At 50.8% G+C, this 72,089-nt stretch overlaps 2 protein-coding genes across 8 annotated transcripts; both read right to left on the bottom strand.

Annotated features, from left to right (window-relative positions):
* Nucleotides 1-3,232: 3,232 nt before the first annotated feature.
* On the bottom strand, nt 3,233-15,899 carry LOC119093352 (solute carrier family 22 member 15). Of its 7 annotated transcripts, none has more exons than XM_037216303.1 (11): nt 15,800-15,899; nt 14,820-14,989; nt 14,382-14,515; nt 13,940-14,145; nt 8,975-9,196; nt 8,547-8,568; nt 8,045-8,241; nt 7,696-7,830; nt 7,092-7,216; nt 5,925-6,070; nt 3,233-5,538 (listed from the first exon to the last, which is right to left on the bottom strand). In XM_037216303.1, exons 2-11 carry the CDS (start codon nt 14,941-14,943, stop codon nt 5,302-5,304), a joined length of 1,548 nt encoding a protein of 515 aa, XP_037072198.1. In that variant the 5' UTR covers nt 14,944-14,989; nt 15,800-15,899; the 3' UTR covers nt 3,233-5,301. The 7 variants fall into 7 exon arrangements, with proteins under 7 accessions (XP_037072198.1, XP_037072199.1, XP_037072202.1 ...); XM_037216304.1 differs by having other exon boundaries at nt 15,862-15,899; XM_037216307.1 differs by having other exon boundaries at nt 15,883-15,899.
* An 11,467-nt stretch (nt 15,900-27,366) lies between these two features.
* LOC119093399 (nephrin) lies at nt 27,367-57,336 on the bottom strand. Its single transcript, XM_037216354.1, has 12 exons — nt 57,171-57,336; nt 55,864-55,971; nt 49,579-49,782; nt 38,181-38,335; nt 35,629-35,766; nt 35,475-35,568; nt 33,772-33,902; nt 32,338-32,509; nt 29,629-29,786; nt 28,389-28,524; nt 27,857-28,198; nt 27,367-27,506 (listed from the first exon to the last, which is right to left on the bottom strand). Exons 1-12 carry the CDS (start codon nt 57,334-57,336, stop codon nt 27,367-27,369), a joined length of 1,944 nt encoding a protein of 647 aa, XP_037072249.1.
* Between the last annotated feature and the right edge of the window lie 14,753 nt (nt 57,337-72,089).

Here is a 72,089-nt window from a genome sequence, read left to right as displayed (position 1 = left end):
ATAAAGCAATTAATTATGCCTTTTCAGTCCGAATTTCGTTGGTTCTTTGGTCGATTCGGACTCGGTGCAGAGTCAGCTAAAGGTCTGAATATAGCCCGACGTCTATGGAGAGATGTGCTCGTTAAGTTAGTTTTGGTAAATACACATTTCGACATGTCACATACCACAGGAACAGAACAAAACATCAAATACAGTGCATTCACCTCTGCCCTACGAATAAACTAAGCCGTGTTGCCTTCGACGCACGAATAACAATATCAGTGAAATGGTATAAACCTTCAACGTGGCGCACATCCCAATGAACGAGTCAGGTACGCACATGCACATGCGCACAAGGCCATGCGTACGACTCTGTCCCCAGACCGCGCCAGCCACCGACCAGCGACATCCCGCCAGCGATCAAAACGTTGGCGGCTGTCATCTCTGAAGCTGCAACGGAACTAGTTGCCTCGGGAGTTGGAACTTGCGACACATGTTAGATTGAGAGGTAGACGCCGCAGCCCACTGTTAAGACATGTACGTGACAGTGTCATTATTGGCGAAACGGAGCCAGCAGCATTCCAGAGAACTGAAAGCTGCAAAGTGACATATCACTTTGTTCATGGCGGCGTTCTGACTCTTCATGTCAAGCACAGTGAACGCTGTCCACGCTTTCCTGAGGGCCACTGTTTACTGTGGAGGTTAACAGATACCGCGACCCTCACAGCTCCATCCCTAGCCTCGCCGCTTGTCTCCACAGAAACTTCTCATTCCCTCCGTGCCAGCTCTGCCCTGCGCTTCGCCAGCGTAGCCTGTCGCCGAGCCAGCCCGTCTCGCGCAGCACTCCGGACTCGCCCCTACAGCCTTCTCCTCCGCCGCGCTCAGTCCGGCCTCCGCTCCCGCAGCCCCCTCCTCCGCCGCGCCCAGTCCGACCTCCGCTCCTGCAGCCCTCTCCGCCGCGCTCGGTCCGGCCTCCGCTCCTGCAGCTCTCCTCTCCGCCGCGCCCAGTCCGACCTCCGCTCCTGCAGCCCTCTCCTCCGCCGCGCCCAGTCCGACCTCCACTCCTGCAGCCCTCTCCTCCGCCGCGCCAGGCCCGGCCTCCGCTCCTGCAGCCCTCTCCGCCGCGCCCAGTCCGACCTCCACTCCTGCAGCCCTCTCCTCCGCCGCGCCAGGCCCGGCCTCCGCTCCTGCAGCCCTCTCCGCCGTGCTCGGTCCGGCCTCCGCTCCTGCAGCCCTCTCCTCCGCCGTGCCCAGTCCGGCCTCCGCTCCTGCAGCCCTCTCCTCCGCCGCGCCCGGCCCGGCCTCGCTCGCCGCGACCGCCTCAGGCGCCGAACGCCGGGTCCGCCTGGCACACGAAGCGTCGGCTGGCGTCGCACCGGCTCAGCGCCCAGCCGTTCTCGCTAGGCTGCAGGCTCACCGGCCGCTGCGTGGCGCAGCTCAGCCACTCGTCGTTCCGCGCCAGCTCGGTCGCCGCGAAGGCGCTGAAGCCGTCGTCGATGCGCGAGCCGTCCGCGTCCAAGCGGAACACGCCCTCGGTCTGCGTGTCCGAGACGCCGATGTACGGCTGTTCGGCGGCGGCGCGGCGCAGCACCAAGAACGTCTGCAGGTTCTGCTGCTCGGCGCGCGACTGCGGCGAGACGAGCGCGGCGCCGGCGCCGAACAGCGCCGGGCACGCGGCGAGCGCGTCCGACCAGGAGGCGGCGCGGAACGGCGAGAGGCCGAGGCAGGTGCCGCCCGCGTTCAGCATGTCCTCCGGGCAGGCGCCCTCGCGCGCCTCGCACGTAGAGCTGGTCGGGTGGCAGAAGTTCGAGCTGCACTGGGAGCCACGCTGGCAGGCGGCATGCTCGGCGAAGTTGGCGACGCACCTTGGACGGCGGAAGACACTGTCAGCGCGGGCACACAGACTCACAGTCGGGAGGGGTTTCCTGACCCTTAGAATGAGGGGTGGGGGATGGGTGATGAGGTGAGGCAGACTGAGCGCTGGGCCAAGAATGCGCCTGTTCTCTGTAGTGTCGTACACAGGCCAAAAACGTCTTTAGCATCGGGGAAACTCTCGACACCTCTCATCTGTCCATTCAAATCCATTAACCTCGCCCGGCCAACAAAACATAACAACGACCCAGCCGCTGAAGTACTCAAAAGGCCTTCCACTTTCTTGCCGCATTGCACGGGCCTTGCGTGGCCCGTGGACGCGTTTTCGCGTCCACATACCGTGCGCATTTCACGATCGTGTCCACGCACTAACGTGCTGTGCACGGCAGCGGCGAGCGGCGGGGAGCCGGCTCACCTGTGCACAAACAGTCCGTGGCAGGTGAACGGCTCGCAGTGCTGGTTCAGCGGACAACCGAGCTCCTCGGAGCAGTCACTGAGCGCGTTCACTTCGAACAGCGAGTGGCGCAGATCCTCGCACGTGTGCCGGAAGAACAGCGACAGGATGCGCTCTGACAGCGTCTGGCCGCGTGCCGGCCCCGCCTGCGGCATTGGAGCGCGCCGTCACGTGACGGGAACACCGCTGCTGAAGAGCGCGCAGTCATATCAAGGGAACGGCAGCAAACGGCGCAGCCCAGTCGCAGCGACGGCATGCAGCGCGGTCAGGTCACGGGGGCAGCGGCGAAGAGCGCAACAACTCCGGGCGATGGAAAGAGCGCAGGGAGTTACCTGTGCTCAGTCCAGGTCGTGCTTTCAAATAAAGCCAATTCGGAAATGTGAAACCCATTTCAACAGGAGTTGGAGTGTGTTCCAAATGGCTGACAGGACGCAATCTCGTTACGCGGAGACACAAACGATTCATAAGCCAACTGAACCCAGTTGCGTCAGCATGCTATACCACGAGCACTTTAACACATCACGAGGTAAAGGCAGCTCCCGGGCCGTGCGCTCGCAGGATGGGGTCCCACTCTGCTCCCTGCTACTCCCTGGCAGCGTCAGCCTACCCTCCTCCCCTCCCAACAGGCGCGTGGAGGGAGAGAAGGGGCACTCACCAGCAGCGTCATGATTACCAGCGCGTAGTACATGCCGAACCGGGAGCCACACCAGCACTGCCAGTCGGGCCCCACTGCGCCGGTCCGGCCGACCCGAGCTAACAGCACCGGTCCGGCCGACCCGAGCCAACAGCACCGGTCCGGCCGACCCGACCCAACAGCACCGGCCTGGCCGACCCGACCCGCCAGCACCGGTCCGGCCGACCCGACCCGCCAGCCGGTCAGACCGGGCCCGTCGTCCGCCGCCGGCCCGACGCTCGCCAAACACGCCGTGCTGCGCGGCCGGACGGCCCGTTTATTGCAGGATCGGAGGGGCGCCTCCACCGCACGCGATCGGAGCCCCTGGAGAGCCAGCACGGCACAGCGCGCGGTCCGGCGGAACACGTGGCGTCCGCGTCAGCCACCCTCGGAAGGCAGCGCTGCACACAATCAGCCCAGTCCACGGACGGAAGAAGACCTCACGGCGCAACACAGACGTAATGTCCAGTGATCCCGCCCCTCGATTTATGCGTGGTAACAGCCATATGCCAATTGCTCGTTGTTACTGCAGGGCAAAGCAGTTTCACAAAATGTTGCAGCGCAGCCTGGAACCAGCAAGGCACTTGCTACAAGATTACAACGATACGGCATCGCACGGGTGACGGTGTCGATACATTAGCAGCCGTCCGGGTAGTCAGGGGATGGAGATGCAGCAAGAGCAGGCCTATAAGGACACCCCGACGTCCGCAATACCTCCACCACGCAAACAATATGTAAAACGGCTGCTCGGCTGTCCACAAGCCCGCATACACTCCATGGCTAACTCAGCACACGAGAACGAACACAATGGAAAGCAATGCACCCAAAAATAGTTAGCTCGTGAACACGACCACAGTGGGAGGGAAACCATGCACCCAAACATAGCTTAAATTACCGCAAGCACTATGAAGCAGCGTTGGAAGAGCGGTGCCCAGCCACTGGAATATAAGCTTTTCCAATTACGAAAGCTGCTGACATCCAATCACACCACCATCGGTGTCCAGTCCAGCTCAGATATTCGTGCACCCAGCGGATAAACGCTGTCGCACTGACGTATTTTGATTTCACACATCACGTCACGAACATACGTGTGATGTTCACACACTTTCGCTGCGGGAGTTCTCGTGTCGGCAATTCAGAGGTTCAAACAGCAGCAGAGAAGTCAGCACATGATCGATACTCCGCACCGCTGACCGGTAAGCAGACGCCAAGTGGAACAGATCGACCAACCAGGCTGACCTCCCCGCCACGGCTCAGGGAAGGAACATAAGTTGCCGACGTCAGGTCAAGAAATGAACGGAAAGTTACTCTGCATCTAATCCGACGCGCATGAGGAATCTGAGGAGCCTCACGTGGACGCTAGCAGTTTATCCCCTTGTTTCAAGCCAGAGCGAGCCACTCACACGATATAATACGGCAATGAACTATCATCAAATAGCTGTAAAGCACTGCAAGGATAAGTTCTTGCGGTAATTTATACTAATAACTACGCTCACAGCCAAAGGCAAGAACTCACAATAAGGACAACGTTTCATCTAGCATATCTAAAAATACTCGCATGCCTCAGGCACCTAGATTCTACATTGGTCCTTTCGTGGAAATACTTTGCTATCATTACCCGTCACGCTCGTTACGATTATTGTCCACCCTAGCTCATCACGGCGATCCCTTTATTTCCAGTATCCAGCAGCTCCAGACCCAGTCCGTTATTGATGTGTCATGGATGCAATGATCATTATTCTATCCTGTCCATGCAACCTACAGCATGCTCGTCGATCAACGCCAAGAGTTAGGATTGGACGCCACTACACACGGAAGGAGCCAGTTTTGGGATTCCACCGCACATATGATCACTGATTCGGTTTCACGTCTTCCCCGACTTGTCTGGCTGATCAATCCCCGCCAGACGGCAAACGAAGCTCAGCAAATGGTTGGTCCCCTTGGAGAACGGCCTTGACCTATAAACACCGCACATCTAGCATCCGTCACGCAGCAAAACTTCCCAAAGAAACACGCTCATATATGAGCCACGAACCATCATCAAGTAATGGCCCCGAAAGTGGGCCCATTTCGATGTCAGTTGGATAGGAGACTCTTCGCCAAACGTGCTTACTTCTCGATCGGGGAGAACATCGACCTCCAACACAGACCCCCAATGCTTAGCTATCAGGCTGATCGCTGGACCCTCGTCAAAGATCCTTCGCGCTCCGTCGGGGAGGGGATCTTTGGTTCCTCAGCCGCCACTCCGACCGGCCGACTCTTCGGTCGGCGGGGCGAGCCTCGTCGTCACCCGGGGGCCGGCCTCACAGGCCTCCCTAGCCCGTCACACGGCCTTGACGACGCGCCGCCGGCCGCCGTGCGCCGCCGGTTCGTGGCCGTCCTCGTCGTCGGCGAGCTGGCGTAGCGGCGAGTACATCTCGGAGCCGGTCTGGCCGGCCAGCTCCTCCACCGTCTCCGGCAGCGGGCGGCCCAGCGTCTCCGGCAGCATCAGGTTCAGCAGGCCTGAGCCGACCGCCAGCGCACCGAACACCGCGAAGTGCAGGTCGGCCATCACGTCGTTCTGCGGGCGGCGGACGGCGTGGGAGTCACCAGACCGACCACCGGCACAGGGTCAGGTCTGAGCGCCGCACCCGGTGCCGCCTGGGGGTCACGCATCGGCACGACCAGAGGCAGCCGTGCCGCCCATTTGGATCTTGTCCACGACGCATGACCGGAGGCGGCTCGACCAAGTCATTCTTACGCGCGGGCAAACACCAACACAAGAGTTTCTAGTTAACAGCTGACTAATCACAAACGCCCTCCACTAGTCACCATCCTGCAACTGTGCCTATACCATTCGCCCGACGAGTACTGAAAACCCGACTGAGTTCCGGCAAAGCCATCAGCTGTCGGACGGCGTAAGGCCTCGTCACAGCTCAGAAAACGCCAACGACGGGGTATACCCACCAGAAGGGCCATGAACGGGTAGACGATGCCGCCAATGCGGGCAAACACGTTGACCAAACCGAAGCCGGTGTTTCGGATAGACGTGGGGAAGATTTCGCCCGAGTGGATGAAGATCACGGAGAAGCTTGCCGCCGCACACAGCTTGCCTGCAGGCAGAGACCGAAGAACCCATCAGTCGGTGCTCACACTGCTCTGATCTAGACGGCGGACAGTGCAACTGTACGGGCTGCTCAGTGATGACTCGTCTGCCTGGTTAGTCATCACCAAAAATACCAATATTGGTGTGGTATTACGCAACGCAAGCGTGCGACACAAAACATACACGTAAACACGTGAAACGTTCCTTCTACTTTTAACCAAAAGAGCATTTTTTTCAACAGGATGGATCGCAAAACAGCTGATTCATGATGGTTGGTATCTTTGTGACTGAGTGGGTCCGGCAGCTGAGTTGGTTACAGCGCCTGTACGTTGTATTCACCCATCCGTGGTGTGATGGGCTCCAGTCCCTTTAAGAGCTCAGTATTTTCCCCAGAATAAGATGGCCCGCGGCCCGTGGCAGCAGCGACCGCGCTGAGGTCCGGTGACGTCCGAGGGTTGGGCGTGGCTGAGCAGACCGCTCCCAGCATTACGACTTGTTAAACTTTTGCCCCCAAAATTCTGTCGTTGATCGAGAACTTCGCAGTCAGATGAAAGGGTAAGGGCTCACTTCATAATCAGATGGAGGGACCAGGGCCCACTTCATGGTCGATTGGTGGGACCAGTGCTCGGGCAACAAGTACTGCCTAACACAAGCTCATTTCAGAAATTCACCAAACGAAAAGGAGGGGGAGGGGGAGGGGACAGCTGATGCAGATGATGCAAGATAGTATAGTAAGCTGGTCCTGTCAACATTTAAGACAGCTGGGTAGACCAAGACAGATGGCCAACCTCCCCATCAAAGACCTGATATAGACCCGCTTACCTCTCCAGATTTGATAATGTGATAATGTGGCATGATGTACATGCCACTCATCTGGCATGTACATCTTATGCCAACGCAATATTCACGGCGATGCCATGCTCTGCTTTCATAACCAAAAGATACAACATGTGAGAACTGCACGTGGTCTGTGCCCCTGGCGCGTGTGGCCCTTCCGGTTGGTGGTGACCGCTCTGCTGGCCCCTCACCGATCAGGCCGAGCAGCATGCGCAGCTGGGCGAGCCTGGCGTCGCCGTGCGGCAGGCCCATGATGCCCAGACAGCAGCCGCCGCCTAGCAGCATGAAGCCACAGAGGGGCGTGCGGCGACCGACCCTGCGCACACCGGCCGGCGCTCAGCACAGCGTACACCGCCGCTCAACATGTTGCCGTTATTCGGCCAGCACGGATCAGCCAACCGCTACTCCGGGCGAGGCAGGGGAATGACCGGGCAACGAAGGTCAGCACAGACGGCTGTGTCCCTCGGCGGCGCGCTACGGGTCAGTTCAGATCTACACGGGTCAACACCAACAAGTTCAGCTTGCGGAGGGAGGACGAGGAGGCACATCAGGCCGGGCCCACAAGAGCCCCTGGCACGCGTCCCGCAGCAGGACAAGTCACGATACCGGGAGGTCAGGTGCCACACATCGCACGGCCGACCCCCCCCCCCCCCCCTCCGGCCGCACGCGGACGCGCACACACCGACAGGCTGCGGACGGTCCTGTCCGTCTGCTGACAGACTCCCGCCTGCCGCCCGACCACAGAAGCGGGCTGTCGACGTGCCTCGGCTGCCCGGAGCGGGCTGGCGCGCCCACCTGTTCAGCACCAGCATCACGATGGCGTAGGCCGGCAGCTCGATGAGGCCGCTCAGCGCCACTGACGTGAAGCGGTCGCTGCCCATGGTGGCCGAAGCCGACGTCAGGCCGTAGTAACACAGGTTGTTGGTGAACCTGAAGCCCGCACGGAAGGCGGTTAGTGAGTATCGCACGCTACAAGATCATACATCCTAGTGGTTCTCTAAAGCTTTTGCCACTACAGACTGCTCGATGAGCTCCTGCGAATCCTGCTCTCATCTAGAGGCGGAGAATATCCACCAAAACCAAAACAACACGAACAAAACCGCCACGACCAAGCTCGCCAGAGCATCAACGGTAGGGCACTCACCACGAGAACATCATGACCAGCGTCCAGACAGCCACTTTGCGGTACTTGAAAAGGGAGCAAACGCCTTCGGCGACAGGTGCAGCGCGTGGCGCGGCCGAGCGCAGCTTAAGCCCGGCCGGCAGCGTGGTGCCGTTACACCGGGCGATGCGCTGCAGCACGCGCAGCGCCGCCTCCTCCCGACCCTTCAGCAGCAGCCAGCGCGGACTCTCCGGCAGGTAGCTGGGTCAGGGAGGGTCAGTGTCAGCCAGCAGGACTCTGCGGCAGGTAGCTGGGTCAAGGGAGTGTCAGTGTCAGCCCGTGGGGCTCTCCAGCAGGTACCTGGGTCAGGGAGGATCAGTGTCAGCCAGTGGGACCCTCCAGCAGGCAGCTGGGTTAAGAGAGGGCCAGCGTCAGCAAGCGGGACTCTACGGCAGGTAGCTGGGTCAGGGAGTCAGGGAGGATCAGTGCCAGCCAGTGGGACTCTCAAGCAGGTAGCTGGGTCAGGGAGGATCAGTGTCAGCCAGCGCGGACTCTCCGGCAGGTAGCTGGGTCAGGGAGGATCAGTGTCAGCCAGTGGGACTCTCCAGCAGGTAGCTGGGTCGGGCAAGGATCCATCAAAAGACCACCGGTAATCGCCATGATCACTGGACGCAACGTACATAAAAACCTTTGTGAACTGCACCGAATCCCATCCACAATGTGTGTGTGCATTACAGTCATACAAAACACAACGATCATTACGACATTCCATAAATCATGACATCTGTTATCATGCCATGGCGCAAGATAGCTGGTACAAACACACCAGTGCACGGCGACTAACACAGATCAGGTTGAAAAATTCACGCCCTGCGCCTACACGCCCAGCATCCAAGCGGGCTGCCGCAACATCGACATCTGCGGCATCTGAGCATTCCTTCCGGGCAGGCCTACCGCTGGACAGACACTCACAAGTAAGCGCTGAAGTACGCGCAGCCGAACAGCGTGAAGAGCAAGTAGAGGTGGCGCCAGCTGTGGATGAGGCTAGCCGCCGCCGACAGGACGGGGATGCCCAGCGCGAACATGACGCTCATCAGATTGCCGCAGAAGGCGCGCTGGGAGGCGCCCACCACCTCCGAGGCCAGCACGAACGTGGACAAGATCATGCCGATGGTGACAGAGCCGGAGACGAACCTGTCGCGGGGCGGCCGCCGGCGGTCAGCGAGCAGTCGGGTCGAGTCGGACGGGGCAGGGTGGCAGGGGGCGGGCGCGGCCCGGAGCGACCAGCTCATGGAGGGCGTGACAGGAACCTGGCAGTGAAGCGCGGGCCAGCGGATGGTTTGAATTTGAAGGGGTTCATTTGAAGGCAGACGAAGAGACGCAGGCAGTCTGCAGCAAACCCGCAGGGTGAGGAAAGAAAGGTCTGGCGCGGGGTGATGGGCAGGTTAGAATACAGGAACAAACCGTTGGGGAGCACGCGACTGCATCAGGAACGAGTGAAATCAGTGGGTAATCCGCGGGTCAACCGGCGAGACTGAAAACGCGCGGGAACTATTCGAAAGGGTTATACAAACATGGGAAACCCGACGGCGAGATACGGGATAATGCTAGATTAAGATGTCGATAAAATAAATGTATAGAAAGCGAGAACACTGAACTCAAGTAACAAAACAAGGACTATGATAGAGATAATACGTATTGGCGGGCAACCTGCAATTTAAGCAATGGCTTTATTATTCAAATAGACAAAATCAAAATAACTTAAGAGGAAAGTGTTCCCCGACCCTATATATATATATATATATATATATATATATATATATATATATATATATATATATATACAGATACAGATATATACAGAGACAGATCATCTGGCTTCAACGGGATACTGGGAATGAGTGCGAACGGTCACAGACCGCGCATTCCATGCTCTCGAACTAACGTTGGTAGTTTTTCCGATACATAACATAAAAATACGCCTACTTCATGCAAAACATCAGTAAACACACATATTTACAAAACACCATGTAAGTAAATACGCATGCTTTCGGTGCACAACGTAAGTAAAAATGCGTTCTTTTGATGCATAACGCAAGAACGTGCGGGCCTTTCAAAGCATGTCGACACCGGATTCGTTCAATGGAATATTCACCGGCAGACACTTTCGACTGCACAGACAAACATGCGACAAGACAAGGGTCTTATCTCCAAACCTGGAGCAGTGCAGTCAGGCTTTGGTGACGCAATGGCTATAAGTAATACAAGCATACAGAACAAACACTATACTACCTACAGCACCCAGAATGCATATCACACCGTGTGCAAGGGCAGAAAACAATACGGACAAGAACAAGCACCTTACGGGGAACCATCACAACGTCTAAGATAGCAGCGTCCAGTGCTTCTATTATCATCCAAAATCGCAACATCCAGCGTTCATAACATACAAAATGCGTCCAATGCCGGCCTATGGGAGGGGCTCATAGCATACGAGCTCGCAGCGTCCAAAGTCACATCATCCAATGCTGAAAACATCTAGCGATTACGATGTCCAGTTGATACGCTTTAATCGACACTGTAGTTCTTCAACCTTTGGACGTCATGAACACTGGACGTTATGAACTTTGGATGTTGCATTTTTGGATGCTGCAAGCTTGAATGTTATGATTTTGTCCAGTCCACGGACATGGGACGTTTTGATGTTATAAGCACGTGCTGCAGTTTTGGACGTTTTGACCATTGGACGCTACCACCTCTGGATGTTTCAATACAAATCCCATCTCACACTTCTCATGGCTGCGATCCAGACTTAGCAGGAAGCTGTGCACAAACAAAAATATGTTAGGCCAGCGCACGCGCATTTCTCGATTTGTTGACCATGTCAGGCCCAAATGATGGCTGGAATTCAGGACACGTTAATTTCACCAGAGCAACAAGGGCCTCGGATGACATGTCAACTGGGAAAGGGCGGAGGGTGGGGGGGGGGGGGGGGGAGGGGGAGGGGGGAAGTAATGTCCCCGATGTGACAGACATTACCCCTGCCCCCAAGAACACATTCTGATCAAAATGAAAATAAATACCATGAACCGAATATTTCGCCTGGGTGGATGAAAACAGCCATGTTCGAGTGTACTTTCAGGTCAATAAAACATACTCCGATAGAACAGCATTTACTGCTCTGCCTTGCGATGTTCTGTGTTAAAAGTGTGGCGGTAATTTCATAGAATTTTTTTAAGGAAGCAATTTAATGGCGTGGCGCATGCAACCACAGATTTTCCGTCCAAATCACAATGGCAATCCAATAGCGGCAGGTGATTGCTTGCTAGGTCAAAGGATTTGGTAATGTATCGTCGAACCAGCCCTCCTAGTGGTTTCTTCAGCTAATGTCCAGCTGTACACGCGCAACGGTTCTTTGCAGAACAGGAAAATATTCAATGCCTCCTCATCCTTTCTTATCGTTCTATTTTCTGCAGTGGGGAGAGGGGGGGGGCTGCTAAGAGCTCACTGTTGGCGAACAAAATAATACGTTGCCAGCATGATATTAAAACAATTCAGAGCTGCAAGGCGTGCAAACATCTAAAATCAAAATGAAAATGAAGGAAGAGAAGACCAGACAAACCTTTTCACGGAACTAAACAAAACTAATTAACCCCATTCCTTAAAAACATATTCATCCTTATGATGAACATTTGTAGAAAGGTGACTGTGGCGGGAGGGGGGCAAGCTTGCTACCATTTTCGTCTGACCATGTTAAAATCTGTTAAAATTTATGGCCTGAGTTGTATTACTAGCCTCGGCATTACCGTCAAATAGCCTGAAGTGAAGGCGTTACTTTGGCTTTCAGCCTGAACAAGCGTTTTACGCTGTTTTCTTCCGAATGTTTCTCCTCTGAAATTTCGTTGCAAAACGTAAAGTAACTGAGGAAATGGCAAGAAAAATCGAACCTGTTCGCACCTGCTGGATAACGTTTCCATGCATGATAATAGCGTTTAAGCGCCAGCGCGGCAGTATTGGGCGTCTCGTGTCATACAAAGTCTGCAGCTACCCATTAGCATTCGTTTATCCCCGAGACCTGAAGCCAATTATGCCGCACCCAAATAAAATCGTGAGCATCACGCGAACCTTATGAACTTAAAATCGATCGTGGTGCACTAAATACAGTTTTGCGATCACTCGAGAAATTGCGGACGAAGTAGATCAGTCAAAGGAAACCACGGCTGGACTGTGTAGATGCCGGGAACATGACAAACATATCTCTTTTACGCGTGGCTCAATTCACCTGTAATTTTGCAGACAATACATGGAGTTGGTTTTCCGATCAGCGTTATGGTACAAGACTGGAGCGAATCTGAGCTCAGAAGTTCATTTACGGTTTATTCTTATGGTCTTTCTTCCATATTTCCCTCCCCCCATCACACACACACATACATACATTGCCAACCTATTATTCAAGGCCTCGATTCCAGCTGGCTCCAAAAATAATTTCCCATCAGCAGAAACAAGATGGCCGTTGGCGTTTACAGGTGACCTCGATAAGTGATAACTCGCTGCATGGATATCTGTGTTTGACGATGATAACGACGATTGGGGATTTAGGGTGCGTCGGCCTCAAAGGTCATATTGCGCCATCTGTGTTTGACTGTGCGGGGAGTTGGTGCCGACCCTGCCACCATGCAGTTCGAATTTTCATTGAGCCGTCAGCCAAGGCGGGCTCGTTTCCCCGTCAATGTCCAGGTGAGTCGGAGTGAGGGGCGGCGCCAAGGATTTTGAGATAGGAGGCAGAACTTTTCAGGGGGCCTCCCGGACAACAGGGAGCCCCTTCACAAGGGGGACCTTCTGGGAAGTATCGTACTCAAGGGGGAAAGGGGATACATATCTCCTTAATACATTGTTACATGTATCATATCCATGCAAAGAAGCATCGACAATTTGACAATTCAGAATTGGGGCCTTCTGACCAACACAGGGATATTTTCGATCCCGCAAAGGCCCCCCAATCTCAAAAACCTTCTGTTGCAGAAGAGTCTACTGATGCATAGATAGACCTCCTTTTCCAGATCAGGATCATTCCGATTCACAGAAGGTCTTCAAACTCAGCAAAGTGCCTCGTTATTCCAAACCAGGCCATCCCGATCCCGCAACGCGACCATCCAGTGCATGACAGAGGCCTCCACGAAGGGATAGCATATCCAGCTACCGCCAAAACAGAACGAATCGACACGATCGTAACGCGCGTCATCACAGTTGCACAAAATGAACAGTTGGAGTCCCATCTTGATGGGCAACGCATGCCCGTTCCGACGTCTCGCTAGCTTGAGAGTTACCAGCGGACAGTGTGGCGGGGGTGGGGCACCAATGCCAGGCCGTCCGCAGAACACAATGGAGGGAGCCAGAGGGAAAGCACTGACAAGCAGAGTCGCGCGTACCAGCTACGGCAGCTTCCCTGAGCAGCGTTGCGGACCGTGTGAGGAAAAAAAGAAAACGTCCGGTGGACCACACACAAGTAACAGCCACAGCCCAAGGGGAGCACACAGAGATTGACGGAGATCACGGTGGGCGGGTAAGACCATGCTGTATGTACACAGAAATGTCACAGATGTGCCCGCAGGTCGCCGACAGACGAGGGTCGCCCACCGCAAACCCGGAAGACCAAGGGCCAACAGACGCCAGCAACTAACCATGGATCGTCCCAGACTGGGATGCATGAGCTCCTCAGCACTGGCGAGCATCGACCCCAGCCCATGGGCAGGCTAGCTCCAGCAGTGTCCCAGTGAGTTCCGACCATAGTGGTAACAAGCCTGATCCACGTGGTGGAGAGACAGCACAGGGGTGTGCTCAGACAGCGGCCTATGAAACGACGACGGTGGTGAGCGGTCGGGCAGATGTCAAACCGATGCCAGAGGACGGATGCCTGGTCTGCTAACCGTTCCTCACCTGAGTACCAGGAACACATCAAAGGTGGGTGCGGCCATGCTGCCTCCGAAACAGGCCAGCAGCACCAGCAGGCAGGCAGCTATGGTGCGCAGGCGGCCCACCTTGTCCGCCAGTGGACCCATTAGTGGTGCTGCCACCATCAGGCCAGCCATGAAGGCTGACTGGCAGCCCTTGGCACGGTAGGCCTGGTCACACACCAGGTTCCACTGCAACAGGGAAAGATCACAGATTGTCATCTAGTGGAATGGTGCTGGGCAACAATTAGTCAATGGAAATTGATGCAGATGAAGTCAAATACCTGTGAACTTTTCAATTGTCTGGGAGCCTCTGTATTTGATTACTACTATTATCCAGCTAAAATGTGTGTGGTAATCCAGGCTCCATGCTTCATTAATGACCCATACATCAGAACTTAGCTGTGTGCATCACACAACATACCCACCTCTGTGACAATAGTTGAGTAGTTTGAGTTGTAGACTAATCTGGCACACTTGGCTGCTTCATTGTCAGGACATGCATTAAGCAAAGGAGCTGAGCCATCTTCACTAGGGTAGCACTCAAACTCAGGAGCAAAGGCTATAAAAGAAAGTGCATTGAATGGCACACACAAACACTAATTTTTGCACAGACGGTGGTGACCCACGACCATTTTAAGTCACCAGTCCTCACACAGTGACATAAACTGAGGAAGTACACAATGTGAGGCATGTGATGCACTGAGGCCTCCAGGAAATCAATAGTTACATCATGGCTTCAAGTGTGGTCAGAACCAAGCTGGCATATACATTCATGTCATCTCTGAATGTATTCACAGCACAAATCAGCTAAATTTAAATAACTGATTCAGCAACCTTTCCATTTGTTATGCACAATAACTCACCTGTAAATTCCATATTTAAATTAATTGATGCTATGTATACCTGGGCTAAGGATATCACCAGCACATACTTCTTTTGAGCTGGTCCAAACTCCCCAATATGGGAGAAGACTTCATCAATGTCCATATTGACACTGGAATGTGCTTATGCCACACAATGAGAATTCCAAGACCTGAAAAACTGTACTGTTATTTTTCATCCAGTGACCATTTCTGAGACAATCAATGGAAAATTACTTCTTGCAATGAAGCAATGAACAAGTGATACCAAGGGCCTTCTAGGATTTTGTTTGTGCATGGCTTATAAAAAAATTGGAGAAAACCTACATCACAATAATGGTGAAAAAGAATGATAATGAAAGGTCAGTATCAAGTTGCATAATGAAATGACAGCAGAAAGATATAGTTCATGTTTTGTGCCAAACATCACTGCTATCAACCACAGTAGTTATAAAACACTCCCTGATCATTTCTGCTGTAATTTACGGTGGTTGAAACCACCTTATCTAAAGCATTTACTTGCAGAACTTTTGAGTCACAGCATATGCTGTTTTATCTGCTCAATAAAACTCTTGGGTACACACTGCTATAGATCTGTGCTGCCAGCATACTACATAATGTGAGAGGCAAGTTACCATCACACATGGCTGCTGTCATTAGGTTTGCATTTTACACCATAAAGTTACTGCTCATGATTACAGCACTCAAATTAAAATTAACATGCGTGCCCATAGTGCCTGCAGTGTACGTGATGTAATAATGATTCATTGATAGTGATGATTATTTTGCAGCTTATTAGTACTGCACAATAACTGGTCAGCATTAGCATTCACCCTTCACTCAATGAAACAAAAAACAAAATGTTTGATAGGTGGAATCCAACACGTACTTAACAACACGACATACGCTAAGGCAGAAAAAGCATGTTAAAGGTCTTTATGGATCATATTAAAAAACTGAGCAGGACCAAGAACCTAATTTACCGGCTGCTGCCCATTGTATGTGCCTAAATAGCTCCTTATTGCCCAGATCCACACGTAATCACTTAACAACTGCTGCGAACAACCAAACACAACATTCCACATGCACGAATATGCCCATCCAAGCGTTGTCAGAACCACAACTGCTTCCAATCACAAGCTGCCAACTTTCTGGTGGAAACGGAATCCGGACAGTCGCTGTACTAAATCGAGTGGGTTTCTAGTATTAAACTGAAGTTTTCCGATTACTTTTAGCCCTACACGTATCTTTCACCACTCAGCTTGATGCTTGCATTTCGTACACTTCGATCTTTTGCGCGGAAATGAGGTTTTTGCCGAGTCGCTGACACTTGCTCATTGTCATGGCATCGCCTTCAGTGGATTCATGGCCAGCGCGGGATCTACGTTACACCCTGCACCAGCGAAACCAGCATTTCATCAAAGAGGAAGCCAAATGAGGGTGTGAGGGCTATTTCAGCAGGCGTCACGACATTGGTGCCAGGGCAAAAACTCCTACCGACAGAAGTGCTACATCAGGTATAACGGACAATACTTCTACTACAAAACTTATCCAGACTTTACTTTTATCGCAAAAACGTGTACAGCCTTTACTTATACGCGACCTTACTTTTACTGCAAAGACTTGTACACGACATGAGTGCTACACGACAGAAGTTATGCTTCATAATTTTCTATACGTCATCACACGTACTGCAAAAAACTTAAAGAGTTTGTGCTCACACACTACATTACTTCTACCGCCAAAACTCACACACGATATGAATGCTAGACGACAAAAGTATGCTGCAAATACGTATGCTGCAAAAACTCGTGCTTTTCGTTACTTACACAGGGAAGACTTTCGCAGTCCTCACTTATACGCGACGTTACAGCTATTACAAAATCTCATACATGATATGAGTGCTACACGACAAAACTTAAGCTGCAAAAACATAAACCAGCCATTACCTTTATAGCTAAGACTTGACCACAAGTGCGCTGTATATATATATATATATATATATATATATATATATATATATATATATATATATACATATATATGTATGTATGTATATATACATATATGTGCATATGCATATATATATATATATATATATATATATATATGTATATATATATATATATATATATATGCATGTATGTATAGCGGAAAGAGGGACAAAGCTGACACCTTAACGTTTTTCAATATGGGGAGTACATAATTCTGTCCAGAAAGTCGTAAGCAGGTGGATACTGAAGGCTGATCAATTGTCTATCTCTTTTAAAAAACGCTGGTTTGATATCTCTTCATGTTAAAGTGTGATCCTCCTAAATATCAGGCAATGTTTTTTCCTCATTTTGGCGCTGGCTTGGGGTAAAACGAAGCAGTATTCCGGGCAAAACGGACAAGTGAGGATACTAAATAAGCGAAATGAATATTTTCAAAGTTATCATTTTTAATTAAAACGCATCATTAAATGCATAGCTCGGTGGGTAGGTATTTGTCTGGACATCCAATAGCTATACTTCTTATGTTTGGGCTCTCATATTTTGCTCGAACCATACCACTCCATACTTGTTTCCTCATTAAGATCTCACGAATAAAAGTTATAATGGCCAGCAAATGTGTATTACAGCTTGGTATGAAGCGACAGCCATTGCTGCATGGCTTAGGCACAGAACTAGAGGAACACAGCCTGGTGGTTACACAATGAGACGACAAAGTCATCGACCAAAGTTCGATCAGGAACACTCACTCGTTCTGCTCATCAATCCACTTCTTAGTCACTGTGAACGCAAAACACGAAAAGAGCACAGCCTAGTGGATCCGTCATCAGATACGACCAATGACGAAACTAGGCAAGACATCAGCCTGCCTAGCCATCCCGGCACAGTTCGCACACGAACACACACTCGTCCTTTTCATCAATCCCTGCACAGGCATCGTGCGCCCACTTATCGCAGAGAGCACATCGCGACCAAGACTCGTTCGATTTGGACATGGAGAAGAAGGACCCGCAGTACAGACAAGCCACATCTTCTTTGTCCGAGGACTCTCAAAGGTAAGCTTTCGCGGCGTACGCTTCTCTTGTTAGTGCTGCGGTTTCTGAGTTTCCACATTCCTCCTTTTCTTCCTTTAGACTGAATTCTGTCGTCATTTTTCTTTCCTCCCTGTCTACCTTCTTTTTCCTTCGAGTCTCTTCTCGAGTTCCCCCTCGTATGGTGTGCCAGTCAAGACACATGTTTTACCTTTCTTTCGTCCTTTACCTCTCTCCTCCCTTGAGTGCACTTTTGTCACAGGGAGGATTTCGCGGGGAGACACATACGAGCTTGCGGGTGTGTCATTTTGATCTTGGGAAGCATGGCTCGGTCCAGCTGAGCATGACACTTCTAGAACGTCATCTTCGTCATCGCTAGAGCTTGAGAAATCGTCTGGCAGAGCCCCAGTGGTGAGCAACTTCGCCGGAGTTTCGGCATTAGTCGAGGTTCCCTGCCCTGATATTCCAGCATGCGTTGCGTCTCCGGCGACAGTTTCCGAGGACTCCCGAACGTTCATGCTCACCGAGACATCAACGTCAGAGGGTCCAGGCATGGGCAAAGGAGCTGCTGCTGAGTTGAGACCCACTGGTGCGTCTGCGGTGCCGATCAGCGGGATGTTCGTTGTTTCTGCCGCTGCGAAGCCTTCTTCGCCAAACACATGGCGGTTTGTGGGAAAGATCCCCGTGACTTTGAAGCCCTTCAACGCCGTCTTCACTGTTGCCGCCTGCACGTAGGCTGACCCAATCAGCTCCCCCATCTCATACAGTGTGATGACTTTATCAGGGTTGTTTCGGAGCCACGTTCTCTGATCTTGGAAGAAGAAGGTGCTGACGGGAAGCATGAACGTCCAGTCCAGTGGTTGAAGGCGGTGTGAGGTGTGAGGAGGCATGGTGAGCATCACCACACCTGCTTCCCTGCACAGTAGGATGGCTGCGAGGCTCTTGGTGTGGCTGGCATGTCCATCCAGTATGAGAAGGACCGGATCCTGTTTCGAGGGCTTCGCGTGCTGTATGAAATGGTTAAGCCATTTCACGAGCAGCTCCTTCTGCATCCAACCAGACTCATGGTACAGCACCAGGCTACCTGGGGAAGACCCTTCTCCAACTGCTGGTTGGCACTCTTTCCTGGAAATATCACACCTGGAGGTATGTAGCTCCCCGCAGCGTTGATACACATCACCTCGGTAACCAGCGTGCCTCGTTCCGCAGATGTCAGTTGGCCGACGTGCTTGCACCCTTCCCTCGCCAGCACCTTCTCTTGTTTTGTTGCGGCCGTCTTGAGTCACGTTTCATCCATGTTGTAGATGCGTGTGAGACCGAACTGGGCAGAATCCATCTGCGACTCAAGGTTGTCGAAGAACGCGTTGACATTGACTGAGTTGAACGCCGCGGCGCGAGCAACTCTTGTGGCCTTTGGTGCCCTTAGTGAGACCGCGGGGTTCCTCTTGCGGAAGCGCCGTATCCGCGCCTCCCCTGCCATCTTCGGCACCGTGTTGAATGGGTGAATGATTTTGTTTCTGTCTGCGAACTCATATGCGAGCTTCTTGAGATCAGTCAGCGTTATTCCGAACATCCGGTTTTGGAGCTCCATTATGTGCTGTACCAAATCTCGCTCCTGAGCTTCCATGAAAACAGGTTTGTGTCAACCCAGGACCTTCTCTGTGGCCTCTGTTCTTGACATTGCTCGCGCCTTTTTCAGGCGTCTGTCGAGAGTCGACTTCGGGACCAGAAAGCGGCGTGCCGCTTCTTTGGTGGACATTTCCCCCCTTGACTGCTTTGATGGCCGTTGCCATTGTATCCTGCTTCCAGGATTGCCGATCGATTTTTCTCCTGTAATTTCGAGCCATTCTCCGCCTAGCGGAGTAGTTCCTCTGTAAAAAAAGAACGTCAGCGTGAACGTTGAACGGATTTGGGAGGGTCATTTGCCCCTTAAGCCCACCCCCTTCCCACCCCTCCCTGGACCCATCAGTGTACCTATATTCCTTTTTGTAAACTGGGGAAACGTTTACCTACTATGAAAAATTAAGTACAATTATCAAAGCCAAATACCTATGTGCATGCCTCTAACTAGTTGGTAATAGGGTATTTCATTTCTTGCGTTAAATTAGTTAGGTTAAATATTACGGACGAAATGATAAAACACCTTCTATGTAATACTTAACAATAAGTTAGTCCTAATGTTTAAGGAACAAGAAACCGTTGAATTATTTAATCATTTCAGAAAACAAAACATTGAATCGTATATGTTTGAAGGGAATGCAAGGCTTTTCCCACTTTATTGGAGTTAGCAGCGGTTCTGGGCACAACATGATAAATAAACATGAAAACTTACTACAGTTTGCTGGGTCTTGCCCACACGCAGATGAAAGAAAACTTAAATTAATGTTTTTACACCAGTTCTGTCAGACAGAGTACCTATGCGTTAGTACTTACGCCAGTGCCTGTGCATGCAAAGAAATACACCCTTTAAATGTACGGAAAATACGAAATGTTCTGTGAGTTTTATGCGCTAATGACCAAAAATGTGTTAGCTTTTCCGTAAAACAGTCGTGTATTTTTTTATGGCATGGGCTGCCACCGTACCAAAGTGATGCCTTGCACCATCCCGTCCATCACCGCCACATTCCCGGCTCCTGTAAGCGCGGTGGTCTACGAAATTTTTCACGATACAGTAATACTTCGTGTGCAAGCTTTCTGCAGCTTCCGTTCTTCACCGCCGCATATGCCAGTGTTTGCCAAAGTATCACGGCGCGTGAATTCATACATTTACTCCCTGCACAGCCTGCTATTCGGCAGAAATGAAACCTTACAGACTCTGGTGTATCACCACCGAATTGCTATTGCCTGGAAACACGCACTTGTGCCTTTGCTACACTGCTGGTGTAGGTTCCTGTCCATTACAGGCACACGCTACTGCCCGTTCATCAAGACACCACGTCACATGTATTGTTCGCACGTGGCCACATCAAGCACCATCAAAGAGGAAATAACCGGCCGGCCCCTGCGCCGGGGAAGACGACGACAAAGCGGACGTGAATGAGCCTCAGGAGAGCGACGTGTCAAACACGGACACCGCTCAGAACCTGCGTAATTTGCAGGCGGCCATTGGGAGGCTCCGGAAGCCAACCGACACAGCGCGGCATATTTCGGTGCAAATATTGTAGTTCGAGCGTGACGGTAAGCGGTGTTGTGGGGTGGCGCCGCGTCACGGTGAAGCATGGGAGCATGAGGCACGGCAGCACGCCTCACACGAGATCTCCAGGGAAACTTTCTGTACGCCAAGCCGGTCACAACACAACACATCACGCTCATGCCAGACAGTTGGCCGACTCGCAAAGAGATGCCTGGCGCAGCACCTGTCCAACATCTGAGAGACAACGTCAGATGCCACCAGTCTCGGATTCATTTCATCAAGCAAGAAGACGGGCCTGCGATGCGCCGGCCCACAAAGGAGCATGATCAGACGTTTTGATGGGCAACTGGTCTCCCTATCATAACTGAAATATTTACGCACAGCGTGTATGCACGATAAAGAAATAAACACCCAAGGTTGGCCTGCTATTTGTCACACAATCGCCACTCATGCTGAAGCACACATCGTCGTCTTAACGGGCCTACGGGGACGGTCACTGAGGTATGTAAGCCCCCAATCACAAACAATTTCACCTTTTTTGTTCCACCTCTGCCTCGGTAACCAGTACACCGAGTGCGCTAATTCGGAGGGTAATAAGCCACCGTTTTCTGCGCAAGCCGCATTATTTACATGAATGGATATACCGTTTGTTGACGTGGTGGTCATGGATGGCGTCATAAGCCGGGCCAAGTAAACAGAGCTGACTGATTTGGGCGACACTCTTTGACCGCGAATACAGGATTTTGAGAGCTTCCAAATCTTAGAGCGGTGGGTGCATACAGATATTACCCAAACGGCATATCCTAGTTTCCCTGGTTTTATGGTAAGAAAGGTAATGCCAAGCCACATAGGGCGATTGCCTCCTCTGCATGTCACGCATGGTTATCTGTGTTTATAGATCGCATTTTTGCAGCAACCCCAAAAAGTGACCAACAGCCAAAACATTGACAACAAATTATTCTACGTAAATGTAAAATTATTTCCACATCAGTAGAAGCGAGTACTGCGCTGTGCAATCTTTGTAACTGCACTCACACCGACCTGCTGTTGTACTTAATACGGGTCGTCGGAGACCTTCAGGATGTGCGACAAACACAAAACCGAGCATTGTATCCCGAAAACTGAGCACTCGGTGACTCAACATATCCACCTCACTTAGATACCTGCTGAGGTTTGCCTTAGATTGTGGTCTTGTATCCTTCATGTCTTAAACAGAGGAGCAATATCATCTACGTTCAAAACGGGTGATCAGTTGGCACCCACGGGCAGCTCGGATTTGAGAACTCCCGGAGCTTATCTCGTCCATGAGGCCTACATGGAATTCCTAACGTAGATATGGTGGGTGGGCTTCAACAACCGGGTGGTGTCGGATCTAAGGGGCACATATTTATTTTTTCGGACTGAAGGTTAAGCTTTAGGCGATAAAAATTATCAGGGGTTTTGGTCCAGTCATAGCGGAGTACACCAGTGTAGTCCACGAATCGCTCGTGGTTTCGCAATCTACACAGGGTTTCTGTAATTTTCGCAGCTTGCCTTAGTGCTCCTTTACCATCATTCAACGAAGCAAAAGGAAACATCGAAAAAAGGTGGTGAGTATTGCCAGAAATTGCACGTGCTCTATGCCAGCCACAAGGAGGCTATCGTCTCACGGTGCATTCATATCTAGCTAATCAGCTGCTTTTACTTGTATTGTTTTTTGCAGGGAATTTCAGTCATTATTTCAAGGTACAAAAACATTAGAAAGCCGCCTGCTTCTCGAATCACCCAGGAAATCGCGGGTGAAGGTGGTGAGTGATGAGCTGATGCATGTGACATGGTTTAGTCACGTCAGTAACGTGACTGTATGAAACTCGAATGCCTGCGATTGAAAAGCTCTAACATTACGTCCAGCGAAGACAAAATCTACTCAATACACTCCGGTTGGAAAACAACAAATTATGAATGTTGTGAGCCAGGTTGCAAACTGAAAGCTGTTGGGAAATTGTCTCAGCACACGGGCTGCATAATGGAAAGGGCTTTTCCTTTTTACTATCACTCAGCTTTAGTGTATACAAATTTAGGAGACACCCGCATTCCATCATGAAATCCACTTCCGCAGCATGTATCTGATGACATTCCAACGATTCCCGATTTTAAGCCCTTCGTGATTCGCGCGATGCAATTTCGGAGAGTGCTGGCTGCAAAACTCGGCTGGCCTGTTATGTGTCCAGTCCTCTAGTCGGGGCATGACCAATCGCAGCCTAAATCCGTTGGAGTCCCGTTGAGGTCGGATTGTGCAGTCGCTGGTAATACGAATTCAGGTCGGCATGCCACTGACAACAATAAGTTTTCCAAAACAGACTAGACGCACCGACTGGCGAGTTCAGTCACGCGCTGCATGTGACCCTCAACGCACGGTGACACGTTACGCTAGTGTGCCCAATAATAAGCGCTGTGAAAAAACATGCTGTGGTAAAATTTGCCAGGTCGAAAGCGGCCCAGGCTTGTACCTGCTTCGAGGGATGAAAAATGATCCAATCAGTTGGCAAAAACACCTGGTGCAGCATTTGAGATGCATGATGCAATGCCGTATTTTGGCCCTCTTTACTCTTTCGCGTCGTATTGTGGAACTGATTGCATTATGGCCGACCAACGCAACAACTGAACCCCATTTGTAAATTGGTCATCCTATCCAGCTGTCGGCACGGAAAAGGTCCGATAAAACACTCATAAATGACAGCACAGTCGCTTCTATCAAACATAGCGCGACAGCAGATGACACTGTGTCTGACCACACACCAACCTCAGATGACATTGTGGCTGACAACACACAAGCTGCAGATGACTGACAACACAGCTGTCGCAGATGATGCACTGTACCTGACAACACACCGGCCGCAACTGGCTGAAAACTCACCAGTCACAGACCACACACTGTATCTGACAACACACGAGCAGCAGATGACACACTGTGTGTGACAACACACGAATAGCAGATGGCACTATATCTGGCAACACACCAGCAGCAGATGACACACTGTGTGTGACAATACACCAGCAGCAGATGAGACTGTATCTGACGGCATACGAGCAGTAGATGACACACTGTATCTGACAAAACACGAGCAGCGGATGACACACTGTGTGACAATACACCAGCAGCAGATGACGCACTGTATCTGACAACACACGGGCAGCGGATGACGCGCTGTGTGTGACAACGCACCTGCAGCAGATGACACACTGTGTGTGACAACGCACCAGCCGCAGCCCCCAGCACCATACCTCTGCCCATTCAGCGGAAGCCAAGACGTGTCTGGACCGCTACTGCCGCGAACATTGAGACCCCGGACGCAACACAGCGACAGTGACGGCGCACGGCTCTTACATCGCGGCCACTCGCGGCCGTGCCACAGTGAGCTTCACCACCCGCCCCACCATCTGTCGGTGAGCTTTCGCCCCCGCTGGGGGCTGGCTCTGCACGGGCGAGCAGCTGATGCACGCTCACAGCGCACAACACTGGCCGGCACGTAACCTCGGGAAGTCTCAGCCGGCGGCAGAGGCGCTGGGCGCCCTTAGCTCTGCCGTCGGGGACCGCTATCACAGTGAGGGTCAATGCCAGTCGTGACATGACGCCCTCTCCCGGTCATCGCTGGCAAGGATGCCCACCCCTCACCGAACTCCCGGTCATCGCTAGGGGGGATGGCTACCCCTCACCGAAATCGCGGTCACCACTGGCGAGGATGGCTTCCTTTCACCGAACTCCCGGTCACCACTGGCGACGATGGCCACCCCTCACCGAAATCCTGGTCACCACTGGCGACGATGGCCACCCCTCACCGAACTTCCGGTCATCACTAGCGAGGATGGCCACCTCTCACCGAACTCCCGGTCACCACCGACGAGGATGGTCATGCCTCACCGAACTCCCGGTCACCACAGGCCAGGCTCAGTGCCTTATCTGCACTCTCTCGGTCATCAGGGGTAAGGCCGACTGCCCTGCACCGCACTCCGTCCTACACCATACTCTCTCGGTCATCAATGGTAAGGCCGACTGCCCTGCACCGCACTCCATCCTACACCACACTCTCTCGGTCTTTTCTAGGGAGCGTCCGCACCATGGTGTGCCGTCGCGGGTTGAAGGTGCCGAACGTGAGGACTGCACCCCTGCCGTCCCGGCCCGGCCTCGTCAGGGTCAGGTCCCCATCGTTGATGCTTTCCTGCCGGCGGTACCAAGTCAAGGTCAAGCAAGGTACCGGACACAACGACGTTAGACGTAAAAGCCAAAGCAGAACAAAAGAAGAACTAAAAAAGAAGGAAAACGCGGCAAATGTGAGATGACTGGTGACGAAGTCTATATTTCGGTCTGTGTAAGTGCAGAGAGTGACTTATGTGCGCTCAGACCATCACCAACTGCGTCGACAGACATCACCAACTATTTTATTTGTTCGTGAGCGGTCGAGCGCCGAGCTCAAACGACGGATTAGTGCGTTATCTTACAGCGAAGATGGAGTCTCCCCGGTCACTACAGGCACCGGCTAGCAGCCGCTGCCGTTGACATCTCAGCGGACTATGCGCTATTTAACACACCACGCGCTGGAAATGGGGATCCAGCCTACCACAGTGTGCAGGCTGTGTCTAAAAGCAGACGGCTGAACGTAACCGACTGGTGGAGTTAACGGCTCTGCATCGGGGGACATTGCGCACGCCTGCAGCAGCCGGCCCTGCGATGCTGCCCCTGACCTGGATGACATTGCCCTTGTGGGGGCTGCCGGGAAGGAGGCCTGACGTAAGAGAATGTCTCCTCGTTGAATTCACGTTCAGGTGATTCAGCAGATGTGGCGTCGGCACTGGCTCGTAACTGGACGCTGCCGGCGGAGATCAAAGGTCATCACTTGGCAGAATGCCTGCTTTCATCTCTTTTTAATATTACGATGGGTACAAGGCAGCGGACGCGCCTGCAACGTACGTCCCAGATCCCTGCAGACTGCGGGCGTTCCATTCGCCCGGCCTGTGGCTCTTAAACTGCCGTGCTGTTCGGTTATGTCAAGGACCACGCCCACGTGAACAAGACAGCAAACCTCCAAAAGTTGAAGGCCGTCGTGAGGCCTGTGATGGGATGCGTCACCTTCGGCATGATGACCGGACATTCAAACACCTGCAGCAAGTTCGGCTGTGGCGCATCCCGAACCGCCAGGAGGCCCAATTTGAACATCTTCTGTAGTTACTATTTGGCGACTGCGGCACTTCTGATGACTTTCTCTGCCACTGATCGTGTTTTGCCGTTGAACTGGCAGTCGAGTCGGCAGTTGAGCTGCCGTCGAACCGCAGGCGTGGCTGCGCCACAAATACACTCGCCCCTGTTGCTTAACTGTTAACGGACGACTCTGTATAACGGCGGGGGGGCATGTTCTTACCGGACATGTTCGGTACGACGTCCGGATTCCGGTCCGTGTCGTAGAGTTTAGCTCCGACCTCTGTGTCAACAGCCGCCGATCTCTGCTTGACTTTCACGGATGAGTTTAAAAGATGCGTCTGGACAGCCGGTTTTCTTCGGCTTCGACTGAAATCGGATTATAGCATCGTATTAAGCTGTAAGATGGTACTACTGCTTAGTGACATCTTATATCGTTGACAATAGCGCTTTATATGTGGTAAAAAGACATGCTGCTTTTGTTTGTGATCAGCTATTGAATCCCGTAACATTTCAAAAACACGTTTTTGAAGGAACTTGTGCGCACTACTTTTCTAAATAACGTGGAAACAATATCCGCAGGGTCTTCGCAGTCTTCTCATCAATCTCAAAGGCATACCACAGTGCATCGCTGCAAGCTTTTCAAGGATTCGAAACAAATCATGCAGGTGACGTGCGTCTTTTAAACGTTTAAACACAATTACCACTTTCAAATGAAAGTCATGTGCTACATGATAGCTTAAGTCCTGAAATACAGTTATTCCAGATAATGGAGCAAATTATTTATTGTGAACAATTCAGGAGATCCGGTGCAATATTGTGCATTAGACATCCACGTGGTTTTTCCGCCAGATTTCATGCGAGCCTGTGAACCCTCGACAAGACGGTCTCGACTCTGTAAACACTCGACAGGGTGGCCTCGACTCCGTGAACTCTCGACAGGGTGGCCTCGACTCTGTGAACTCTCAACAGGACGGTCTCAACTCTGTGCATCCTCAACAGGACGGTCTCGACTCCGTGATCCTCGACAGGACGGTCTCAACTCTGTGATCCTCGACAGGACGGTCTCAACTCTGTGATCCTCGACAGGACGGTCTCGACTCTGTGAATCCTCAACAGGACAGTCTCAACTCTGTGAATCCTCAACAGGACGGTCTCAACTCTGTGAATCCTCAACAGGACGGTCTCGACTCTGTGAAGCCTCGGCAGGGTGGTCTCGACTCTACGCCATCAGCTGGGCCCCTGACCTGCTGCCTTTGATGCACGCCACCACGCCGATGGCGACAATGATGAGGGAGGCCACGATGCCGATCAGGACGCCCAGGATCGGCGTCACAGTGAACCGCTGCTCCTCCGCCGGTTCTGTCAACAGTGGGGAGGGACTGCCTATCCTGCCGTGTCTCGCATTCGGCACCGGGATATTTTTCACATCTAACCCACAATGATCGGTGGCGGGGTGGGGGGGGGGGGGGAGGGGATGGGGTAGGGGTAACGCAACATTTTGCGGGCTGTGATTATTAATGTCATCCGACCATTATGGAGTGATTTTTTCCACTTCGTAAACGTTCCAGACACATAGACTATTGATCCTGAGTCTACGAACCGCTGCACACGGCGCCATACGGCAGTGCTCGACAGAATACACCAGGCTGTTTTAGAGCTACGTGCAGCCGTGGCAGGTCGCCCTTTCTCCTTCTTTGCGATTCGCTGACCTGCAGGCTGGTCCGTGCCGCCGCCGCCGCCGCCGCTGCTGCTGCTGATGCGCTTCTCGGCCGCCTTAAGCGTGAAGCCGTCCAGCGTGATGGCTCGGCTGCGTCCGCGGCTGTTGGCCGCGTACAGCTCGAGCCGCAGCTCCAGCCCCGGCGGCAGCTCCAGCACCGCGAAGTGGGGGAAGGGCCGGGTGAGGTTGCGCACCAGCCGCCGGCCAACCACGTCAAACAGCTCGGCCACGAAGTACTGCGGCAGACCGCCGTCGAAGCCGGCCGCACACTTCACCTCCAGCGAGTCGGACGTCTGGTTGATGACGGTGCAGTTCCGCAACGGCTCCGGAGGACCTGCCGGAGATGATGCCAGAGTCGGATAGGGCGAATATTTTGCATCTCAAATCTATTTGACACCGGCTATAAGTTAAAGCCCAAATGCGCAAGGACAGATCTAAGCCGATCGCTCTCAATGGTAAATCAAATTGTGAATTAAGCACATCGTTCACAAACATCAGCGGCGCACCATCGCTCTTCCTCTCACCAGCAGGAACAATGTTGAAGACGCAGGGCTTGACCATGGGACCGATGTCGTTCTCCGCCGTACAGAGCAGCGTACCGTAGTCCAGCTCCGTCTTGGGCGTGTAGGAGGAGCGGCTTTCCAGGCCCCGTGAGACAATCTGAAGATAGATCACCGTGTTCACGAAACGGCTGGGTGCAGCCGTTAATATTGAAACGTTGTCGTGTTTCTGCGCTGGAAAGTCACGGCGAAGGTCGTACGAGAAACAACAAGGTGAAAATCATTAATGCAGTAAGAATCGGTGCTTTCCCATGGTGCATTCGGATGGACTCGGTTCTTGCAGGAGTCTTCCACAAACGTTTAAGGGTACGTGGAATCGTGAAGAAGTGTTCGTCATCTCTGGCGCTCAGCAATCCACTGATCACAAGTCGTTTGCGGTTGGTGATTGCAGACAGTGAGGTTGGCTAGGCGCTCTTGCCAACATCAAGTCGACATGACTCTCTCAAGGCGACACACCGCTTGCAAGTGGGGAGATGGATAACACAAAGAGGTGACATGTGCCAGCCTTCCCACCTCACACGATTCCTCTCTTCGCCACCCCTTCTCCCCTCCTCCAACCAGCCAAAAGACTGTGGTGCACAGGCGTCTTATTTCAACCTTGCACTTAAGCCCTCCTCCGTGAGCAGCAGCGGCATTAGCATGGCATCACGTTCTCCAAACTAGGCAAAATCAAAGACGAGACGTATTGACAGTCCTCCAAAGCCGCAATCACATCTCCTTTCAGTCCGAGTCGCCGGGCTTCGACCGAACTGACCTGTGAGAATGGCAGGTCAAGCGTCTCTGCCGAGCTGTTAAACTACCACCTGTAGGTGACGTCTGCCGAACTGACCTGTGAGAATGGCTTGTCAAGCGTCTCTGCCGAGCTGTTGAACTGCCACCTGTAGGTGACGCCTGCCGGACTGACCTGTGAGAATGGCAGGTCGAGCGTCTCTGCCGAGCTGTTGAACTGCCACCTGTAGGTGACGCCTGCCGGACTGACCTGTGAGAATGGCATGTCAAGCGTCTCTGCCGAGCTGTTGAACTGCCACCTGTAGGTGACGCCTGCCGGACTGACCTGTGAGAATGGCAGGTCGAGCGTCTCTGCTGAGCTGTTGAACTGCCACCTAAAGGTGACGTCTGCCGGACTGACCTGTGAGAATGGCAGGTCGAGCGTCTCTGTCGAGCTGTTGAACTGCCACCTAAAGGTGACGTCTGCCGGACTGACCTGTGAGAATGGCAGGTCGAGCGTCTCTGCCGAGCTGTTGAACTGCCACCTAAAGATGACGTCCGCCGGACTGGCCTCCACCTGACATATGACGCGCGCCGCCTCGTTCCGGGCCGTGCCGTACCGGCTCTTCTGGCCCGACACACACACGGGCGCGTCTGCGGCCAGAGCACGCCGGTCAGTAACCATGGCAGAGGGGGCAATCATAATGGGCAGGAACCACGGCAGCATCCGCGCGGCCTGGACAGTGAACGCCAAGCAAAACATAAGAACGGCGGCGGCGCGGCACGAGTACGTTCCCACATACGACGCAAGGGAAGACTTCGGGTCAGTCGATTTCCAATAGCGTTATTTATGAATTAGCGCCATCACGCCACATCTTTGAAACCGCGATCGCTACAGCGTGACAGGCAGCCCACTTAAGGCAGCGATCAGACACATTTGTGAAGGTTTCTTAAGGTCCCTGGTCGCATCAAGTTTTGGTATCACCAAATGACCGTAGATTGATTACTCCCGCATGCCATCACCTCTCTCGACTTACACCGTACGCTGAGAAGTAGTATTTAAGCTGTGCTCGAAGTGCTAAACCACAGGAGAGAAATTGCTTCTATTACCTCTAATTTCTAAATTGTGCTATAACGATATCTTCGGAAAACCTTTTCGCCGTGTGGGTCTTTTAAAAAGTCAACTTTTAAATTGTTTAAAGTTCATTAAGTTAACTGCTGATTATGTTTAACACTGATGCTAACTTTTACCAACTTGCAGGTGTAGCTGTCATCCCCAGCAAGGGAAACGAGGGGGGGGGGGGGAGCGAAAGTACAGCCCCTTGCCGATTCAGCACCCGAAGTTCCGGAGCAAAAGTTCGGCCTCAGAGCAGTCCGTGATCACCAGCTTTTGCCGGATCGCTTCGCAATATCCCCTGCGGCGGTCCGATCAGCACGGGTCAACCGAGGTCAAACCAAGGGTTCGGCTTCTCTATGTGATGTTGCAGACTGCGGTCGCCCAAAGAGCTTATAACAGCACCACTTCTTCCCAAAGGGAATCTGACCGCGGTGAGTCCATGACTTCTTAAAACTGTAGTCATCTATGACTCCACACTCAAGTTCGTTATATGCGATGGCAGAGTTGGTACACTGTGAAAATGCCGTTCTATAAAACTTTCATGCTGTAATGCTTACTTGTGCCATTTATACATGTATGATACATCATTATATCAATGCTGCAAATTTAACATGTGCTTTAAAGCTTAACTTGACCTGACTTTGATCGGAATCTACTCGTACAAAACAATCGTCACAGCGTAACTACACTAGTTCATGATAAAGCAGCAATCTGGTCTTTGGTTTTCAAGAATTTGCTCAATGTGGCTTTCACCCCAAATGGCTTTTGGAAATATGTCAGCATTGATGAAGGTTATTATAGAAATACCTGACTTCATTTGGGAGCACTAGGCCATGGTCCTGCGCACGCGGAACCAAGAACTCGTCGCAGAATTAGATTTTCCCCATTTTCCCATGCACATGCTCAAGTATGAGGTCATGGGTCACTTGCCAGTTGTGTTAGATATCTTAAACTTAAAAGCCATGTGTAAAACTTTGCAAAATGAGCTGTCCAAAACTGTGTTACGGTGCACTGTTACGAGGTTCGAGAATTGGTTCGGAACAACGCAGGACATTAACAGCAATCCCTCTTCCTGGAGGGATGTGTGGGTTTTTGAAAGATCTGCGTGATTACACCAGCAATGTTTGGACCCTCACGAACGTTCGAGTATTAACATCGACATTCTAGTGGCCTGCGAACCCAAACCACACGCCTCAGTTGGATACTCCAATATTCCGAATGCGATTGATTACCTCTATTGGACGCACATGAAAACATAAAATAGTCTGCCAATTTTGGGTGAGCGTGGAACAAAGGCTATTTGCGGTATAAAGAAGTGATGGTGTATATGGATGCAAACATGACTTCTAACGTCAGTAGGTGAGGTTCCATGAGCTATGGTGAACTGTCCAGCTTGTCCGTCACTTTGCCAGGGCCTTCTCAACGATCGTCCGACGAGGACAATAGAACAGGACAGCAGAAGTGCACTGCCAGCGGTCAGGAAGCACCAACTCCTCACTTACCCCCATACCATCCCAGCTTTCTGCGACTTGGCTAGCTTCTGCTCTGTCCCCATCACCACCCCACGCCGCAGAGAGCCTAATTGGACACGTTGTTTTTCGACGCTGGGGCTGGTTTTTGGCAGCGCCGGGCGAACACGCCATCCGGGCCCAGAGTTTGACGACATCGGATTGATGCGGAGGAGTGGCGCGGCCGGGCTCGTTTGTTGGTAATCTGGCAGCGCGCCCAGACGGGAATTAAGGATTCAGTCCGGGCTGCCGGCACAGAACGGGCCGGAGAACACCTAGGCCTGCTCGGCGTCCCCTACGCCTGGTTGTACCGGAGCAGCGTGATGAGCTCCTCCCGACAGTGATCGGTCCAGAGAGAACTACCTGAAATCTGACGTCCCATAACGACCAGAGCGCTGCGACCACGCCCTGCTCTTACGAGAACTCTTACAAACCTCGCCGCTCGATACCTATGGAACCTTAAACGACAGAAAAGCCCTCTTCAGCGCCACTGCCGTCCGCACATCGCACTAATAAAGCCGACTGTGACGCCACGAAGCGCCGCGAGACGTGAGAGCACACCTGACCGCCGCCCACTCACACTTGACGCTGAGGTGGACGAGCCGGCTAACAGCCTCGCCCTCCGGGTTGGCCGCCCGGCACCGGTACGCGCCGGCCGAGCGGCGGCTCAGGTTGCGGATCACCAGGCTGCGCTCGTTGATGCTGACCATGTCGCTGACGCCGGCGCGCGGGCTCGGCCGCACCGGCCTCTCCTGCCGACACAGACGAAAGCGTCTCATGTCAGTGGCTTTGGCCTTCGTTCAGGGCGCAAAGAGCGGAAATAGGTCGCTGACGGTGGGAATGACGCCAGTTCTTTACTTGACTCAGCCATCGTATCGTGAGTAAGTACATTTATTCGTCACACATCAATCTACCCTCCGACAATCTTCAAAATGCTGAATGGCTGGTCGACGTCACATGGTTTTCCATCAGCATAGCAACGTCGGTTTTTCACCAAGGATATGTACGAGAACGCATATAGCCCCTGTGCAGTGACAGTGGTTGTCGGCAAGCGCAATGTAAAATTCTGACCAATGAATCGTGAACGACACCGCGCTTTATCATCCCGAAACAGATCCTTCTCTATTCTCCCGCTCGGGGATTTGATAGTCTTTAAAGCCGACGGCCTGGCTCTCTTCATGGGAGGCGTGATCTCCTGATTCGGCCGATACCCGCCTCAAAGGAGGCCTCGTAAGCCGCCAGCCCCGAGGGCTTTATCTTGAGCGGGCGATAAATCTGGCGGGCGTGCGCCTGAACCGGCGCGCAGTGCGTCATCTCCGGCGCGGCGGCTGCGCCGAGTCAGCCGCGCCGGAGCGCTGCGCTCAGCGCGCCGCCGTCCGACGCGCCCAAGCCCCGGGTGAAGCACGACCGCTCGCGGCCGATTCGCGTCCGCCTCAGCGGTGACAGACGGGCGCACCCCGCGGCCGTCTGAGTAAGCCGCGGCACAGGAGCGGGCTGGAGACACGGGGCGGTGGGCGACCGCTGCCAGCGACGTACCCGGGGCACAGGGGACGGGTCATGACCACGAGTGCTGCGGGACAGGACTATCGCGAAGGACCAGGCAGTCATTTGCGAGGCAGTGGTACCAAATTGTATCCCATACCCATACCTTTTAAGACATGGTTTACCTTTGCGTAAGACTCGAGCTCCCCGGTCTCCATGCAGAGGAATCATATTAAGATATCGCAGCGCACCCTAAACCATTCAAAACATCGAATAGGATGGACGTGCTATATTCCACTGAACCCCAGCTGATGCGATTGCAACATTGTCAGATCCACAACCGAGCTGTGGGCTGTTTTGACGCGCTTTCAGATGCGATTTTTTGCTTCCAAATGCTTGCACACATCTCTGTGAATACCTGCTCGCATGCTGGGACCAGACAACGCTGTAGACGATTGGGCCGTGCCGACCATTCTCACGTTATGTGACCAGACAATGCTGTAGACGATTGGGCCGTGCCGGCTATTCTCACGTTATGTGACCAGACGGTGCTGTAGACGGCCGGGTTGGCCCGGACGTTGCACTCGAAGTAGACGTCGGCACCCTCCCGGATGTTCTCGGCGTCCAGTGCATTACCGAGCCGCAAACTGATGATGGGCGGGACTGGAACAGGACCGGGCGTCACCCTCAGCCGCACACCGACGCACGGCGCTCCTCACAGGGAGGCCAGCTCACCCGCGGGCCCGGCTCACAGGGCGGCCAGTTCACCCACGGGCCCGGCTCACAGGGCGGCCAGTTCACCCACGGGCCCGGCTCACAGGGCGGCCAGCTCACCCACGGGCCCGGCTCACAGGGCGGCCAGTTCACCCGCGGGCCCGGCTCACAGGGCGGCCAGCTCACCCACGGGCCCGGCTCACAGGGAGGCCAGCTCACCCACGGGCCCGGCTCACAGGGCGGCCGGCTCACCCACGGGCCCGGCTCACAGGGCGGCCAGCTCACCCGCGGGCCCGGCTCACAGGGCGGCCGGCTCACCCGCGGGCCCGGCTCACAGGGCGGCCGGCTCACCCGCGGGCCCGCGGGTGAGCTACAAGCGGCTGTCACGAGTTTGTACGCCTTTGGTCTGAAATCAATTGGTTTGGAAGCGTTAAAGGTTTCTGGTTAATCTATATGTGCCAAAATCGAAGAAAATTTGACAATAGGATATGGCAGATGCCCCCGGAAAATTTGGCAATAGGATATGGCAGATGCCTCAGGAAAATCTGACATTAGGATGTTGCAAATGCCTCAGGAAAATTTGGCAATAGGATATGGCAGATACCCCAGAGAAAAGGGCATGCGGACCATCTTGTTCCAAACAATTGATCATGAAGCTGGCCAATCAGTTCTGCACTATGAATACACATAACAAGCCCGACAGGACCCACTTGCGACAATACTGCGGGTTATGGGAAATCATCTCCCGCATCCAGTTTAAACAGAAACATGCGCCTGTTGGTGGAAAGGAGCCGCGTTGACAGTGTTATACCATAACAATCCAGTATGAGAAATGTGGTAGACCACTCTACGAAGCGAGCGCGTCGTGACAACCCGGGGTCCGGCATGGCTGTATGTCACCCGAACTTCTAGATCGGGCACGACGTCCGACATCAGTTGAGGCAGAGGAGTTTCAACAGCATTCACAAGGCGAGCTAATACATTGACCCACATTCGTTTCGCTGAAGGATGTGCTATTGGTATCTGCAAGCGACTCGCCGAGCGTTGGCACTGCTGCAATCATTTTAATGCGTCCAGTAGGGGCGGGCCAGTCCCACAATAGCCAGACGCGTCCTGCATCAAAAACACGATGGATATATACGGTTCCATATCAGCGAGGGAGTGCAATACAAAGGAGCATTGTGCGCGGCTGGTGGCTCGCTGTCGAACGGGCCAGCTAATCTGTATTTGTCGGCGTGTTCAGATCTGGAAACTGCTCTGGTTGATCGTCACTTCGAGACGTGCAAGGCTGCCTGTACAGCTAATCTGGAGAGCGTAAACACATGCTCGATCCTGCCACGGGAACTCTGATTAGGGAACTCAAACGCTCCGAGAGAGTGATACCGATATAAGCCGACATACGTCATGCTAGGAAGGAGGTATTCAGCAACTCTTTACATGAGCAAATGTATTAGACTGAATTTCACCTTCTGTCTGTCATGGGCCGAGGTTTCTGTGTTAATAGATTCATAAGGCACTTACACCTGACGTTGAGCAGCCTCTTATCCTCGATCGTGCCGCCCGAGACCAGGCTGTTCTCTGCCCTGCACGTGATCTCTCTGCCGTTGTCGTCTACCTTGTAAGCACAGGACGTCAGACCACGCAAGCCGGCGGTCGTTCTCTACTTACACCTGACGTTGAGCAGCCTCTTATCCTCGATCGTGCCACCCGAGACCAGGCTGTTCTCCGCCCTGCACGTGATCTCTCTGCCGTTGTCGGTGGGGCGCGGCTTGAAGGGCAGCGTGCTGCTGGTGATGTTGCCCAGTCCGGACTCCTGCCGAGGCCCACAGCTGGTAATCATCGCGCCAGGGCTGCTCGATTCCGAGATTATAGCTTGTTTGATGAGTCGACGGCAATCGCCTGATAGTGATGAATTGCCCGTCGGAAAATAACGCAATATGGCGCGAATGAGCAAAACGTGAGCGCAAGAAGTGTCACCGGCACCGTAAGCGACCACCGTCAACTAATAACCTCTCGTTGAGTGGGCACCGGCAGACACGGATCGCACAGAACAGCTGTGATGCAGCGATAAGGAGCTGCAGATTCGGGCTCTTTGGTAGCATCTATGTAGAATAAGGGCTATCCATACATAACAAGACACGCTCCCAATAACGCGCTCACTAATATGTCGCTACGGAAGCTCCCATGCACTTGATGCATTGTCGCACCAACATCGCCTGAATGATTTCACTTATGCAAAATCAACAGAATGTTACGGCTCGAGCCCAAGGAACACTCGACACGACCTCTTCAGCTTCAGGAATAACAGCGAAAGAGGGCACTTAGGCGTTCCTTTTTTCCTACACGGAAAAACCTCATCAACCCGTTTTTCTGGGTGCAAGGTCAAACTGTATTGACCGGGCTGACGGCCACTGCATCCTATATGCGTTGGGAGGCCATTGGGTTTATAAAGGATACAGCCTGACACGTCGCAACGACCGTTTGACATGACTTTCAATGACAAGATAACACCGAAATGCGGGCTTTTGCTGGCTGTTTTGTAACATCTTACATAAATGGATCAATACGAAATAGCATGCATATTTCTACATCCGCAGGCGAGCCGAGGGAGGTTTGCAGCTGTCTGGAGCGGTTTAATCTGGCGGTGAATAACCCCGCCGCAAAATTACACACCCCGCTGACCGTCCGCGGCCTGTTTTGGCCATGAAGCGGGGATAGGTGTCTGAGACACGAGAATTGATGAAGTATTTTTCAGGTGGGGCCGAAATGTGCGTTATAAGCTTCCTTGCCTGCACGCGGAGCCTAAGGGCAGCGTTTCAAAATGCTTTGATCAATATTCGGAGTCAGTCAAAGAGTAGACTGCGGAAAAGCGCCCCGTCTACGTACTATATTACAGTTCATTGACAAGTTCCCAAGTGATGGAGGAAAGCATTGTAAAATATTGTAACCAGCATTTTAAGCTCAAATGCAGAAGTGGATGGCCACATCTCGCGCTGGCGAGCGATAAGAAAAATTAATGGTGCTTATCGCATGTGGATAGCTGGGCCACGGAATGGAATGGTTCCCGTTTCTGTTCATTTCGCCTACTTGAGCTCGACAGACCAATGCGGTTCAGCTGACGCCAGTCTTATCGCGTCACAAGACTGATGATGGAGCCAGCCAGCCTCCATCCCAGCTGATAAATATGGGCTATGTGCACCAGCCAGGCCGACACACTCGGGGAGCGAAACAATGCAGGGTAAAAGGCTGGTATGCCGCGGTACTGCCGTTGTGCCGGGCTGCACCTTGGTCCACATTCAATATTATGACTGTTAAACGCAGCATTGCAGCAGTCAGGCAAAATAACGATAAGCGGCTGCGGAAATACAAATGGTGAAAGAGATGATGGGACTAAAGCCATTTTTCAAGACAATTTTTTATGCGTCACTATGTAGTTGACGATAAACCTTCATGGAAAAGGAAATGCCGGCCTTCGCTGGCCGTTTTGTGACATCTTACAGAACTGGATCAAAACGAAATAGCCTGCATATTTTACGTCCGTAACTGGTGTCGTTAGCATTACTTAAACTGCTTGAAGCTACCTGTGATAAATTGATGCTAAAATTGCAACACATGCAACAGTTAATATAAAATTTGCTAATCGGGCCGGAAGCAGAAAGGAAATGCGAATATTTGCTCGGATTTTGTATGGGATCCAAAAATCGAACGCTTATGTAGCTGCTATGTTTTCCCATCATTGAACACTGGGGCTTAGAATTTATCAGCAACATCCTGTGAACGGGAAGCACGCCTTGCTACACCACAAACCATACCACCACACCTAGTTACACCACAAACCATACCACCACACCTAGTTACACCACACACTATACCACCACACCTGGTTACACCACACACCATACCACACCTGATAAAACACGCGCTGGAGTCCTATAGCGCAACGTGCCGAGATGGTGTGTTCGAAACACAGCGGAGACCAGCGAGCGTCGGGAGGCGTGGCATGCAGCGGAGACCAGCGAGCGTCGGGAGGCGTGGCATGCAGTAGAGACCAGCGAGCGTCGGCAGGCGTGGCATGCAGCGGAGACCAGCGAGCGTCGGCAGGCATGGCATGCAGCGGAGACCAGCGAGCGTCGGCAGGCGTGGCATGCAGCGGAGACCAGCGAGCGTCGGCAGCCGTGGCATGCAGCGGAGACCAGCGAGCGTCGGGAGGCGTGGCATGCAACCCACCGTGAGCTGGGCTCCCAGAACGCGCCGGTCTTGAACCCACCAGGAGATGTTGGCCGGCGGTCTGGAGCCGTACGTGCGGCACACGAGCGCGTACAGCATGCCCGACTGCATAGACGCCCTGGACGAGCCAAGAATCTCCACATCCAGCGGCCGGACTGGAACGGAACGACACGAGCTGAGTAGAGACTGAAGCGACCAGACACCTCCCAAAGGCTTGGCCAGAGAAGCTTGGCTGGAGCCACCAGCTGCAATCTGCAAAAGCTCTACAGATGTCAATCAGATCACGCCGTTTGTGCTATCGTGTTCACAAGATGCTCCGGTGCCAGCTACGCAGAATTGACGAAGTCAGCGGGCGTCGCGGCTGTGCGACACATCATGTCGCGAGGGAAGGACCTCGCAGGGAATCGAGCCCCGTACCGCCGGTTTCTAAGATGCACAGCTTAACCACCTAGCCGTCGTACCCCTGACGAGGGATGCCTTCACGTGGTGAAAGCACTGATGCGAAAAGCCACCACAGTTTTGGAGACACCAGTCACAGATTGGGATTCACTGATCAGTGCGAGATTGAGTCTCTGCCAGAATAATAACTGAGATCGAATGAAAAGAGAAGAGAATGTCTACAGCATGAACATGCTTTCCGATAGTATAGTGGGCCAAAACGGGTTGCAAGGTCCCAGTTAAAAATTTGAAATAACTTTACGTCAGACGAAAGAAAACTCATACGCCATACGATTTAAATGAAGGGCGTGGCAGCGACATAAAAATTGAGTTATTCGTATTTCAATTTGAGCCGGCGCTGCACAAATAGTGTTCCGTTAAAGTAACCGGTAAGGGACGGCGGATGCTCGCAATCAAACCTAAGTGACAACAGCTATGGAATTTTTGATGCCAGTGCCTTTCATGCCATTTCCCATTTTCAAGTTCTCAAGTTCATTCAGAGCTCTTGAGATACAAGAAAAGGCTGACAGTGCCAAAAAACAAATCCGGTTCCTGAAGAGGTTATCAGTAGTGGAGTATGCATACGTCCTGTACAAATATCCCAGGCTTACAACTGAACGCATCCTTTATATGCATTGAAATATAGTCAGCTGTTAGCGAAAGATGACGCAAACATACACTACAAACCGACGGGAGCGAAAATTGACGGGCGGCGACAGCTTTTATTCTGCGCAGGCAAGGAGAGGTTGCGTGCTCGAGAATATTGCGTTCGAGGTTCCGAGCCGCACTCCTTTCTTCTGCCTACGTCCTTCGGCGTTTCAAGCCCTTAGCATGTCACAGTCCGCTGACCCATGCCCCATCACTGGCATATCTTATGGCATAGTCAATGCATCTTAGATCTGTCGGTGCGTCCGCCCAACACGGGTTTGACGCTGTGACGAGATGGGTGGGATTGTGAGCCGAGGCTGCTGGGCGTGTATACCCGCTCCCACTGCCCAACACTATAACTGGAAGTAGCTTGTGATGGGTGTTGCAAGTGTTCCGCACCTACAAATTTCCGCCATTTGCGCGTGGAAATGGTTGGGTTTAGCGCGTAGCACAGCACAGGTCCGATGGGTGAGACTACTGGCCTGATGGGAGCCGGTCCGAGGGTGCAGCTCGTTTGTAGCCGATCGCGGCCATCAGCAGCTTTTTAGTCACATTGGAGGCGTTCACGGGCTGGATTTCCGATTAAGAGATTATGTTTAACGCGTTATTCCCCCCCCCCAAAGGTTTCTGAGGCACACGTTACACAAGAAACGGTTGTGAGGTGGCCCCAAATAGGGGGCCACTGTTATCGTCGCTGAGCCGAATCGTGGACCGCTGTTATCGTCGCTGCCCCGCATTGTGGGTCGTGTGTGCTGAAGATCCTCGAACACGTAACCCCTACGTGTCCGTGCAGAAAACGACCACGACCACTTGTCAATTCGATTTGTGTGAATGCAAGCTGGGTTATTTTCTGCTCACAACTGATTATATTCCAATGCACATGAAGTTCGCTGCACCCAGTAAGCCTTCCAGCATGAGACTTAAGAATGACCAATCACATTGTTACTCGAGAAAAAACTTCGCAACATGTCATACTTAAACGGAGTGTTCTACATTTGTATGGGGGCTGAAACTCAAATAGCCATCTTGAAGATCATTCGGTGCAGTTCAGAGCCCTGCCATTCTTAAGACCTAAACCACTTTAGTTTCTAAGCTGCACGCCCGCGAAGATATGCAGGCTAATTCGGGAGACTATTTCGAAGTCACCCGGGAATCCATGATGCCATGATAACGCCATTCAAATTCTGCCATTCCGCTGGTCATGGGGTTATCAAAGCCAAGAAAAGAGTGAACTGTCGAGTTGTTCATATCTGGCGTTCGTGAGCTGGCTTCCAGATATAACGGCCGTTAATTGGCTCCCACTCGAAGTTGTGCAAGGGAAGATAACGAACTCAAACGATGACGTATTGACAAGCATATTGACTGATAAGATAGATTGTGTTGTCTAGAGTAGCGTTTTCCACTACAAAGTATACCAATAGTTATCAGAGAGCTCAATTCACCTCTCGCGCTTGCTTCAATATCTTAAAATGTGGAGAATTCTCTTTAATGGAGGGATAACCATCCTCAGTTTGTCATTGTATGCATGTGCTTGACATCCCAAATATCTCCAAATGTGAGCCTCTGGCAATAAACCGGTGGCACCCATCTGTTGCATTCTACCATAACAAAGCGCAGGATTACTTGAGTGGAAGTGTTGTGCACCAGAGCACCCTCTCTCCTCTCTCTCTCCCTCTGTTGTTTTTAGTGGAAAATCAATTTGCATCTTGTTGTGAAACAAAGGCATCAGCTTGTATTCCAAAGCATCAGCGTGTATCGAATTAGCCACCACTGTGTATCGACTCAGCAAACTTTTACAAACTTTGGCCAGAACGACTCCTTGGGGATTCCGATATCCTACCATATCTTCTGAAATGGAACCTGCAAAACAATGTGTTTTCTTACCCTAAGCATCTTCTGTAGCAATTTTGTGGGAAGTTAAAGGCGTATGCGAATGCTACTTCGGTAAATAAAACAACCAACATCTTGTCACAGAAAGTCAAACTTGATGCAGAATTAATTATGTTGTCACAAAAAATTGCTGACAATCAAACTTTTCCCCTGCCTTGACACTGTTTTTGGGCTTGTTCTCTGCTCGGAAAACAGAAGGTGAAAGGAAATAATCCTTACTAGTGGCACCGCTGGCCAAGTGTGTTTTCTATGGACTACCACACAATATTCAGCTTCATCAGCCTAGCCCGGCCCAGCGGCCGCGTTTTTAAGACTCCACAGCTACCGATTGCAAGTTAATGCGGTGGTGAGCATTAGGAAGCCTGACTGTTGAACAACTATACCGTGTTAATTTTTAGTAAATTTGCATGAAATCGGTCGGATGACACGAGTGTTCATGCAAATCTCTCATATCGCTACGATGTCACATTCCTTATCGATCATTATGAAAAACGCAAAGCTTTCAACTTGAGACAGAGCCTGAAGCACAGGGTTTAAAACTGGGTCAAGGCCTCGGCAACCGAGCGTCGCAGCGAGACGACACAAATATCTTTACGGAGGAGAAAGAGGACAACCGCATAGGCGAAAGCGTGATGCGATGTGTACAGATGGTTACGCTGCCTAGTGCCCTAACTTTTGGTTCCCCTGTTGTGGAGGGCTTTTAAGTTCGCATATCAGATCTCAGGAACCAGAGCGGATGAAGACGTGAGAAACTGCACGGTGTGGAAAATGCACAGAATTCAACTTGTTGAATGTTCTCAAAACCATCAAGCTCATAGGTTTGATGGTTTTGTGTGGCCAGTGATCGACAGAGAAGTGGCCAATGTCAGCTTTCCCGAAACCGATCTCAAATATAATAAACTGTGACTTGAGCCTGTTGCTGGCCCATGGAACCGCTCAGACCGTAGCGCTTCTTATTGGTAACAATGTGAACATATGCTATTTTTGCGATAATTTACCCACTTTCTGGATCACTCTGAAATTGCAAGAGCTGCAAATAACTGCGAAATCCTTGATTTTTTTCGATGGAATCTACCGAGCCTGACTACATCTATGGCACCATACCTAAAGTAAATTACGCGTGGACTATAAAGTGAAGCTGTAGTCCTCTGATACTCCGCCCGCCAACCGGTTTTGGCTATTTTTCTGCTCGTCGCAAGTGACATTCTTCAAATGCCTTCACCCGTCCCTCTCTGAGAAAGATCTGTTGCAGGGTTGTGACTACAGGCAGTATGCGCGTAAACAGAAATATAAGCGGTGCGCATAACACAAATTCTGTTTCAGTGAACAGCCTGCTTGCCAAATTTCATTAAGGTAGACGTTTCGATAGCCTTGAAGTAGATGGCTGTCGACAATTACCAAAGCTTGACTAACTCACTACACTCAGCAACTTTTTGTACGCTGTCTACATCAGAACTGACAAGTTCCCGTCTGAGATCGTCCCGTTTGCCATACACCGCGCAAGGCACTCTGTTGGTAGAACAAAGTTACTGGCCCTTCCATCAGACAGCATTTCTGACTCTTGTAAGTTAAGCCATTTTAAACATGCACGCCAAAGCACACACCATAAAACACGGCAGTCAAAGTAGATTGTGTTAGATGCAATGCATTGTCGATCAGACCGCTTACAAAGCGAGCCGGTACATGAGTAAAACAAAGGAAAACAAAAATCAAAACAAAAGCGATGCATATGCCGGCCTCTCCAGTTCCACATGCAGCCTATTCCACATGCTGGCCGAGAAGCAGCCAAGGGTGTGCTCTGCGGCATCAGTTTGTACTTTGTGCAAGTGAAGCTTGCCGCCTAATGTCATGATACGTTTCCGGAGTAACATATGAGGGTACGTTTCCGTTCGTCATTATCTCTATTTGCTGATTGGTAAAGACCAACTGTCTTCGCAAATGGCGCTAATAAAGACCAGGACTTGGCTATTTCCAGGCACAGTGGAGCATCAATTTAAGCGGTTTGAATTAAGAATGTCCGTTAGCCATTTATTCAAATTGGCGACATAGTAATGCTATACAAGGCCATTTATAGGCCGAGCGCGAACAGGTAAGGTATCAGCAACATAACCGTGCTCACCATCGCCTGGCGCTGGAACTTGTCAGGACAAATTGCATGGCAAGCGATCGGCGAACATAACGGTAAATAGTGATGAGCGTTTTCGCCGGTCCTGGCTTGGCTACTCAGGTCACAATTCCATTCAGTTGAAATGAGCCCTCCATCAACAGCCGTCGGAGGCAAATACGGCCGAACCATGCTCTTCCAGAAACACGCGCTGCGGTTTATTTATATAGTCATCAGAATTGCGGGATTTTTCTAATCGTTAGCTTCAACTTTCTGCTGGGTATTCATCGTCGTGGCATAGACTGATGCTCAGTGAAAGGCATGTTCCAAGGGTTTGATTTGCTTATGTTATAGAATAAATTTTACAGTGCTTGCAATATCGTTACGAAAGTGCACAATGCATCACGTGCGCGCTGCTTTTCAAAACTTCATAGCACATCACCGGCGATGGGGTGGTTTTTGCTTTTTTCCTCTTGTCGCAGGCACATTAAAACAAATATATCCGTTCCTCCCTCCCGAGAATGATCCGGTGGACAAACGTGCTGCGTAATGTGAAGCCTGCTTACTTCAAGGTACTGACACTGGTAGTTTGCCTGTGTGAAGTAAAAGACAACTGATTTTTTGACACCCCGATGCATATTACAGTTAATGTTGATCTCTCCACCCGCAAGGATCACAAAACATTTGAAGGGTGTACTACAGGTTTGTCATAAGCAGGGGCGTGGCCGTGGGGGGACCGGGCGCGTGCCCCCTATCATGTATTTTGTATGCATGATATGCATGCAAAGAAAGGTCGACTAATAGAAGATTGCTATAGAATCGTTGAGAAAATCACTACATTTAATCGTTTAATGTAACTACGTTAAATCAGCAGATCGAAAACACACGATGATGCACGCCACGCAAGCGATCTGGCACGCTTGCAGTGGGGATAAAGGGAGTCTTGCAATAAACAATTATGAGTTGTGCCACCCATTGTAAAAACCTGTACACACCGATGGTCACGAATAAGGTAGCAGAGACAAACAAGTAAGACCCGGACCATGACACTGAAGACTGGCGCTTAAATGTAGACCGCTCACTTAAAACATATACTTAAGCTTTATCAAAATCCATGAAGAAAACAAAGTCCAAAAGAAACATGCCTCTGTGTGTTTACCTTTTCCTGAGGGGGGTTTGGCAATACCTTGCATGTTTCTTATACACATAAAATATTGAGTTGGCAGCTTACTCAAGTTAGCTTGAGTAAGTCCAAGGACGCACATATTTCATCCAGCAACCTTTATGAACGAGCGGCGCTGGACGGATGGATTACCGCCTCTACCCAGTCTTCTATAGCGCGCTCGCAGTGATACACAATCAGCGGCACTTCGCTAAGTTAATTGCTGTACGCTAAGCTCCCGGAGATGGTCTGAAGTAGCAATTACGGTGTCCAAGGCGACTTCCATGGCTTAATTCAGCATCGAGATGGCAAGGGATATTGCGGAAGGCCCTGCAGCCTGTAAGCTGTAAGGGCTGCATGGGCTGCAGATGTGGCAACTGGTGCATAAACTTTGTTACTGCCTGGCATTTGTCTGCTATTGCAGGCGTAATATCAAGCATTGTCTTACGGTGTGTGACTTTATTTTTGAGAGAATGACGCAGACTGTACAAATGAGGGCTGTCTTGCAATACCAATAGTTTTATGCATGCTTTTGATGAGATGATTTCATTGGTACGATTATGCAACGCTAAGCACGTCCGTGAACATGACAAAGGTCTTAATGTGAGACATTGGAGAGTAATAGCAGTTTTAACATTTCCCCTTGCTTGTCCTGGAAATGGTAGCAGTTTAATTGAACAATAAACACTACCTTCTGCTTCGTTAATAGAAAGCATGCTGAACTCCGGGGATTATCGTAAAGTTACGCTGAATGGCCCTTGTTAAGCGGGGATATCATATCAAACTGGTGGCCCATTTATAATCTCAAGAGCTGTTGTGCGTACTTATGGTGAAGAGCGACGGTGCGTGGGTGGGGTCGACCGTACACCGATTTTTCAAGGTGGCTGAACCAGCAATAGGATCTGCACGCGCACTTGCGCAAAACGAGAGCTCAGTCTGTCGCCCATCCCTGTAGCTCCGCTGGTTAGAGCGCCAGCCGTTGTATTCATCCGCGGCGGAGCAGCGGTGCAGGCAGAACCTTAGGAAGGGGGGTGGGGCGGGGAGGGCACAAGGTCGACAAAAGGCCTCCTAATGAAAGAGCCTCCTCCTTGCAAAAAATAATCGGACACAGCCCACTTGAATTTGAGGGGATACAATTTTCTTGATTTGATTTATATTTGTAGCTTTTTTACTTGAACAGACGCCAGAAACTAGGGAAGATGAATGTATGTTCTTATCTTTATGTTAGTAAACTGAAGAGCGCGGGCATCACATCGTTGCATGGAATATGTCGCTGATTCAATTCATTTTACGGCAGTCCAGCCGGGTCTTTTTAAACTACTAGAACTCAGAAGCTTTGCCAGAACCTGATCTGGGTTTTACAAATACATCGAGAACCACGTGAACGTAGATTGTAAATCAGAATGTGGTGATCGATTGTGTTAAGATAGAAATCACTGTCCTTGCTCCCGAGACTGCGAGCGCAGAACCTCAAACTTTATTCATGTAATTCGTTTCGCGAGTATATTCTGCAAAAGCGTGGGCTTTCTCAGGCAAAGATTGCTGCTTTTTAAAGATATGAACTCATTTCGATGCACTCTTTTTTAAACTAATGGGACCTCTTACATTTTTTCGGGCAAGTGCCGCATGGGTAGTACACTAGGGGCCATATTATTGTTCCTGGCCAAATGGAGAAGGGTCATTCCGTCCCATCGCAGGTTGCCTGCTGTCTGCCATTCTGGCGGCACGCACACGGTGAGGGTTATCTGGTCGTCTGAAGGCCCTTAAGGGGATACATCATAATGTGATTCTTTACCTGATGTGGAGGTCCCCTGACTCGGGCAGCTAACTCCAGATCGACGCAGGAGCCTTCATTGTCGTAGCAGGATTTCCTATTGCTGCAATGGGTCCAATAATTGACACGGATACTCCACTTCGGCCGTTCGCTGAGATGGAACGGAGGGGACCCGTTCCGTACTGGGGCTTTAACTTACGCAGGGCCCTTCTATTGCCTCATTATGGGCTCCCACCATAAGCTCCCATATCTCTTTTCATTGGCAGCGGGCCCAGACCAACGCAAGAGGTCCAACGGCGTTCAGGGTCCCGTCTCTGTCCCTTCTCAACAAATGTTCCTCTAACCGACTCAGAGTTCTTTGGCGGCAGAGAGACCCCTGTTAGGCTCTGTGGGGCCTTGACCGACACAGGGGCTTCTCATTGCTGCAGGGGCCCCAGCCGGTGCAAATCGCGGGTCCCGGCCTCGTCGCTGTTTGGCAGAGCCCCAGGGCTCAGACAGACACGGAGCCCAACGCTTGACGTTGAAGGTCCCTGGCCGGAATAGGGGCCCGCATTATCCCAGGGGTTGTTCATTCGGTGCAAGAGGCCCTCTGACTGTGACTTGAGGTCATGGCCCACGGGCTGGCATCCTCAGCGTGATTTACAGCCAGCCATTCGGGCTCTTCAGCCTTCCAATCAGATCCTCGATGATCGGTTTCGATCGAACACTCCCCCGGGCCGGCAACCAGGGTCCCCTCACTAACACAGGACCCCTGAGAGGCACTGTGACCGACAACGGGTGCGGGGCTCGGTGACTCAGGGACCCCGCCCAATGTAAATCGCGGCTTTGTGTCTCCTCGGCAAATGGGCCCTCAGGCCCAGACCGACACGAAGCCGACTGTTCGGAACCGTGATGTCCGACCAATAGAGGCCCTCGTCGACCTAGAGCATCCAATCAGCGCAAAAGGCCAGCTCTGACTGATAGTTTTCCTTTAGAGCCCCTTTAGGGCCCCTTCCAGCAGGGCCCCTTCAGGTGACCTCTTGGCTGTCCTTCGAGACCTTGAGATCCTCAAATCAGCCCCAAATCGCGTCCGTTACCTTAATCCCGGGGCCTAACAATGCCTCAGGACCTAAGGGCGGGAGGGGGAGGAGCATACCCTGTGCCTTTTCCCCCTGTCTGCGCTATTGCAGCGGAGTGGGTTATGATCACCTCAGGTCCTCGCCACTCGCCCCTGACTGGGATGGTCTACGGCCGCCTGCAAGGGTGGCCTGCGGCCGGTGGCAGTGGCTGTTAAAGGTCAGGTGACCTCAGAGGGCAGGACAGACCATGCCGAACATTACGGCACGGTAAACTTTCGCCGCCCACTTCTGTCATTACCGTGAGATTTCAGGCGAGGTGGTGGAGTCAATCCTCACGCGACAAACATTGATGGTATAGACTCTTATCTAAGAGATCCATGCAGTCAAACGGCTCGGACTAAAGGTTCAAAATAGCGTTATAGGTTCTAATTTCACAACTAGAAGCCATTTGATGAAGGAGAGTTGGCTCTTCGACGTCGACGTATAGGTCACAGCTGGCATACATACACATATAGATCATAGCTGCATGCATACACTCCTCGACGTCGACGTATTGGTCACAGCTGGCATACATACACATGTAAATGAGAGCTGCATACATACACTCCTCGACGTCGACGTATTGGTCACAGCTGGCATACATACACATGTAGATGGGAGTTGCATACATACACTCCTCAACGTCGACGTATTGGTCACAGCTGGCATACATACACATGTAGATGGGAGCTGCATACATGCACTCCTCGACGTCGACGTATTGGTCACAGCCGGCATACATACACATGTAGATGGGAGCTGCATACATGCACTCCTCGACGTCGACGTATTGGTCACAGCTGGCATACATACACATATAGATCATAGCTGCATGCATACACTCCTCAACGTCGACGTATAGGTCACAGCTGGCATACACACACACGTAGATGAGAGTTGCATACATACACTCCTCGACGTCGACGTATTGGTCACAGCTGGCATACATACACATGTAGATGGGAGTTGCATACATACACTCCTCAACGTCGACGTATAGGTCACAGCTGGCATACACACACACGTAGATGAGAGTTGCATACATACACTCCTCGACGTCGACGTATTGGTCACAGCTGGCATACATACACATGTAGATGAGAGCTGCATACATGCACTCCTCAACGTCGACGTATTGGTCACAGCTGGCATACATACACATGTAAATGAGAGCTGCATACATACACTCCTCAATGTCGACGTATTGGTCACAGCTGGCATACATACACATGTAGATGAGAGCTGCATACATGCACTCCTCGACGTCGACGTATAGGTCACAGCTGGCATACATACACATGTAGATGAGAGCTGCATACATACACTCCTCAATGTCGACGTATTGGTCACAGCTGGCATACACACACACGTAGATGAGAGCTGCATACAAACACCCCTCGACCTCGACGTATAGGTCACAGCTGGCATACATACACATGTAGATGAGAGCTGCATACATGCACTCCTCGACGTCGACGTATAGGTCACAGCTGGCATACATACACATGTAGATGAGAGCTGCATACATACACTCCTCGACGTCGACGTGTTGGTCACAGCTGGCATACACACACACGTAGATGAGAGCTGCATACATACACTCCTCGACGTCGACGTATAGGTCACAGCTGGCATACATACACATGTAGATGAGAGCTGCATACATACGCTCCTCGACGTCGACGTATTGGTCACAGCCGGCATACATACACATGTAGATGAGAGCTGCATACATACACTCCTCGACGTCGACGTGTTGGTCACAGCTGGCACACACACACACACACACACACATGCGTTCCTGACGTAATAATGCTTCGACGTACAAATACTTGCAAAACGGGTTCAAAGCCAATGCTAAGCTTCAAAACGAATTGTCGTCATTAGTGCATGCAGACACAAAAAAGAAAACAACAATGGATGGGTCTCCATTCGATCCAATCGCTGTCGGGGAGGCAAATCACCGCCGACTGCCACTCACAGTACATGCCTATATGTGACGTCACCACGGGCCTGACCACTCACAGTGCATGCCTATATGTGACGTCACCACGGGCCTGACCACTCACAGTACACGCCTATATGTGACGTCACCACGGGCCTGACCACCCCCAGCACAAGTCGATATGTGACGTCATCACAGACTGTCACTCGCGGTACATGTCGATATGTGACGTCACCGCGAGCCGACCACTCACAAAAAAACGTCAATATGTGACGTGGTCATGGGCCGGGCCATTCAGTACATGTCGGTGTGTGACGTCATCACTAGCCGGACCACTCACAGTACATGTCGAGGACGACCTGGGTGGTAACCGGTCGACTGATGTTGTTGTTGGTCGCCGAGCAGACCAGCCGGGTGTGCAGGTCCTCGCGACCCAGAGGAGGCAGCCGCAGCACGTTGATGACCCGCCCTGACCCGTCCGGTCCGTCCGAGTCGTCCAATAGGCGGTCGTCACGGGACCACGTGACCCGCGGGGCCGGGTAGCCTGAGAACGAAAGACAGCATTTGTCGACGCCAAACTGGGGAACTCCTATAACATGTCAACTCAGGGCGGCGGGGGGGGGGGGGGGACAAGTGCCGTCCTCATACAACCTCTCCAAGTGAGATGGGGATCCCCTGCAGTCAAAGGGCACGTCAAGGTGAAACGGTACGAAACTTATCGACAGCGTTTGCAACATAAAATGCTAGCTATCAAGTTTTTCTTCATTGCCACCAAAGGAGGCCTTTTCAGCCCCGTCCTGATGGCATAACGACGACCTATTGTCTGCGTGGCAGCTGAACTGCTGTCATGCAAACAAGGGCTCTGCTCCATGCCATGCTTCCATGAGTTATCTTGCACCTTTTCGTCTGATTTGTCCCTGACTGAAATGCATGACTGCGACAAAACTGGGGCTCTGGATTACCACGAATACTCGGGATGTCTGCAGCTAGGCTGCAATTGGTTAGCTATAAGCCCAGTTGGAAAGGTTAATGACTCACGTGGGTAGTTTAATCTTAGCTTTTTTGGACGGAATTTTGCTGTTTAACGTGACCATGTTGATAATCACAATTTCTTCTGAAATTCCCACGCATTTCCAGCTAGGAAATTTGATTGGTAGTGCGCTGTTCAAAAAATGTGGTGTACCGGACCAATTTTCAGACACGAGCTTTGCTTTGTTTTGCTTGCTTTGAACTGAAAACAAACACGTATCAGGCTACAAGCAGTGGCGGGGGCTTGTGTTTGCTAAACATCGCGCGCCCTCACACGGTAAATGCACACACGGGACGTGGTCATGTGAGGCTCCGGTTTAGTCCTGGGATAGCCGGCTGGAATCGGTCAATGGCGGGATGCGTCTTATTGCTGATAGCACATGGGTGCCGGACCGTCATACGACGCCCCGCGGCACCGTTCAAACGGCATCAAATTAAGCTCGCAAGATATTCGCATGCCCTTGGCGTGTCAAAATATTCTCATATATATATATATATATATATATATATATATATATATATATATATATATATATATACTTCCATTACACCCTCTGCTGGTTTGCCTGTCTAGTCTTTATTTTGGCTGTTTTTGAATACTGTGAAAAGAATGATAAGCCATTGGTCTGACATCAAGCACAGAACCTCGCATAGATGTGGCAATCCGGGGACTTCGTTCATCGTGAGCAGTTCTCTACAAGCTTTCTTAGGAGCGGTCCAAATAAACAAACACCTTGGAGAAGTCTAGTGCTGTGTTTAAGTTTGTTTTTAAGTGAAGAACTTTGCTCTGATTTTAATCAGTCCAGAGGCGTGCATAAATGTTTGAAGAGGGAGACGCGTAGAAAAGTCAGCGCACTACCTCATAGAGGCCACACAGATACACGCTGGATGGAGACTTATGCCGTCGAGGTGCCCTCAAGAAAACGAAAGTGAAATCTGCATGTTGCATTTCTCCTCGTAACTCTGTTTGCAGGATGCATTCAAGGCCTATCAAAGAGCAAATTAAATCACATGTGATTGGAAGATAGCTGCCGGAAATATCCACAATTCAAAAACACGCATGTTGGGTGACCGTTGAGCTGGCGTGCGCGGCCTCTCGTTCCGCCTCGTACGTTGTGCGCGGTCCTCGTCCGCTCGACGACAACGCTTTACTCAAGGAATGCACGATATATCTCGTCAGCTGCCAGCCCCACCACACAGCGACGCGATAGATGTCCGAAGACATGGCTCCCCGGACACATGGCCTAGAGTCACGGCTGCCGCCACACTGTGGGGCGTCGCTGTCTGGACAGTGTGCTATCCAAGCCGCCATCGGTGACGGCTCAGCAAACCAAACAGGCGTGCTACGTGATAAGGAATGTGAACGTCCTACAACGGCACTTGTACCGAGGGAGCTGATATGCGGCATTAGCTCATGTTTGGTTCTTGGTGGCCAAAGGTGGCCAAAACAGAGACAATGACATTATCACAGCAGATATTGTTACATTTGTCTTCTGACCAAATCATGTATTGACAAAACTTATATTCGTCCGAAGAGAGGCTCAGGGACCTAACAGATTGCTGTATTTGCTTTCTGCAGACCATTCATTGAAAACTTATTATTTGGCCGAAGAGAGGCTCAGATGCCATTTAACCCAGGCTGCTGTCAGTGGTGTTTATGCTATGTCTATATCTGAACATTCGCACGTGCTCGGGTGGGAGTGGGGGTCAAATTGACCCCCCCCCCCGGAGGTTTTTCCAGAATGGCTTCCGAACGGTGCGGTGTGGCCACGCCAAATTTTGCATAGCTGTAGACCATTAAATGGCAGATCGTTTGGATTAAAAATTGGGATGTATCGTGTAAGGTCGTTGACCTATGGCAGGTCAAAGTCATGTCACGGTTGCAGCGAGGTCAACTTCCAGAAAATCCTTCAATCTGATCCAACCACGGAGTGTTAGACAAAGCCATACATCTCTGAGATGCTTTCTTAGGCAACACAACATTTGAGTGAGCATATTACATTGACCTAAAGTCAGGAATAAAGGTCACACCAAGGCCAAAACCAACCTCTTTTATTACTCTAGGGCCTGGTGTATGGGATAGTTTCTGGTGCTCATTTTTAATTTATTGATAGCAGGAACCGCGTTACACATCATCCATGGACTTCTTAGAAGTCACAATAGGTCATTGACCTAAACTGACCCAGGTCAACGTTTAGTTTTAGGAACATACTGCCTAGCGTAATCTTTGCGCTTAGTCAAATGCAAAACTCAGAGCAATCTTGCATTATTTTGGTCACCTTGACCCTCAAAAAGTCAAACAAGGTCACTGACCTCAAATGAGAATGTGAACTTTTGCTTGGAAACGGTTATCTAGGCTCTGGGGGCACTTTGGAGACCAACTTGGAACTTGGCCTTGTTTGACCTTATTTGACCCAAAGATCATGGCATAGGAACCTGGTACTTTGACCGAAGTCACGTACAGTTCAACACACCCTGTAAATGTGGTGTCTCTAGCTTTCTTAGTTCCTGAGATCTCAGGGGGGTAAATTGCCCCCCCCCCCCCACCCAAGCGAAGGGTAACTAGCTGGCCACCTGGGCGCGTGTTAATGAACATAGATAAGACAGTAGTATTAGCATTATTCCTCGGAAAAAACCAGGAGAATAAACATATAGTTAGGTTGCTGTTTCGGGCAACATGCCCTTCTCGAAACAATAGCAAAATTTATATTGGCTTCTGCTATTGTTTTGAGAAAGGCACGTTGCCGCAATATCAACCAACTATATCTCTATAAGACTTTCAGTCAGGTTAGTGCATCTCTGCAAAAAGTCGGAGCCGGGTCTTTCAAAGCAGGTGCAGTCAAGCACATAAAAACTGTCACGGTGACGTTGCCTGACAGTGCAGTGGGACATTTGCTGTCCCGGGGTATCTTTCAGCAATGACCGGGGGCGCCTAGCTGTGTGCGGCCGCGCCCAGTAATGCGCACTGAATGGCGCCAGCCTACGGCACAGGACCCCGTAGGCCGTTATAGCCCCGCAAGCCATTAACAGCCTATTGACTCGGCTTGCATTGTTCCCAGGGGCACCCGTCCCCTTCTGAGACAGGAATCTGAATATCGCTCGAGCATTAGAACAGCATTTTTAGTTGGGGTCATCGACCCCAAATCGCGGTCGAACACTACGCACAAGTCCTGATTAAAAACAACGGCGATTCTCGGGTCTTCCGGGACACCATTCATTTTCAAAATATTTCTATAACACTTCATCCACACACTGCTCGCCTCAGACGCTGGGGTGTGTGGCTTCTTGCGGCTAGCCACTGTGGCACATCCTGATCGGTCTGGCTGTTTACCAAGGACCACCACGGTTTCAATGCTAAATTTTCCAAATAAACCAAGGTAAGCCAAAGGTCACAACAGGAGAGCCCACATGGCTATAGACGAACAGTGTACGACCATTACAAAAGCGCATTATGCTAACATAGGGTATTTGGAGCAAGCAACAAAATGCAGCATTTGAGATTGATTGTTGGTGACTGATAGAAACAGTGGCTCGCTGTTTAAAAGAGCCCTTACAATTTGAGCGGGCCTGGCAGGCAATTTTAAAGCTACTCATGATACTCGTTTCATTAGAAGCATGCAGCCGAAATGTCAATGCACCGATCTCTACTTTCTCCTAGTTATGTTAAAATAAATAAGGCTAACAGTGCTGTCCTATCTAAAGTTGATGTAATTTCTATTCCGTATAGGAAAACAACTCACACGTCGTCATGCAGTGGAAGACAGTGCCAACCACAATACTTGGTTTCAAAGGTAGCAGCTTGAAGCATGAAGTCCTCCTCCTTGGTCTACATAGAGGAATACGTGTGCCCTGTATTCAAGAGGCACTGGGTACGAGTAGTAACAGGCCCGTTATATTCGGCCAGAAAGACACGCCTGGGAGCCGGGGCAAGCTTCGCCATCACTATCCCACGCTCCGTGAAAGCGTAATATTAACCCGGTACAGTGCATGATAACAGTTGGCTTCAAATCGGTTTGGAACTACATACTCTTTGGTATAAGCTTACGCCCATCAAACGTCATGGGAAGATGAGCTGGAGATTTTCGTCAAGAGCTTGGAGCCAACGTAGTGCGTTGCATTGTTCTCCAAAAAATCAGATCCCTCCATTGACTCGTTGGGCTACAAATACCAAAGGTAAATTAGGCGATTAACTACAACGGCACATTTTGGGGTAACAGCTTCAGATGGCAGACAAACGCTTTGATTAACACGCGCTCGGGTGGGAAAGGGTCAAATTGCCTCCCCCCCTTCAAAAGTTTTTCCAGAATGGATTCCGAACGGCGCGGCATAGCCGCGCCAAATTTTGCATCGCTGTGGACGATTGAACGGCGGATCGTTTGCCATACAAATCTAGATGTACCATGTAAGGTCGCTGACCTATAGTAGATCAAAGTCAGGCCAAAGTTTCAGCGAAGTCAGTTTCTAGGGAATCTTTCAATCTGATGCAATAACGGAGTGTTAGACGAAGGCATACATATCTGAGATGCTTTCTTAGGCAACACAACAGCTGAATGAGCAAATTAAATTGACCTAAGGTCAGGTATGAAGGTCAGACCAAGGTAAAAACAACCTGTTTTATTACTCTAGTGTTTATTTTATGGGAAAGTTTCTGGTGCTCATTTTGAATTTATTGACAGCAGGAAACGTATCACGCTTCTTCCATAGACTTCTAAGAGGTCAGAAAAGGTCATTGGTCTAAAATGATCCAGGTCAGCATTTTGTTTTTAGGAACATACTGCCCACCTTAATCTTGGTCGCTTATTCAAATGCAAACTCCGGGCAATCGTCTATGATTTTTGTCACTATGACCTTCAAATGGTCAAACAAGGTCACTGACCTTAAATGAGCGTGTGCAGTTTTGCTTAGAAACGGTTATCTAGGCTCTGGGGGCACTTTGGAGACCAACCTGGAATTTGACCATGTTTGACCTGATTTGACCCAAATGTCGTGACCTAAAGAACCTGAAACTTTGACCTAAGTGAGTTCCCGTACAGGCCAATACACCCCGTAAATTTGGTGTCATTAGCTTCCTTAATTTCTGAAATCTTGGGGGTCAAATTGACCCCCCAAGCGAAGGGTATCCAGCCGGCCGCCCGGACGCGTGTTAACAAATCAAGGCGATTCGTGCTAACCATTCGGAACGGGTAGACAAAAATCGTCGTCTCTTGCTCATCAAGGCCTTAGTAATGCTGTACCATGTTCTTTTTGTGCAAAAACATGGCCAATGAAGCAAAGCGACACACCTAAAGATGGTCTGGAAAATATCTCGGCGCATGCATAATCATCCAATCCATACACTTAAAGCTTCTATGCAGAAGACAACCACAAAGTCCATGCTGTGCGGCCGTAGCAAAACGCTGTAGCTTTGGATGACAGCTGGCTTTCGGCGTCCCTGCACCCATGCTGACCATGCTGAGCGCCGGTACTCATCCCCAGCTTCGGATGACAGCTGGCCCCCCGCGTCCCTGTACCCATGCTGACCATGCTGAGCGCCGGTACTGAACCCCAGCTTCGCATGTCAGCAGGCCTCTGGCGTCCCTACGTCCGGCTCACTTACCACCGTGCGAGAGGCAAGTGACTTCGAGAGGCTCGCCCTCCGCCAGGGGGCCAATCTTGCCGGACACGGGCCGACCGCGGAAGGTCACCACTGGCGGGCTGGGCGGAACTGGGGGCGACGGAGCACACACTCAGACTTTCCGCGAACAGTGTCGCCAACACGCTGCTGCCACACTTGCAGCTGGTGAATATGTTAGAATATCAGCAAAGCTTGCACCTCTTTGGGAATAGATGACGTTTTGTAGCATCTATTTTCATACTTACAAAACAAATCTTTTCATCCATCGAATAAATTTGTGGATAGCAAAACTGTCCATTCATTGGATTGCGTTACTGAAATAAATCTGATGCATTATGTGAGGGAAGCACAACAGAGGTATTCATCATACCAATGTGCACCCCTCACCTGCGCGGCAGCATGATAACGCAGCCCACTGTAAGATTGACTGCAGCAGCGTTGGCAGCACGACAAACGTGTGCTTAAAGTCATCCCATACCCAATGATGGCATCTGAACATCTGAGCGTGTGACCGTTGATGCCATCTGAACTGCGATCTCAATACCCTGGATCGAATCCCAGCAATTCCAAAGGAGAAAGCCTAGGTTGTGGCGAATGCATCGCTGATGCCAAACATCATCCAGGCCTCCTCCGGAATCAGTAACGCCTGACGACGGCCGAAGAGTTAACTGACCGAACCATTGATTACATACAAGCACACCAGACGTGGACGACACTCACTACTTCGAAACTACTCTATCCATGGTACTCCGAACAACTATGCTGTCCGTGATACTCCGAACAACTACTCTGCCCGTGATACTCCGAACAACTACTCTGTCCATGATACTCCGAACAGCTACTCTGTCCGTGATACTCCGAACAACTACTCTGTCCGTGATACTCCGAACAACTGCTCTGTCCGTGATACTCCAAACAACTACTCTGTCCATGATACTCCGAACGACTACTCTGTCCGTAATACTCCGAACAACTACTCTGTCCGTGATACTCCGAACAACTACTCTGTCCGCGATACTCCGAACAACTACTCTGTCCGTGATACTCCGAACAACTACTCTGTCCGTGATACTCCGAACAACTACTCTGTCCGTGATACTCCGAACAACCACTCTGTCCGTGATACTCTGAACATCTGCTCTGTCCGTGATACTCCGAACAACCACTCTGTCCGTGATACTCCGAACATCTGCTCTGTCCGTGATGCTCCGAACAACTGCTCTGTCCGTGATACGCACTGCCCGCTGAGCCCCGCACCACCCAGAGCTCTGTCGCGGGCCGGCACTCACTGATGACTGTTAGCCGAACCCGCTGGTTGCGGGTCGGACTGAGCTGGAAGTCGACCCGGCAGCGGTAGAGGGCGGCGTCCTCAGGCCGCACCGTGGCCAGACGCAGCGCCGGTCGGCTGGCGTCGCCCACGAACGTGGCGCGCACGCTGAGGGTGCGGTCCGACATGGCCGAGCCGTCCGAGAAGGAGCGGCCGCCGCGCGCGTCGAAACTGCCGCAGGCGGCCAGGTCACGCTCAGGCTGAACGATGCGACGATGGACAACATAACGAAAGCGTTCCCAGTGTCACGCCCACGTGGATTCAATCTCATAGAGTAATCGTAGAAAGTTATGCCCGTTTTTTAGAAATGTCTTAATGTTGCATACACGTTTGGTGACATTCACATGCCAGGCTAGTAAATCAGGCCTTGGGCACATAATTGCATTGGATGTATATATATATATATATATATATATATATATATATATATATATATATAACTATGTATGTATATAATAGTTTACAACATACTTCGAATGAACCATGCCAGTATGGCACTTAAGAGTGTGTAGCCACAACTTCATCAAAGTCATGTTCTGAAACATGACCACAGTCATGTTTGATGACTAACGAGTTTTCAGAATGCGTCAACTACCTTAGTTATTTCCGCCTGAACACAGTCCGTGACATCGAGGCGTAAACTAACATCGGCACTGTTCACAATTACATATCAGTAAAACCTGAGTCTGAAGGACATTTGATCAGTCTATTCAATATATATATATATATATATATATATATATATATATATATATATATATATATATATATATATATATATATACATATTTACATATATATATATATATAAATTTATATACTGCATATACCTCAAAAACCATACTGCGTTCCGGGATAACCGGCGCCGCAAAGACGTTACAGCTGCAGTTCACCTGTACGTCGGCGTGCCCTCGCTGTCTCTGTACCAGAGTACGAGCACCGGCTGGTCCCCCGGCTCCGTGGTGCTGATGTCACAGGGGAGGTCGACGCGGCGGCCCGACACGCCCACCACCTGCGTCACACGACCTGCAACAGCAAAACGCTCCGGTCAAGGCGGCGAAGTCGTGGCCAGCCTCTGTCAGGAAAGATCAGGATCGATGCTGTGCCGCAGAGAGCGACGATCCGGCGGGACGGCCTACCAGGCCAGGAACACCTCACGAGGTGCCCGCTGCTCGACGGCTGTTTCCGACAGATTGCTGAATGGTGTCCTACCTTTGGGGCATATTTAAAAAAGACATACTTTCGTGAAACTTCAGGATTAGTTAGTCTAATGATAGCACTTGATGGTGTCACTGCAGCATCGCCAATACATAGAACAATACAATTTTCATTATTTCCAAGTCCAAATAACGCTGCCAATGCTTTGTAACAACATTGCACTTCTTACTGTTATCAGCTGTTGCGAATTAGAGGTGCCACTTTTGAGCCATTTTAACCCGTACATTGCGGACCTGCGGGACTAAAAGTGACACCACTCCTGATATGAATGTCGTCAGTATAAATGAGCGCTTGTGATTGGCACAGCGGGCGGCAAGGGCCGGTCACCGATAAATTTACCGCATTAGTTGAATTTTGAACCAGTGCGTCACTTAAAGACCATGTGAGACTCCATTTCCCCATATCCAAAACGAACTTCAAAAAGAGCTCTTGTGGTAAATGCCAAAGTGAAGAAATCAAAGCCGTAGTCAAACGTTTCGTGACGGGATAATAGCCGCATGTTTGCAAATCTGTTTCTTTAAATGGGGTGCCCCAAGCTTTTGAAGCATTTCCTACGCAAGAATTTTGACAAATTAGAATGTTGCAAACATGCCAGGGGATACACGTTGAAAAACAAAACAGATTCAAAATATGTCTTTCCTAGTGGTGAGCAGGGAGTTCATTGATATTTTAGCGCAGAAGCGACTACTTAAGGTCGAAATTCTGAGCTGTTCGGAATGATTTTGAGAAAACTGGTATTGCCGATCGTAAAGGACACGTCTGATATAGCAATGAGTGACAATCACAAAAAGTGGCATACTTTCTTTAAGGTGGAGTACCATCGAACCTGTGTTAACGCGCTTCCACGGTCTCTTCCACTTCGTGCATCATCGCTTCTCTGTAAAAATCCACTTCGATGTTGTCACCAATAACGAATCAACACACGGTTTCACAAACACACACTCTGTGGCGGTACTCATCGACAAATATACGCATTCGCCTCCCAGCCGAACTTTTAAAAAGCTCAGTTGCAACGGAGACATCAGGTCAAGACAAATAGTTCAGTTAAGTTCGGATCAGAAAGCACTGAATTCTAATGGAACGAATCTAATTGGGGTTGGTTACCAGACGGATAAATCGGCGGCTGATGAAAGCGATGTCATATACCAGGGGAAGTACAGCCTGGACTTCAGGCAACAAAGAACCATTGGACAATTGCAGTACATTGCGTACACATTGGATTATCGCATGCAAACTGGACGAATACCATCAACTCGGGAAGATGGGGGAGGACAAAGTCCCTGACGACAAGGCAGATGTGCTGTGTCAGGTTTCTTGTTTGGCGGAATTGTGATGATCTTGTCACGCGTTGAGGAAGCCGAGACAAACATACGGAGGCCAATGTAGCTTCGAAGGAATGTAAAGCTCAACATATCATAGCTTGAAAGAGGGATCGTCCCTTCTCTTCAACGTTGCGTTCCATAAGTCGCGCATGACGCCGAGATTCCGGGCCGAACAAAACCAAGCTTTACCCAATGGACCTGTCGGATACCCATAGGCCGTCGTGCAGATTTTGGGGTATCTTCAGGGCACAGGACAATTCCTGCTTTCTCTCACCAATAACTGCTCTATCGAAACATCAGATTCATGTTAGCCCGGTTGATATAAGTGCCTTCATTGCTGATGAGCCCCGGTTTGCAGAGCTGTCGCCCTCATTCACATACCTAACGGCAGTGAACAGTTAACCAGCCAAAAGTTGCACTGTTGCCAAAGCCCTGATATCCCACCAACTTTCTTCATGCAATCCTCTAACGCTCTTTTTCGCTACTCGTTACAGCGGGTACGCCAATCATCAATATTGTGTGTGGGCGTGCTGGCTGGTGTTACACATACACACATGAGTTACGGCTCGGCTCGATCCGACGCTACGACAGAGGCAACTAGCAAAACATTTTGAATGCAAAACTAATGAAGAGTCCTACGCCCGGCTAAAGAGACACCCGTTTTTTAGATCACGTAAGCTCAAGGTCATATCTATCAAATCGTAAACTTGCACACAACAATGAACTTTACGAAAAAACACATCGGACGTGACATACAGACTAGACGACAGCTATCAGACAAGCGAGCAGAATGCATTTATCGGATTGGAAACAGATCCGCCTGGCAATAAGAAAACAACGTGCTTTAAAATCTGTAAAGATCAGTTAACGTTGATGTTCTTACGTGATTCGCCATGCAAGAGAGGTTAAAACGACCTGTTTGTTGGCAGTGACAAGCCCTCCTGTAATTCACTTTGCTGCTGCGACGGATGAAACAAAGTAGCGACGGCTGCTTGTTGCGTCGGTCATCGTTGTGTGGAGCTGACTCAGCTGCGAGCGCCGGACGTCAGGTCAGAACCAACAGTGACCTCAGCGCCGACAGGCCTGATTATTCAACTGCCGTGCTCTCCAGCCGTCAGCCGCTGACACGTCAAAAGCGGCCCGCCTTTCCCGCGCCTCTCATAAGCAGCCGACTGCCACGCTTCCGCCGAGAACAAAGGCAGACGGCGCCGCCGGAGGCCGTCACGTCCTAGACGCCTTCAGCTGACGCGGCTGCGCCCAGCGCAATACAACCCCCGACCGACCCGGAAGCCGCGGCCACCGCCGCGTGCACGTGCGGCCCCAGCGGAACGTGCCTAGGGCGGAGCACCGGCCGGTCGGCCGCGCGGCGACAGCGGCGCGCGTGGGCGCCACCGGCGGCGCGGCTGTGACGCCCCGCGGCGTGACGTAGCCCGGCCTATCCGGTGCCGGAATATTGCCGCCGGACACGCCGCCATTCGGCGAATCTCTCAGCCCGAATCAAATATAGGACAGCGGAGCAAATATTGGCTCGAATGCGGTAAAGCATCGAATTAACGTGTGGGCGGACGGGGTTGTATGAACGGTGCTGACGTTTGAATGCTGCGAGGACGGAGCTTTGTTGATTCGATGAAGAGCACATTCATTATCTTCGAATTCGGGCTGTCATAGCATTCTCCGAAACGCAGTGATAGAAAATGTCGGTTACTCTATGACTATGGTCGCATCGAATAACGTTATGGTTGCCAAATTGCCTGGAAGTCAAAGCGCCCGTAAAGCCAGGGTGGACAACGTTGATCCTCACATGACACGCAATTTATTGTACCATACATTCAGCAATATGACGGCAAATGTTCGGCGCTGACGCCTAAATTCTATATTTACAGGAATATTCGATGCGTTCCACCTGTCGAAGCTGGGGTAGACAATGTGACGCTTATAGCTGACGCCCAAATCCCATAATTGCAAAAATTTGCGAAGTGTTCCACTTGTCGAAGCTAAGGTGAAGGATGCTACATTTATCAGCAAGAGAAAGTGGCTTTCGTCAAACCGAGCACCACCTCTACACCCCGGCCGACGCAGCGAACGTTCGTCGCCAGCTCGAGGGTCGACCACGACGCTCTCAAAACACGCCGCGAGACGCAACGCGATACTGGCGCCCTTCAGCCCATCAAACGGCCGCCCTTCAACCCGTCAAACGGGCGCCCATCACGGAGCGAAGTTGGGCGACGGCCGGCGCTCGGGCGTGCAACAGGCCAGCCGCGCAACTTCGCCACATAATTGCTCGGCTATCAGACGAGAGCGGGCGAGCCTCGGCGGGACCTTGGCACGCTCGTCGGTCACACGGCCCCTGGCGGCGACCGCCGGCGAGGACCGCACCGGCCCTGTCATCGGCCGCCGAGGTCATTGTGTCAGGCCGCCGGACAATCGCCGGACGAGTAGCAAGGTCGCGCTGAAGGTCGCGCACACCGCAGGACTGATCGAACCTGCACGCGCGTGACAATCGGACGGGACTCATCGTTGGTGTTGTGAGGCACCGCTCTTCATGGATCGTTTAGAACGGCAGAAGCCAGGGCGGAAGTGAATTCATGAGCGCAGCTGCAGCATGCTAATGTTGCATGCTGGTCGGACAGGTGGGCCATCAGATACCGGAGTCGACTCCATCAAGTCGCGCCAATACCGGAGTCGACTCCATCAAGCCGCGCCAATACCGGGATCGACTCCATCAAGTCGCGCCAATACCGGAGTCGACTCCATCAAGTCGCGCCACTCTGACGACGCGTCGCGGGCGCCGACGCGGCGAAGGCTGATGCTGATGTCGGGGTGATATGAGGGCTGATGACAAGTAGAATGGTACGATTCTTGGCGAACACACGTTATGCAAACAAGGCAAGCGTTTCAATGCACATGCAGCTTGTAAATGGACAGTTCTGAACAAACAGGGTGAGGTTCTCGTCCCGCATACCTTGAACAATGTCAGGTTCTCGTTTGGTACAACTGAAATGGTCACACTGGCACGGGTTGGTTGCGTTGAGAAAGATGTCAATAGCAACATGATAGGTACATAGTTTTGCAAAATGCGTTGGGTTCTGGAGCCGGGAAAAAGTGTGCACCATTTCCAAAAAAGAAGTTTTTCTGAACGATTTTGATCCAGCTTCTTCCAAAGGCTGGAGGGCTGAACACCGCGACTAAAAAGGAAAGAAGGCCTAGCGAGATGAAGTTCAATGACGATTCTTTGCAGCATTAACTGGAAAATAACTTCCCTGCAAATTGTGTTTATTGCTTAGAAAATGGCTATCATGTTCAACAAATAGCTCCTGTTTGATGGCATTGATTTTCAGCCCTAATACTCTTCGAGAAAATGACGTCTTTTTAAGACTGGAGGGGAGGACGTAGATGGAAGGTGAGGGGAGCAAAAATCTCGCAGGTTGTCGTCAGAATGTCTTTTGCGCGTGGCCAGAATGTCTGTTGGACGTTTTCAGCCTTGTGTTGGCGCGTTTTACGGAGAGAGCTTTACCGGCCTGGAAGTGGCTCTTTTTACTATTCCAGCTTCTCACAGTTTATACTATGGCTTGACATCTCCCCTCCCACTCCAACCACCAGAGCAAGAGAGGCCAGTCTTGTGTTAGGGTCCATAAGGCCATGGGACTAATTCACTGGGATCTGTTTAGAGTGGGTACGAATATCTTCCCAGCCGTTGTCTTCTTCCAGAATTTCCAGCCAGGGGCTAACATTTCATTGAACAAGGACTCGTTGACCACCCTCTAAAAATCGGCCATTATATCTGATTTTAATCACAGTTTTTCTAAACGTGTTCGCACACATATAAGGTACTGCGGGCATTTCATTGAGGTTACCCAAAGCTTCCCTAATTAAATTATGTCTCCCTTCAACTCGAACTTGCGGATTTCATGGCAAGTAACCAAGGTCTCTTAAAAAGACTAGAGCTCTCTCCATTTTGAACTCTGAAGAACTGCCATGGAAGCAATTGACTCGCATTTTCTAACCACTCCGCATATATTAACACGCGCTCCATTGAAGACTAATTCCTCCCCTCCCGAAGGTTTTCCTAGAATAACTTTTAAACGATGTTTCGTAACCTCACCAAATTTTGCATCGCTGTAGGCAGTTAAATGGCGGATCTCTGGTATAATATTATATGAACCTTGCAAGTTTGCTGACCTATGGGAGGTCAAAGCAGGCCGTGTCTGTTAACGAATACCATTTCTAGGGAATCGCTTAATATGATGCGACAACAGAGTGTTATACGAAGCCATACATTCCTTAGATAGCTCTTTAAGCAACACACCAATTTAATCTAAATATGAAAAATTGTATTGGCCTAAGGTAAGGCACGAAGACGACACAGAAGTTAAGGCTAACATGCCTTTTGACTCGAGATCAAGCATTATGGTGTAGTCTCTGGTGCCCATTTCAAAATAATTAATGATAGAGATCGCAACAGACATGTTTAATGGGCTTGTTGAAGGTCAGAGTATGTCACTGGCCTAAAACGACCCAGGTCAATATTTTTTTTAAGAACATGTCGCTTAGCGTAATCTTTGACGCTTATGACGCAAACCTGACGCTTTGATCTTGTATGACCTTATATCGCCCAAAAGTTATGACTTGGGAATCTCAAATTTTGACGCAAATGAGTTCACGTACAGGCTAATCCACCGTGTGAATTTGGTATCTTTAGATATATCAACTTTTCGACATCTTACGGTGGTCAAAATGACCCCCACCCGAGCGGAGGGTATTCGACCGGCCACCGGGGGGCGTGCTAACAGACATGCCGCCGCTGCTAGCTAGCAATGTTTTGTCATTGACTTCGCCAATAAGGTTAACCGTGTTTGTCGGCATATTCCTGCCAATAGGCCTAGGCCAGGCATAAGATACCTCACTGCCTGACGATCACAGCCTCAGCCCACCACAGAGCGTGTCGGCATCTGGCCAATCCAGTCGTTGCACAAACTAACATCAGGGAACACTCCCATGCAGAATGGAGGAAGTTGCCCTGAAAACCGATAAGGCCGCTTGCCGAAGTAAGGTCGCCAAAGATACATATTCATTACGGATGGAATGAACGTAACTGTTACAAGACTATGCTTTGTATATTTCAGTTGGCTGCACTACCAGTGACTTTCCTGTGAGCTTCCTCACAAATGCTTAGAAGTTAGAGGCACCCGAAAGGCAGCCTGGGCTGCAAGGCTGCGTGGGAACTTATAATCAATTACAACCGGCGAGTGCCCGCCTAATCCTGGCTAAATTTAGTGTCCTTAATCAGAGTCATTTGCTCTCCCCTCAGAGATATGGCGAGTGCAATCAGCTCTGCGTCGGGCGGCGCCTGTAGGGGGGGGGGGGGGGGGGAGCAAGAGTCCGGACATCGGATGGACTGGGGAGATGTCCTCCAGGCTGATCTTGTCAGGCGTCGAGAACTAGTTCAGGAAGAGTTCAGGCGTCGGACAAACTAGGGAAATGTCTGCCAATGTTGGGCGGGGTCTGTGGGGGGGGGGGGGGGGGAGGGAGAAGGGAAAAGTCCACGGGTGGGGCGGCGCCTGTAGTGGGGGGGGGGGGGGGGGAGCCCGGGCGTCAGATGGAATGGGGAAATGTCCGCCAGGCTAATTTGGTCACGGCTGTCGGGCGGAGTGTTCTGTACAGAGTGTTCGGATCGAAGGGGAGGGAATAGCATACAACACCGCATTGTTAGAACTGCTGCTGTTCATCTTTAGCTCGTTGCCCGCAGGGATTTAAAGTGCGATAGCTTTGCTTACGCTGAAAGTTGTTCTGGTCATTCGTTTGGCTTAAGCCCTGTTACAGAAAGTATATTTAGAAAGTTTGGCACAAAGTATATTATTCAGACGAATAGGATCCGTAATATCCTTCACACACCCGTAATATCCTGAGAGATATCCGGACCATTGATGTCCCCAACATAATTCAAAAGGGTGCAGATCCCGCGCATCAGTAGGACATCTCAGCCGGGCTTAGCATGAGGACCTGAAACATACTTCGGACCGCTGGACACCTCACTGACACCCTGAGCTCTAATCGTTTCTGTGCTGTTCTGTCCCGCTCTGTCCTGTCCTGTCATGTCTTTTGTGTCCTGTCAAGCTCCCCCCCCCCCCCCGATACATTTCGACTTGGGTATTCGGATGTCATACAGTCCAGTCCAGTGTCTCTTAAAAAATGTGACGAGTTGTGTATGAAATTTACTTAACACCTTCTTCAAGAAGCATATATGGCATAGTTCGCAGGGACAGCTTTAGGCACAAGGTACATCATAAGCAGGGCTCGTTGCGGGCTCCCCACTGCACGACGCCACTGGTGCGATCCCTGGTCCACTAATCATTCTATCCCAGTCTTACAACCAGCCAAACTGCGGACAAATATTCCCGCGCCGTACAATTCAATATCACGGCTGTCTCAGGCAGATTAGCTACCAGATGTCGGTTTCTGCAGCATGCCGATTAGGTCCATACACTTCCCACTCTTGAATTTGCACCACTTGCCTTTGGGCTTGCGAGCCCAGCATTTCCCGCATGGTCCACGGCAGCGGCCCACAGTGTACTCAGTTCACTACTTCCCTGCCTAGCGCGCAGATAGTACCCAGCCATAGCAGCAGTGCGGGCCAAGTGAATGTTAGTATACCTGGTGGGAGTTCCACCATTACTACAGCACGAGGAGCAGGGCAGCATACCTGGTAGGATTTCCACCATTAAGACAGCACGAGGAGCAGGGCAGCATACCTGGTAGGATTTCCACCATTACTACAGCACGAGGATCAGGGCAGCATACCTGGTAGGATTTCCACCATTACTACAGCACGATGAACAGAGCAGCATACCTGGTAGGATTTTCACCATTACTACAGCACGAGGAGAAGGGCAGCATACCTGGTAGGATTTCCACCATTACTACAGCACGAGGAACAGAGCAGTATACCTGGTCGGATTTCCAGCATTACTACAGTACGAGGAGAAGAGCAGCATGCCTGGTGGGAGTTCCATCATTACTACAGCACGAGGAGCAGAGCAGCAGAATTCACCAGTGGGGTCTTCTCAACAGTGTCAACAGGTCAATGCCAACATCGAAAGTCGATTCCAGTCGCAGGCAAAACGCGACAGTTCAGTAGTAAAGCGAACTGGCGAAAACAAGTGCAGCAGACTGCCGAGCAGAGAGCGACTGACTCCCAGCAGACAAACAGAAGAGCCCCGTCAGGCAAGGTTGTGTCACGACGAAAAAAAGCGAGAACTCATACCACTCTTTTTGCCAATAGATGCATACAGAAAGTGAAATCAAATTACTTTGATTAGGTTATGTAGACATGACAAACACGGCGTTCTCATTGATCCATCATTCTTTCGTTTAGCTTATTAGGAAATTGTGAGTCTGAAGTCACGCTTGGAACATCGCAAAATTGTTTATAGAACCTGTTATGAATATCCCGGAAAACATCTAAGGGAACGGCAATTCCTTTCCAAGGTGGTAATAAGCCGCGGCTACATTTTGGCATGCAAATTGCTCCCAAACGGGACGCTTGCTGCAGAGCAAAGTCGCGCTGGGCGTCGTTCCTGAATTATAAGCACGCGATATGTGTTTAAGTATTGAAAGCACCATCTAGAGTGACAATAAAACACAAAAAGCATGAGAAATGCAAACGTCTGACACGTCATCGGGCTGGGGCTTTTCTGAAACAGGAAATGGAGAGGACTGTGCTCTTAGTTGTCAGATTGTATATTCGAGAAACTCCGATATTCAGAATTAACACGCGTCCGCGTGGCCGGCTGGACACCCTTCGCTCGGGTGGGGGTGGGGGGCAATTTGACCCCCTGATATCTCTGGAATTAAGAGAGCTAGAGATACCAAATTTACAGGGTGTGCCAACCTGTACGTAGGCTCACTTGGGTCACATTTGGAGCTTCCTAGATCATGACCTTCGGGTCCAATAAGGTTAAACAAGATCAATTTCCAGGATGGTCTCCAAAATGACCACAGAACCCAGATAACCGTTTCTAAGCGAAAGGTCACAAGCTCATTTTAGGTCTTTGACCTTGTTTAAGCTTTCAAAGATCATGTTGACCAAATGATACGAGACTGTTTTGAGTTTTGCATTTGAATACACGACAAAGATTACACTAGGGAGTATGTACCTAAAACCAAAATGTCAACCTGGGTCATCTGAGGCCCATGACCTATTCTGACATTTAAAAGTCCATGGAAGATGTATAATGCGGTTCCTGCTATCAATCAATTCGAAATGATCATCAGAAACTATCCCATACAGCAAGCCCTAGAGTAATCAAACAGGTTGGTTTTTATCTTGCTCTGACCTTCATACATGACCTTAGGTTAACGCTATTTGCTCATTCAACATTTGTGTTGCCTCAGAAAGCATTTCAGAGATGTATGGTTTCGTCCAACACTCCGTTGTTAGATCAGATTGAGCGATTCCCTAGAAATTTACTTCGCTGAAACCATAGGCTGACTTTCACCAGCCATAGGACTGCGACCTTACAAGGTACATCTAAATTTTTATGCCAAACGATCTGCTATTCAGCTGCCTACAGCTATGTAAAATTTGGCGCAGCTACGCCGCGCCGTTCGGAAATCATTCTGGAAAAACCTTTAGAAAGGGGTCAATTTGACCCAAAGGACTTGAGCACACACAGAAGATATAGAGAAGAAATGGATATTAGTCATGAGTTGCGCAGGCAAAGAATTTAGATGTTTGGTTCCAGGTGATTCTCTTTACTAAAAAATCATACAACACCTGGGCTATATCACGCATGTTTCTTTTACATTCCACTGTTTATTCACGTGAGTTTACTTTCGAAGCCCAGTGACAAAAAGAACAGCATTAACCAAACAACTGGTCTGCTACTGTTAGTTCAACACTACCTGCCGAAATATCCTGACTATATACATATATATATATATATATATATATATATATATATATATATATATATATATAGATATAGATATAGATATAGATATAGATATATATATATATATATATATATATATATATATATATATATATATATATATATATATCTATCTATCTATCTATCTATCTATCTATCTATCTATCTATCTATCTATCTATATATATATATATATGTATATATATATATATATATATATATATATATATATATATATATATATATATATATATATATATATATATATATATATATATATATATTCGGTGGGACAAAACGGAAAAAGCAGCATAAAAATGAAATAACTATCCGCTCCCAACCACAAGGATCATGAACATCATACTTATAGAGAGCAATATTAACCACATTTTCACTGGTAAAATGCATGAAATGTAGGCAACTCAGATTAACAGACTTCTGAGCAGATCATGAATAAAACAGGCGCATACAAGACTTTGGCAATTAAGATCCCCTCGTGGCCAGTGCGTTCACGGACACTTTGTTCTGTTGGGATACAATTACAGGCATACAATATTGTACACTGTCAAGCAGAGGATTATTCTCCTCTGTGCCCATTTTTGGACGCCAAGGGAAGTCATAGCATTGTTCTGTTCCTTGCCAAAGAAGAAATACGTCCCGCACCTGTCTGCCAGTGTGCAGCAGCCCACCAGCTGACTACCGCTCAGTACTGCCATGAGCTGAATACCAGTGCTGAGCACCCCACCACCTGACACCGCTCAGTACTGCCATGAGCTGAATACCAGTACTGAGCACCCCACCAACTGACTACCGCTAAGTACTGTCACCAACTGACTGCCAGTGTGCAGCAGCCCAACAGCTGACTACCGCTCAGTACTGTCATGAGCTGAATACCAGTACTGAGCAGCCCCCCTCCCCCCCCCCCCAGCTGACTGCCAGCACCAAGCAGCCTAACAGCTGACGACCGCTCAGTACCGCCACCAGCTGACTGCCGTCGCGGGATGGCGTGTCTCCGGACGTTGGGTCCCAACTATGCATTCACGAACTGTGTGGCCGAATGCATTTCACGACGGGGATAAGTGGAACGCGAGAAGTTGGGAGATGAGGGTGGGGGCTGACGAACGACATGAACTCGGCGCACCCCGGGGGCCCATCATATTCGTATGCATGGAGCGCGGCTCGGTGGAAATAAATGAGACCCATATTGCTGTGTCCCGTGCCGTTCGTCAGCTGAACGGGCCCCACCGCGGCAGCGCGCCGCGCCAGTCTCGGCCATTGTATTGTGGGCCCGGCCGCGGCGGCATGCGTGGCCCGAGCGTTCGGCACAAAGCCAGCGAGCTCGCTTCCAGCACGCGCCGCCATTACAGCGTGACGGTCGGCCGGTGGCGGGCGCGTGGCCGCCGCTGCGATACCGCTCGCACAGCCACCGGCAGGCTGGCCACCAAAGGAGAAATAAAGGGCTTTGGCATGCTCTTCGGCATTCCTGCTGGGTTTGGTAAAGCTGCGTAACGAGCAGTTTGTGACAGGGCTCAGGTCATTATGCGCGTTTGATTCTGGCCGCCATAGCAATAAAGTAATTGGTGAGCGAAAGAAACAGAGAAATATAACGGATGAAGCGAAGTGGCGGGATAACGAGACACCGAGTGAGCAGGCAGCGAAAAAAATAGCGAGCAGGAAAAAAAACAGCGGGCAGGAACGAAAAGTAGTGAGCAGGGGCGAAAACCGGTAGGTAGGAATGCAAACCGACAGAAAGAAGCAAAAATCAGCCAACAGCAGGCTAGTTCGCAAGGGCGACGTGGAGCGCCTGAGAGAAAGAAGGGGAGAGAGAGAGAGAGAGAGAGAGAGAGAGAGAGAGAGAGAGAGAGAGAGAGAGAGAGAGAGAGAGAGAGAGAGAGAGAGAGAGAGAGAGAGAGAGAGAGAGAGAGAGAGAGAGAGAGAGAGAGAGAGAGAGAGAGAGAGAGAGAGAGAGAGAGAGAGAGAGAGAGAGAGAGAGAGAGAGAGAGAGAGAGAGAGAGAGAGAGAGAGAGAGAGAGAGAGAGAGAGAGAGAGAGAGAGAGAGAGAGAGAGAGAGAGAGAGAGAGAGAGAGAGAGAGAGAGAGAGAGAGAGAGAGAGAGGAGAGAGAGAGATGAGAGAGAGAGATGAGAGAGGAGATGAGAGAGAGACGAGAGATGAGAGAGAGAGAGAGAGAGAGAGGAGAGAGAGAGAGAGAGGAGAGAGAGAGAGAGAGAGAGAGAGAGAGAGAGAGAGAGAGAGAGAGAGAGAGAGAGAGAGAGACGAGAGAGAGAGAGAGAGAGAGAGAGAGAGAGAGAGAGAGAAGAGCAGAGAGAGAGCAGAGAGAGAGGAGAGAGAGAGAGAGAGAGAGAGAGAGAGAGGAGAGAGAGAGAGAGAGAGAGAGTAGGATGAGAGAGAGAGAGAGAGAGAGAGAGAGAGAGAGAGAGAGTCGGAGACAGATGGAACGGACAATGGCAGACAAATATTGTGGCACCGAAATAAACAGAGCCTGTAAAGCAAAACACTTGCACCAAGAGCACCATCAACCATTTCCTGTCCTTGATGGGTAAAGCAGACATACGCTACAAGCTGTGCGCGGGATTATCATATCAAAATATAGAGATAACGGCTGGTTTACGGTGCTAAACAGGAGAACAGCTGGGAATTTCGTATGGGTGATTGTTCATTGTAAAACCACGCGGACGAATAATTCTGCACTCTTTTTACAGCATCTCCTTCAGTATGGCTGAGTTCTTGGAGATCTAGCTTGCATTTCCATCTTCATGCAACATGTCCCCGATGCGCCTCGACATGAATATTTTATGTTCATTCTCATCCCATTCCTCAACAGACCCCGCGCAGCCGGCCTGTGGGTAGTCACAGGGGTCCGCGTCAGAGAGGGAATGCCCCGCCGCTGGCCGACCGCTCGCCATCCGCGACAGAGAGGGAATACCCCGCCGCTGGCCGACCACTCACCTACCCCGCCGCTGGCCGACCGCTCACCATCCGCGTCAGGGAGGAGATACCCCACCGCTAACAGACCGCTCACCACCCGCGCCAGGGAGGGGTAACCCGCCGCCAGCCGACCGCTCACCATCCGCGTCAGGGAGGGGATACCCCGCCGCTGGCCGACCGCTCACCATCCGCGTCAGGGAGGAGATACCCCACCGCTAACAGACCGCTCACCACCCGCGCCAGGGAGGGATACCCCGCCGTAGCCGACCGCTCACCATCCGCGTTGGGGAGGAGATACCCCCCGCTAACAGACCGCTCACCGCCCGCGCCAGGGGGGGGGGGGGGATACCCCGCCGCTGGCTGACCGCTCACCATCCGCGTCAGGAAGGGGATACCCCGCCGCTGGCCGACCACTTACTACCAGAGGCACGCCACCGATCCTAAGTCGGCACAAATTGAGCGCT

The sequence above is a fragment of the Pollicipes pollicipes genome, unplaced genomic scaffold (assembly GCF_011947565.3).
Source record: "Pollicipes pollicipes isolate AB1234 unplaced genomic scaffold, Ppol_2.1 Scaffold_4002;HRSCAF=4701_pilon_pilon_pilon, whole genome shotgun sequence".
NCBI lineage: Eukaryota > Metazoa > Arthropoda > Thecostraca > Pollicipedomorpha > Pollicipedidae > Pollicipes > Pollicipes pollicipes.
The sequence above is the reverse complement of the archived record's forward strand: the minus strand, read 5'-3'. Positions and strand labels throughout refer to the sequence as shown.

Coding starts and splice junctions, on each gene's coding strand:
- LOC119093352 (XM_037216303.1), bottom strand. CDS start 14,943: ATGGACATTGATGAAGTCTTCTCCCATATTGGGGAGTTTGGACCAGCT. Junction 14,516..14,819: donor TTTAAATATGGAATTTACAG/GTGAGTTATTGT, acceptor TTTCTTTTATAG/CCTTTGCTCCTGAGTTTGAG. Junction 6,071..7,091: donor CATGCTGCTCGGCCTGATCG/GTGAGGGGCCAG, acceptor CTCTGCCTGCAG/GCAAGCTGTGTGCGGCGGCA.
- LOC119093399 (XM_037216354.1), bottom strand. CDS start 57,336: ATGTCGGACCGCACCCTCAGCGTGCGCGCCACGTTCGTGGGCGACGCC. Junction 49,783..55,863: donor CACTTGCCTCTCGCACGGTG/GTAAGTGAGCCG, acceptor TTTCGTTCTCAG/GCTACCCGGCCCCGCGGGTC. Junction 38,336..49,578: donor GGTCGTCCTCGACATGTACT/GTGAGTGGTCCG, acceptor GTTCCGTTCCAG/TCCGGCCGCTGGATGTGGAG.